At 43.4% G+C, this 71,899-nt stretch overlaps 1 protein-coding gene and 1 long non-coding RNA gene across 6 annotated transcripts in view; one reads left to right on the top strand and one right to left on the bottom strand.

The window, feature by feature from the left end:
- LOC149127854 (uncharacterized) overlaps window positions 1–4,483 on the top strand; it is a 12,409-nt gene extending 7,926 nt beyond the window's left edge. For 2 of the 3 annotated variants that reach the window (XR_016229978.1, XR_016229976.1), the window contains one exon: window positions 1–321. This exon is cut by the window's left edge and continues 66 nt beyond it. This is a non-coding gene — a long non-coding RNA (uncharacterized LOC149127854). Of the gene's footprint in view, window positions 322–2,684 lie in introns of those variants that run through there. The other variant, XR_016229979.1, reaches the window with a different exon arrangement.
- Window positions 4,484–42,146: 37,663 nt separating this feature from the next.
- Window positions 42,147–69,969, bottom strand: ERI1 (exoribonuclease 1). Of its 3 annotated transcripts, XM_002720827.6 has the most exons (7): window positions 69,622–69,962; window positions 66,249–66,427; window positions 60,666–60,876; window positions 55,204–55,287; window positions 53,764–53,873; window positions 51,288–51,402; window positions 42,147–43,732 (listed from the first exon to the last, which is right to left on the bottom strand). In XM_002720827.6, the coding sequence occupies exons 1-7, from the start codon at window positions 69,712–69,714 to the stop codon at window positions 43,490–43,492; spliced, it is 1,035 nt and encodes a 344-aa protein (XP_002720873.1). In that variant the 5' UTR covers window positions 69,715–69,962; the 3' UTR covers window positions 42,147–43,489. The 3 variants fall into 3 exon arrangements, with proteins under 3 accessions (XP_002720873.1, XP_051688476.1, XP_089183416.1); XM_051832516.3 differs by lacking the exon at window positions 66,249–66,427 and having other exon boundaries at window positions 69,622–69,868; XM_089327290.1 differs by lacking the exons at window positions 60,666–60,876; window positions 66,249–66,427 and having other exon boundaries at window positions 69,622–69,969.
- Window positions 69,970–71,899: the final 1,930 nt, after the last annotated feature.

Genomic DNA, 71,899 nt, shown 5'->3' with positions numbered 1-71,899 from the left:
AACGCATTAGCATGTCTACTGGAAGTGAGCCAGAGGAAGGAAGTGATAACACATTGTGAGTCAACAGGCTGCCTGCCACAAGTTCCGGTAAAAGGAGTGAGAGTGTGAAAGAAGACGAAGACAGAAAAGAGTTTTAGGGGGTTGTGGGGATTTCCATCCTTCTTCCTCTCTAACCCAGAGATAATCAGGAGTTAACCCTCATGTGAACTTCTTCATGATGGCAGGTTCAGATAGAGACCACATCCCTCTCTTGGGGTCATGAGAAATGTCCACATTCACACTTTCCATTCTGCTCTGGATTAAAAATATTCAAAATTGTTAAAATGATTTATTTGTTTTATTCAAAAGGTAGAGTTATGGAGAGAGAAAAGCAGAGACAGAGACTGAGAGATCTTCCATTCTCTGGTTTACTCCCCAAATGGCCACAATGCCAGAGCTGGGCTGATATGAAGCCAGGAGCCAGGAGCCAGGAGCCAGGAGCCAAGAGCTTCTTCCAAGTCTTCCATGCGGGTGCAGGGGCCCAAGCACTTGGGCCATCCTCCCCTGCCTTCCCAGGCCATAGCAGAGAGCTGGATCAGAAGTGGAACAGCTGGGACTTGAACCAGTCCCCACATGGGATGCTGGCACTGCAGGTGGAGGCTTAACCCACTACATCACAGCACCAGCCCCCAAATATTCAAGTTTTAATGGTAGGGTGGAGGGGCATTCAGGAAACTGGCTGCAGGATTCAGATGGACTAAGAGGAGGGCAGAATTCTTCATGAGGAGAGACTCCCTTTGTTCAGATACATTAATGAGAATATTTGGATAGGAAAGGCAAGAAAGAAAAAGAAGAAAGTAGGCTCCTGGTCTTTCCAGTGTAAGCTAATGAGAAGTCTAGACAAAGAAAAATTAAATTGCTTGCTTTGCCTTGGAAACAGGAAATGATAGTGGTAACAATGATGATGATTTTAGTACTCCCTTAAGTAGGGAAGACAAGGGTTCAGTGAGCCACATAAAGAAAGAAAGGGGTAAAAGACAGGGATGGCAGAGGTGAAGGGGGATCCTAGCAAACATGTCAGAGGGAAAGATACCAGAGAAAATGCCTATGCCAAGGATCGGCAAGAGACTCCAGCACAGTAATCTCAAGCATCCAGTTTTTGAAAAATGATTACTTCTGGAAAATTTCAAACATATACCAAAATAAATAGACTAGTATAATGAACCCCAATGTACCATTCACTGCTTCATCAATTATTAACTCTCAACCAATCTTGTTCCATCTAAAACACCCCTTCAGGGCAAGTTTGGCACAGTTGGTTTAAGCTACCATTTGGGAGGCTCCCACCCCTTATGGAATGCCAGTTCAAGTCCCCACTACTCTGCTTCTGGTCCATCTCCCAGCTGCTGCACTTGGGAGGCAAGAGACTATGCTTAGATACTTGGGTTCCTGCCACCCATGTGGGAAACCCGGGTGGAGTTCCTGGCTCCTGGCTTCAGCCTGGCCCTGCCCCAGCTGTCGCAGGCATTTGGGGGGGGGGGGGTGTGTGTGTGAACTGGTAGATGGAGAATCTCTCTCTCTCTCTCTCTTTCTCTTTTCTCTCTTTGTCACTCTGTTTTTTTTTTTCAACTAAGCAAGCTTAAATAAAATAAAATATCCCTTTCCTCACACCTTCCTCATGGATTCTTTTGAAGAAAATTGCTTCTTTTAAAGAAAATTCCAGACATTGTAACCCACTAATACATGTTTCAGTACTGCATTGGTTTTAAGTAATAGAATTCTAGACAATGTTCTTTCCCCCAAGTCTTCTCATTAAAAACCTGTTGCTTACAAGGGTTGAGTTAGTGGTATTTAGGGGAGGGGAGAAATGATTATCACTGAAAAATGAGAATTCTACACCCAGAGTTCTGAGCTGCTTGAGCTCAAAGAAACATCTAGAACCCAAGTGCCCACAGCAAATAAGATAGTAGCAAGGTTACTAAAAGGACATGAACCCCATTAAAACTTACAGGAAGACCAGAGTATGGGTGCTGGGTTTCCCAGAATGTACAAGTAGGCGGTAACTCAAGTCAAGTTCCCAAGACAGTAAATGGAAGTTGACACCAGAAGGCTCCTGGAGACTTGTGGCGCATAGCCATGCAAGTTGAAGACTACTTGGGATATAGTCATTTGAGGTTTTAGTGAGTTCCTCTTTTTAGGCAGCTCATTACAGACACATTTCAAGTAAAAAATGCTATAGTTTGGGGGCCAGCTCTGTGGCCTAGTGGGTAAAGCTGCTGTCTGCAGTGCTGGCATCCCATATGGGCACTGGTGCAAGTCCTGGCTGCTCCACTTCCAGTCCAGCTCTCTGCTGTGGCCTGGGAAAGCAGCGGAAGATGGCCTGAGTCCTTGGGTCTCTGCGCCCACATGGGAGACCCAAAAGAAGCTCCTGGCTCCTAGTTTCAGATGGGCTAAGCTCCAGCCATTGCGGCCATTTGGGAAGTGAACAAGTGGATGAAAGTCCTTTCTCTCTCTCTCTCTCTCTCTCTGCCACTCTGTAACTCTGTCTTTCAAATAAAGAAATCTTTAAAAAATAATAATAATAATAAATGAGATGCTCTAGTTTGAACAAATCCCCCAAAGCTCGTGTGCTGGAAACTTAATCAATACAACAATGTTTGAGCAGTGGTAGAGCCCTCCTAAATAGATTAATGCTGTTGTCACAGGAGCGAGTTGTTACGAAAGCAGCTTGGGGCCTCCTTGCCTTCTTGCCCGTCAGCTTTCAGCTAGGGGACCCTGCAGCACAAGGGCCCTGGCCAGTGCCCAGCGTCTCCACGGTGGACTTCCCAGCCTCCGGAGCTGTGAGCGGTGAGTTTCTTTTCTTTACAAATGATCCAAGTCACCCAGGCTGTGCTATTCTCTTACAGTAACACAAAACAGACTAAGGCAGAGAGCAACAATGGACATTCAGGATTATTAAAAGTAGCTTAAAGAAAACGGGAACCTTTTACAAGTCTTTGTTGTCCTCCTGAGAACAACCCGTTTGTTTAGGGCAAATTAAAGCCGCTGAATCTGCATGAGTGTTGCCCGGGAAGTCAGGTCCACGCCCTTCTCCAGACACCAGCGTCGCCCTCGTCCCAGTGCCTCGGCCAGCACTGCTGTCTTCACTGGACTCTCCTCCCCAGCTGTTCCACCCTTTCACCAGAGCCCGCTGTCAGCATTTCCAGTAAATATCCTCTTTTTTCAAATGTCATTTATTTCCCAAATTAAAATTCCAAAAGAGATCTTTCATCCCCTCCCCATGAGTTTTTCTGACACCCATGAAGAATTTCCCTTCCAAAGTCCTGTCTTCTTGCCTCTAAACTTAAGGCTCAACTTGACACCTGCCTTCCAGGTAAGACAACACCCCTCAGAGCTCATAATCTTGCCAGTTAAGTCTTTAAATCTTTAAATTTTTTTAGCCCGATAAAATCTTCACTCACTCAGCACTAGAAGCTGTCGGGTCCTCTGATAATTGAGGTTTGTGTACTTGCTAATGATCCCCTGTAGACTCTGGAGGACAAAGGCCCCATCAAAAGGAGGATAATCCTTTCTTACAGCCCTGGTTCTCAGACTTGAGCGTGTAGATATCAGGAGGGCTGGTTAGAACAAAGCCTGCGGGACCCCGCCCCTGGGGTTACTGATTCAGCAGGGTTGGGTGGGCCTGGGAATGTGCATTTACATGCAAAGATGAAAATGGCTTAGTTTCATGGCTTTTAGAACTCTGTGTTCTAATGGAGAAATCCCTCCTTTGATCTGGGCGGCATTTTAGCATTTGAGATTGCTGTCACACTTCCCAGTGGTATTTTTAAAAGCCGAACCTCATGACTGAGGTTCATGGCAAAGTGGGTGCCGAACTTGGGTTTGGAAACCCTGGGGTTGAATTCTAGTTCTACCGACATTTAGTTCTATGAATATAGATAAGTTACTTAAATTCCCAAAGCAAAATGGAGATATAATTTCCCTAGTAGATAATAGCCATGTTTGTGAAAAACGCTTTCGATTCGTACCTAACGTTAGGGACGACAGGCTGGGCCGTCCGGGTCGGAAGGACACCAGAGTATTTTGGGCAGGCACACAATGGGAAGGAAGTCGTGCATTCAGCTGGCAAGAGGGAGGGTTGGATGGAGCAGGCTTTCTGGAAAAAATTTGCTGGTCCGTAAAGACTTTGAACAGGCTGGGAATTGCGTGGGGAGTGGAGGCCCTGAGAGATGGGGAAGGAGGCAGGGGAATGCTTGCCAGGTTTCAGAACTGGAGGACCCACGAGACGGTCAACCTAATGATGCAGCCGGAAAAGAAGTTTACAAGCACAGAAAGCTGTGAATTGCAGGAAAAGGAGTTTGAACATGTAGCCAGCCCTCCAGTTCTTCAAGGTTTTCAGCCACAGGTTCAACTAACCTTGGATCATAAATACTAAAAAAAAATTGTGTCTGTACTGAGCATGCACAGACATTTTCTCCTTGTTATTAACCCCAACACAATACATCTACATAACCTAGTATTTACATTGTATTAGTTATGATAAGTAATCCAGAGATAATACATATATATATATTACTTTTTAAATAATTATTTTCATCTACTGGAAAGGCAGAGTGACAGAAAAAGAAATCTTTTATCTGCAGGTTCACCCCCCAGAAGCCCACAACCTCCAAAGCTGTGCCAAGTCAAACCTAAGAGCCTGGAACTCCATCTGGATCGTTCATGTGGATGGCAGGGGTCCAAGCACTTAGACCATTATCTGCTGCCTCACTGGATACATTAACAGGGAGCTGGATGCAAAGAGGAGTAGCCAGGACTCAAACTGGCATTCAGACATGGGATGCAGGCATCTCAAGCAGTAGCTTAACCCACTGCGCGCTACAATGTTACCCCAACAGATACTTTAAAGTATACAGGAGGGACCGGCACTGTGGCGCAGTAGGTCAAGCCTCCTCCTGCAGTGCTGGCATCCCATATGGGCACTGGTTTTAGACCCAGCTGCTCCTCTTCTGATCCAGCTCTCTGCTGTGGCCTGGGAAAGCAGTAGAAGATGGCCCAAGTGCTTGGGTCCCTGAACATATATGGGAGACCTGGAAGAAGCTCCTGGCTCCTGGCTTCGGATGGGCACAGCTCCGGCTGTTGCAGCCATTTTGGGGATGAATCAGTGGATGGAAGACCTCTCTCTCTGTTTCTCCCTCTCACTGTCTATAACTCTATCTGTCAAATAAAGAAATAAAATCTTTTAAAAAATAAATAAAGTAAACAGAGGTGGTGTGGGTGTTCAGCATAGCAGTTAGGATGGAGCTTGGGACACCCACATCCCACATCAGAATGCCTGAGTTCCCAACTGCACTTCTGATTCCAACTCCCACTAATGTGCACCCCGGGAGACAGCAGGTGATGGCCCAAATACCTGGGCTCCTGCCACCCCTGTGGAAGACTCAGATTGAGTTCTGAGTTCCTGGCTTTGGCTTGGCCCCACACTGTCTATTGTGAGCATTTGGAGAGTAAGTCGGTAGGTGGAGGATCTCTTTTTGTATTTCTGTCTCTCTGCCTTTGTCCTGGCCTGAAGTGCCGGCATCCCATATGAGTGCGGGTTCGAGTCCTGGCTGCTCCTCTTCCAATCCAGCTCTCTGCTATGGCCTGGGAAAGCAGTAGAAGATGGCCTGAGTCCTTGGGCCCCTGCACCCACGTGGGAGACCCGGAAGAAGCTCCTGGCTCCTGGCTTTGGATCGGTGCAGCTCCGGCTGTTGCGGCCATCTGGGGAATGAACCAACGTATGGAAGGCCTCTCTCTCTGTCTCTACCTCTGTCTGTAACTCTGTCTTTCAAGTAAATAAAATAAATCTTAAAAAAGAAAAGAAAGAGAAGCAGCTGGCATTACCAAAGGCACTTGAGTAATGTAAACAAACTACCGACAGAAGAATAGGCATTTAATCTCTAGCCTGCCTCTGCTTATTTTCTCACTGGCTCACTTGATTGTGAGCATTTGAGAGAAGGTCAAGTCCAAGTTCTAGTGGGTACACAGTTGCCAATGGTATCATTTACACGTTGGCATCTTGATCATATTTAAATCCTTCATCTCATTCCGGCTTGGATTTGCACTGATTTGGAGTTGAATCTTACGTGTTGTACATGCTCCCCTTATGGAGTTTTATGGGGGCCGGTCCTGTTATTTGTGGGAAATGTGTGTCACGTGGCTTGCTTGCATTTTTCTCCTTAAGTGCTTTTTTTCCTTCTCACACACATTAGAGGTCACTTTGGACGATCATTACATCAGGCTCCTTCAGTTCATGTCCATTGTCCCTGACCTTGGAGGGCGAGCTCGTGTGTGGCTGACTAGGGGTCAGCTGAGGCTGCAGCAAGCCCCTCACATCCAAAAGGCAGCGCTGCTCACCCTCACTTCCAGCAGCAGCCGGTGTGCCCGCGTTAAGCCCGTGTCCACCGTGCCCTGTGCATACCAGCAAGCACCATCATTTGATCTTTACCTGTGGAAGCTCCCACGAGTAAAATACCTCTGGACGTCTCATTCTGATTGCTCACAAAACTCCCCAGTAGCTGCTCCTCAATGCTGCAAATATTTTCCACCACGTCTCCCTCATTGTCTCCTGCTATATAAGCAAACCCAACATATGTATCCAAGGAAAAACAAGGACAGATGGGGTTTTCGGTTTGTGTGGAAACACATTTCACTTTGCTTACAAAAGTGAAAGGTCTGTTGGAGCTCGAATGATGCAACAAGATGTTTTGATTTGAGACGATTTTCCTCCGAGGCTGCCGGGCGTGCAGGCACACTCAGAGTCACCGAGAAAACCACTTTTACTGACTGTGACTCACGAGAAAGAATGTCCCGTGCTGGCATCTCATCACTGAGCAGGGAATCTTTGCCATATAGGGCGTTTCACTCAGACACGATTCGGGAAAGGAAAAATAGGCTTCCAGAAGAAACCTGCTGAGCTGGCCTGGCCCAGACCAAGGCAAGAAAACGGATGGCACCTTGACACTTGGGCATCACTTCCCTGGGGTGCTAGAGGAGGCAAGTTTGCTCTGTGGCTGGGGACATTAAAAACACACCGGGGGATCCTGGCACCTCCTTAGAGGGGCTGACACCAACCCAGAGGACTGTGTGCTCTAAGAACTAAGGCTTCAGAAATGTAAGAAAAGGCCCTACTATAGGAAATACCCATATACATGCAGGCACAATAAAAACAAAGCACTATGTCAACTGAACCAAGATATTTTACAAGGTTTTATGCGATCTGATCCTTTCATGAAGTGAATTGCTAAGAAGTGAAAGATTCCAAAACAGAAGTTTTATTGGATTATATATTTTCACTCCAGTCTTTATAAATGTGATTGCATAAGAGGGAGAACAGTTGAACTATGTCTAAGGCTACTTAAAAAATAAGAGAACATTTATTCTATTTTATGAAATGACATGCTGCCTGAGTCTAGAATTGAAAAGAAAGCCAATGAAAATCTTCCAACTAAATTGCTGTAATTTTGTCCTTTAACAACAGTACATTGGAACAAAATCATTAAAAATTTTTAACTTAATGCAACCAAAAAGTGAGGCTTTCTAATACCAACAATTTCTCATACCAGATGAATATAATTATTCAGTGACATTTTTAAAAGTCCGACATAATGAGGCTTCAAAACAAAAACTGAATGTGGGGCCTGGCACTGTGGTGCAGTAGGTTAAAGCCCTGGCCTGAAGGGCCGGCATCCCATATGGGCGCCGGTTGAAGTCCTGGTTGCTCCTCTTCCAATCCAGCTCTCTGTTGTGGCCTGGGAAAGCACTAGAAGATGGCCCAAGTCCTTGGGTCCCTGCACCCATGTGGGAGACCTGGAGGAATCTCCTGGCTCCTGGGCTGGGTTCGGACGGGTGCAGCTCCGGCCATTGTAGCCATCCGAGGAGTGAACCAGCGGATGGAAGACCTCTCTCTCTGTGTCTATACCTCTCTCTGTAACTCTTTCAAACAAATAAAATAAATATTTAAAAAAAAAAAAACTGAATGTGAATTTTTTTTAACAAAAAACTGGGAAGGAGGAAGGAGTGTGGGTGAGAGGAAGTATCACTATGCTCCTAAATCTGTACCTATGAAATTTGTTCACATTATATAATAAAAATTATTTTAAAAAATGAACTGGAAAACTGAGAGAAAACATCAAAACCTTTCTGTTGTTGTGTGTGTGTGTGTGTGCGTGTGTATGCATATATTTTCCCCCTTTTATTTGAAAGGCAGAGAGAGACCTCCCATCTGCTGTTTCATTCTCCAAATGCCTGCAACAGGGCTGGTTCAGGCTGAGGCTAGGAGCCCGGAATTCCACCTGAATCTCCAAGGTGAGCGTCAAGAAACCAAGTAGTTGAGACATCATCTGCTGTTTCCCAGGGTACACATTAGCAGGAAGCTGGATCAGAAGCAGAGCAGCCCAGACTCCAACCAGGAGCTTTGATATGGGATGTGAGTGTCCCAAATGGGGACTTGCCTATTGTACCAAACACTCACCCCTACTTGCTATTTTATAAAGGACTGGTTCAACACACCTCTACAATGCTCTATTTGCTAACCTGCCCACTAAGGATGAGGGATACCCTCTCCCTGATACCCCTGTCCCCCAAAACATATACATCTTTTTTCATGCTTCCCCTTCTGGGAAGTATTCAAGACCATAAGTTGAGATCTTTTAATAAAAGGGTGGACAATATTCAAAGAGAAGAAGATTCAGTTTTATAATATATAGCGTCTTGATTCTTTGGGATGATCTGACAGATTAATGCTACCACGACGTGGTTAAGATACTGCCTTTGGCAAAGATAAGTAATATTGATTCACTGTGCTTTCAAAGCCAAGGACAAAGCTAAAGAAATAAAGCCCGGTGATCAAGTTTATGGCTGAGAAGGCAACCGACATTGAAATGACTGACAGCAGAAGCCAGAGCAAGGATTATGCACCTGTTCCCTAACGAGGGCTGTGAATACAGATGGAAAACCCTGAAGGCCAGCCTGCAGAAGAGGGCCGTAAACGAAAGAAACCACAGCACGAAGGCGGGGGAGGAGTGAGACTGTCGGTCCTGTCCTGCGGAAGAGGCAGAGCGCTGACGCCCTGCAGGTCAGTTTCCGTGAGAAGACATCAGGCTGGTTCTGCAAAGCTGGATCCAGGTGGCCCTGTGCTGGCCCAGGCCCTGATTTCTCTCTATGTCACTGCATTTTTCAGTGGGTCCTCCTGTCCCCTACTGCACTGGCGGAAGAGGAGAGCACACATCAAGCGAATACTTGGGAGAAAAGCTGATCAAAAATAGTGTCAGAGTGAGATGCAGTTTTGTTTTGCAGACCAAGTCACAAGGGCTTCAAAGACAGAAAAGAAAAGAAAAGAAAAGAAAAGAAAAGAAAAGAAAAGAAAAGAAAAGAAAAGAAAAGAAAAGAAAAGAAAAGAAAAGAAAAGAAAAGAAAAGAAAAGAAAAGAAAAGAAAAGAGAGGGGAGGGGAGGGGAGGGGAGGGGAGGGGAGGGGAGGGGAGGGGAGGGGAGGGGAGGAGAGGGGAGGGGAGGGGAGGGGAGGGGAGGGGAGGGGAAAAAAAGGAAAAAAAAGAAAGAGGAAGGAGGAAGGAAGGAGGGAGGGAGGGAAGGAAGGAAGGAAGGAAGGAAGGAAGGAAGGAAAGAAAGAAAAAAGATTCATGGTTGCTGAGGGCTAGTGGGGCTAGGGATTGGTAGGTAAGAGCTAAGGTACCCCAGGCCTATTCTTGGGGTGATGAAAGGCCATGAAATTGACCATAGTGTGGTACAAAGCTGTGAATTCACACACAACACTGGGCTGTACACTTCAAAAACCAAAGCAAAACAAAGCCTGCCCACCACTAGAAATAAGGGTGAATGTGATGTGAGGATCAGCCTGACCATAGCAACCTCAGAGATGCCCAGAGGGAAGGTTCAATCAGATGCTACAGAAAGAACTGCGAGGAACCCCAAACTCATTACATTCCACGTTTCTCCTCTTCCTAGGAGCATCTGCCCTTCTGTCAATCTCTAAATACCTACCACTGTGCCCGGAGTTGCGGGGCCTTGCCCCATCGGAGCCCTCACACTGTGAGCATAAGGAACGTGTTACAGCTGGAACACCCAGTGGAGGGTATCAGCTGCAGAACGAATGCTCGGGGAACACTCTCCCGTCTTCCTGCAGATCAGGGAACTAACGGTGGAAGTCAATTTTCCCGTCCTATTTGGAAAAAGCATTTCTCAGAAGGACAAGCTGGAGACTGAAAACTGGAAAGGATTTTTTTTTATGCCTGCCCATGATTAGGGCATCCTTTATAGGACTTCTACTTCTTGGGTGTCCCCCAACTCTGTCACATAACACTCATAAGCACTTGCTGCTTGCAATTACATTGAATTCCAAAGAGGGAGCTTTTAAAGGCCAGGCATTTTATGATGGGTGTGCCCTCTACTTCCAAATGTAATAACTAGTCTACAAATTCCAGAAAAGGAAAAGTATTTAACAAGTGCCAAAGCTCCTCGGAGACACAACTCTATCAAGTGTTAACTGGCTATCATTCAGTTGGTTAAGTTGGTTAGGGAAAACTGATAAGTAGATGTCTATAACCAGGCAATCTTCTGCTTAGAACACTGGCCCCTGTTAGACTGTATAAACACAAGGACCTTCCCTTATGAGCCCAATAAGCTTAGCAACAGCTCCTTCCCCAAACATGCAAAGAAAGTTATGTTGCTTTGGGTTACAGGCACCAGAAAATCAACAGAGCAAAACACCCAGAAGAACTGGGAAGAGCAAAGAGTATGCCCAGTTACCCACCATCTCTAGGGAGCTGCCGAGTGACGGGGCAGACAGCGTGCCCTTGCAAGGTTCACTCCCCACTCCTACCCTGCACACACCCCCTGCAGCCCTCCTCACAGGGTCTCCAACATGCCCAGGGAAGGAGGAGATTAAAACAAAAATCATCCCAAGTAAGCTACATAGCTTACAGAACCAAACAAAAAATTCAACCTTGATTTATAGACTTGTGACTGAAGCCAAGTGTTCTCGTTTGGTTTGCACTTGTAGGATGAGAGCCACAGATTAAGTGAGTTCATTGATCCTTATGAGCAATGAGTCCTGTGTGTATTCATTATGAATGCTTTGTGGATGAAGAAGTGTTGAGAAAAGGGCCAACGTCTTCCTTTCTGACCTACACTGGTACTTCTGAACACTGCCAATATCTGGCCAGTACAGCTAGGGATCTTTACTTTAAATAGGCTGTTTGAGGAAAAATCCCATTGTCTTCTGTTTTTACTTCTAAAAATGCTTTTATACATGTCTGATCCTCACAGCTGAGACAGGCCGGTATGGAAGTCATTAATCTACCATGCATTCTCAGGGAAGATTAATGAGGAGGCATTCAACATAACTAACTTTTATTGGCTGTCAAGTTTATGTGCTAGGTTATGATAATTAAAATATATATAATCTTGGGCAGGGATTGTGGCACAGCAGGTTAAGCCACTGTGTGGGACACCTGCATTGCATGTCAGAGAGCCTGGGTTTCAGTCCTGCCTCTGCATCTGATCCAGCTTCCTACTAAGGTGCAACTGGCAAGCAATAGGTGATGGCTCAAGTACCTGGTCCCTGCCACATACATGGGAGACCCATACGGTGTTCCAGGCTCCCGGCTCCAACCTGGCCCAACCCTGGCTGTTGTGGGCATTTGGGAAGTGAACCAGTAGATGGGAGAACTCTGTCACTCTGCCTTTCAAATATAAATAAAATTTTAAAATGTTGTACACATTGAAAAAATAATCTAGTCTAATAAAAATCTTTCTAAAATACATTGCAGCAAAGAAATATAAATTAAAATAATAAGACTTTATTTTTCCTACCATATCAACAAGGTTTTTTTATTGTTATAATAATTTGCAGGTTTAAAGAAGACTCCAGGGAAAAGATCCTCGTAGACATTGTTGATGAGATTGTGAATTCTGATGACTGAGAGGTGATTTAATAACATGGGTCCAAAGCCTTATAAGTATTCAACCCATTAACCTACAGTCCTTCACTAATAAATAATTGAGTGACCTCCACATGCTAAACACTCTTCAGGTCTCAGAGTGCACTGATGGTATATATTACACTCAGGCCAGCTCCCTGCTCTCAGAAAGTTTTCATCCCATGAAGATGGGGAAAGACAGTAAATAAGTCAGTAAGGAAGATAAATTCAGATGGTCATTAGTCCTAGAGAGAAAAGCAATGTATGGATAGGATGGAGCCTGAAGGGAAGCAGGCAGCTGCTTGCGTTGGTACTTAGGAAGGACCCTGCAGGCAGCAGGTGTTTAGCTCAGCAATTAAGATGCCACAGTCCTACAGCACAGTCCACAGGCTTGATTCCCAACTCTGACTCCTGTCTCCAGCTCCCTGCTAACACAGACCTTCAGAGGCAGTGGTAATGGCTCAATTGGCTATGCTCCTGCTACCCCTGTGGGAGACCTGGATTGAGTTCCTGGCTTTTAGCTGCAGCCCCAGCCCAGCTAGCCATGTGGGCATTTGGATAGTGAACTACCCACTCCCCTGACCCCTGCATCTTTCAGCTAATAATAACAGTAGCAATAATGATGATTACCATAATAAAGAGTGATCCCTGCAGGGACCTGCATTGTGGCATAACAGATTAAACTGCCACCTGTAGCACCTGCATCCATATGGGCACCAGTTCAAGTCCCAGCTGCTGCACTTCTGATCAAGCTCTCTGCTAATGCTCCTGGGAAAGCAGCAGAGGATGGTCCAAGTGCTTGGGCCCCTGCACTCATGTGGGAGACGAGGAAGAAGCTCCTGGCTCCTGGCTCCTGGCTTCACCTGGTCCAGCCCCGGCCACTGCGGCCATTTGGAGAGTGAACCAGCAGATGGAAGATATCTCTATGTCTCTCCCCGCCCCCCAGTCTGTAACTGTGCTTTTCAAATAAATAAAATAGGGATCTAGCACTGTGGTGCAGCCGGTTAAAGCCTTGACCTGCAGCGCCAGCATACTCATAGGGTCACCAGTTTGAGTCCCAGCTCCACTTCCAATCCAGCTCTCTGCTAAGGCCTGGAAAAACAGTGGAAGATGGCCCAAGTCCTTGGGACCCAGAAGAAGCTCCTGGCTCCTGGCTTTGGATTGGCGCAGCTCCAGCTGTTGTGGCCAATTGGGGAGTGAACCAGCAGATTGAAGACCTCTCTCTCTGTCTCTACCACTCTGTAACTCTGTCTTTCAAATAAAAAAGAAAAAAAAAAAGGTCCCAGAATTAGGTTGTGTGGTTCCTTGTTAAAAATAATAAATAAATAAATAAATAAAATAAATCTTTTGTAAAAAAATTTTTTTTTCATTTATTTATTTGGGAGATAGAGTTACCGAAAAAGGGAGACAGAAAGGTCTTCCATCTGCTGGTTCACTCCGCAAATGGACGCAATGGCTACTACGCCACTGCACTAGATCCAAACAAATCATTAAAAAAAAAAAGGTCCTTTTGGCAGAACGGCCAGTGTCCTCACCAAGTCCAGCCTCGCACTCACCACTGATGAGAGATCCTACACGACAAAGCACAAAACCAAGCCTGCTTCTCCCAGCCTTCCTGAAGAGCAGAGTAGCCATGTAAGTTGTTGCTGGGGCTTCCAGAAACATGTCTTTAAACATGAGTAGTCTCAGGTCACCACATATGAGATTCCAGACTATCTGGGGGAAAATTCTGAACTTCATAAAAGCAAATTAAAGGCTCAGAAGAAAGGCAATTCTGAGTTAGATGCGGATCTGAACATATATGTCCTCTGCTTCCTCCACTTTTTCAGTTGTGGGGCTTTAAGTGGAATTGTTCCAGGGTTGGTAGAAACCTTTTGCTTAGAGAAAGAGGTGGTTGAAGAAGGAGTGATATCTGATGTACAGACAGCATAACCCTCGGTGGTCATTTGCACAGAAACATTGAGTCCTACATGACAGAGGCAAAACGAGGTAGAAAGACACCTGTAGTCTGTTGACTTGGCATCCCTTCCTGGCTCTGCTGCAATTCTGACAATCAATCAGATGCATCCTAGCTTCTCAACCTAAGGAAACGAGACCGGGGCAATGGGAAGGCCATGTCCTCCTTTATTTGTTGGTTGTTTGTTTTTTGGTTGGTTGGTTTGAAAGGACGAGAGAGAAAGAGACAGAGAAAGGGAGAGATCTACCACCTGCTGCAACCAGGACTGTGTCAGGTCAAAGCCAGGAGCCTGGAACTCAATCCCAGTCTCCCACATGGGTGGCAGGGACCCAAATACTTGAGTCCACTACCTCCCAGGGTACATGTTATTAGGAATCTGGAATGGAGAATGGAACTGGCACTCAAACCCAGGCATTTCAGCATGGAATAGAGGCATCCTAAGAGGTGTCTTGACTGCTGTGCCAAACACCTGCTCCTCTTTTAACTTTTAGATATGAAAATAGAATACTTAAATGTTAAACCCCTTTCTTTAAGAACAATGGCTGTCATTCATAACTGAAGATATCTCAAGTAACAAAATGACCTACATCTACCCAAAATAATTCATCTGATTTTTTTCTGCCTTTAATTTGCTACTCTTTCAGTGGGCCCAAATCCAACATAGTGTGAACACTAAATCAAATCACTGAAGAACTGGTGAGTTCAGAAGTCGTCAGGTACAATTACTATATAAGCTACACCAGTGGATGACATAGAGTTGGCACTGTGGTGTAGTGGGTAAAGCCGCTGCCTGCAGTGCCAGCATCCCATATGGGCGTTGGTTCAAGTCCCAGCTGCTCCACTTCCAATCCAGCTCTCTGCTATGGCCTGGAAAAGCAGTAGAAGATGGCCCAAGTCCTTGGGCCCCTGCACCCGCATGGGAGACCCAGAAGAAGCTCCTGGCTTCGGATTGGCACAATTCCAACCATGGCAGCTAATTGAGGAGTGAAGCAGCAAATGAAAGACCTCTCTCTCTTTCTCTCTGCCTCTCCTCTGTGTAACTCTGACTTTCAAATAAATAAATAAATCTTTAAAAAAAAGTGGATGACTAAATAGCAAATACGTATTTTTATTTAATTACATAAAGTTAAAAAGAAAACCAAATGTCACAATCTCATTAACACTTTCATTTGTCATCTCATTCAAATGGAGAAAACCACTCATGGCCAGCATCTCACAGCCCTAGAGACCAGCACTCTCTCCAGGAGTCAGTTTGCTTCTCCTGGTAACTCTGGAAATGTTCAGGAATGTGAAGGGGCCATTCATTGTGCACAGACCAATCTATCGGATTTTTTTTTTTTTTTTTTTGACAGGCAGAGTGGACAGTGAGAGAGAGAGAGAGACAGAGAGAAAGGTCTTCCTTTTGCCATTGGTTCACCCTCTAATGGCCGCCACGGCTGGCACACTGCGCTGATTGGAAGCCAGGAGCCAGGTGCTTCTCGTGGTCTTCCATGCAGGTGCAGGGCCCAAGCAGGGCCATCCTCCACTGCACCCCCGGGCCACAGCAGAGAGCTGGCCTGGAAGAGGGGCAACCGGGACAGAATCTGGTACCCTGACCGGGACTAGAACCCTGTGTGCCGGCGCTGCAAGGCGGAGGATTAGCCTAGTAAGCCACGGCGCCGGCCTCTATCAGATCTTAAAAAGAAATGGCCCTTAGCTCCGTTCTTCCCCACACCTCACATTCACAGCACCAGGAAATCCCATCAGCTCCACCGGGATCCTGGGCTTCTCATTCACCACCTCCACTGCCAAGCAGGGCTCAGGGATTTGTAACAGTCTGCCTCGTCCCCCAGCTTTGCCTTGGCCTCCTGACGTCTGTTTTTAATGCCACAACTAGCCGGAGTGATTCCCTCAAATCACAAGCCAGATCGCAACACCTTCTGATGCCCCAACCCTCTCTGAGAAAATCCTAAATCCCTACAATGGCCCCTGGGCCCTGCAAGATCCACCCCTTTGACCGTAACTCCTATTCCTCCACCTGCTGCACCCTCCATTTTGGCCACGTTGTCTTCCTTGCTGTTGTTGAACTTTCATCCTGGCTGGATCTCTGCCTGGAAGTAATCTGCTTCGGGCCATCCTTGGCACACTCTCGCCACATCCCCGGCTCTGTTCAGACGTCACCATCTCACTTGGCTCCACCCCTCTGCCCGGGCTCTTATTTATTCCACAGCTCTTCCTCCTTCTGATTGAATAACAGACTTAACTACCTCTGCTTCTATCTCGCCTCACTGGCAGGTGCACTCTGTAAAGGGAAGGATTTGTGTCTCTTATTTTTCACTGTGCCTAGCGCTGAAGGAATGAATGAATACAGACGCCTCACCTAGCTCTTGTTTTGTAAACCACAGACTAGTTAACAAGTGCGATTTCTAGGCTTGGGCTTGGAAAGGGATCAGGTCTCCCACCATGTGCCGGGTTTTCTGTGTGACTGCTGAAGTTTCGGCTAGTCCTTGATTCACATTCACCGGCCTGGTTCTGTAACTCTTGAGTTGTGAAGGGAGTTACAGAGTCCAGAGCTAAGCCAGGTGTATGAAAAGACATGAGTGGGTCACAAGCACTTAGGGAAAAGGTGTTCCACTTCCAGAGTCATCAGGGAAAGTACACATCAAAGCAAAAAGACTATTTTTCAACCACTCTGTTAGCAAAGGTAAAAGAAATTACAAAGCAATGCAGGAAAAGGAAGAAAGAAAAATGACTATTGGATACTAACTTGTAGACAATAGAGCTTTTTTGGAAAGTTTTTTGACCAGTGGTAATTTATCCGAAATGTGGAAAAGATATATGGACAGAAATTTTCTTACAGCTGAACAGTCCACGGGCCTCAGAACAACACTGGTCAAGGATGGACTGTGTATAGGACAGTGATCCCATAAAATTGGACAGCGTGACCTTGTGGCCACCTGGGGCTGTGCAACCACTCTGCGATGCTCACACAATGATGAAGTCACCTAAGGATACGTTGCTTGGAACTTCTGTTGTCAGGTGGAATGTGAACATGCTTTTTAAAAAAAGAAAAACAGGCCGGCGCCACGGCTCACTAGGCTAATCCTCCGCCTTGCGGCGCCGGCACACCGGGTTCTAGTCCCGGTCGGGGCACCGGATTCTGTCCCGGTTGCCCCTCTTCCAGGCCAGCTCTCTGCTGTGGCCCGGGAGTGCAGTGGAGGATGGCCCAAGTGCTTGGGCCCTGCACCCCATGGGAGACCAGGAGAAGCACCTGGCTCCTGCCATCGGATCAGCGCAGTGCGCCGGCCGCGGCGGCCATTGGAGGGTGAACCAACAGCAAAAGGAAGACCTTTCTCTCTGTCTCTCTCACTGTCCACTCTGCCTGTCAAAAATAAATAAATAAATAAATAAAGAAAGAAAAACAAACAAACTCAAGGCAACCTAAAGATTGACACCAATAACATGGGAAAGTGAACTATATATACATGGCTCACCAACTTGGTTCTGCTTTCAATGACTCGTTAATAGCTTCTCAATGTGCAGTAGTCCTGACAGGATGCTCCAGGACCCCCTACAGCAATTGGTGAGGGAATAGGGATATGAGGGAGGTCAGACACAAACGTGTGGGGCCAGGGCCGAGCTGTGCTCCTGGGTTTCCGGCTCTCTGAGTTCAGGGAGTGCCACATCCCCTACCCTAAAGCCCACAGCTGGATGGAGTCTGTCCTGCTCTCCTGCCTGTGGGCATCTTGTCTCCCAGACCCAGCAGGTGTTCTATCCCCAAACTCTTTTTCACTGTTTCTCCCCAGAGTGCCAAGAACATCAGGGTTCAGAACTGTGAATGCCATGGCTGTTGCCTGCTCACCCTTCACAGATATGTCTCCGCTCACTGCAGAGAGATCCGCTCTGTCGTCAAGGGTTTAAAAGTGCTTTCCTGGAGGCGCCAGAGGACGGAGTGCTCAGCTGCTTTACTGAGGTGGTTCCTACAGCCACTGCCTCCAGAGCAATCCTGACACCCAGTGGGGCTCCTGCAACTCAGAGCTGATACTGTCTGGAGTTAGCATCAGTGTCCACGATCAAGGGGCCCCCCAAAACCACCAATGCAAGCGGGATCAGCAGGCCACCTATGCATCTCTCTGGCAGACTCCAAGTTCAGGAGTTTCCATGACCCCCCTTCTAGTTCAATAATACTCTAGAATGACTCACAGAACTCAGCCAGGTACTGTGCTATTGATTACAGCTTTAGACAAAAGACACAACTCAAGAAAACTCAATGCAAGAGATGCGTGGGGCTAGAGTGAGGACCTCCCATTCCCTCTCCAGCCAGGCCACCCTCCCAGCACATCACGAATTCACCAACCCAAAAGCTCCTGGAAGCTCACTGTTCAGAGTTCACCTAACATTTGATTAAATTATGTGCCCTAGCAATTGAGCTCTGTCTCCAGTCCCCTGCCCCTCCCTGAAAGTTGAAGGGTATAGTCTCAATCCTCTAAAGACAGACCCACCCTCCCTCCCTCCCCCCCTTCCTCATTCCATCCCCTCCCTTCCTTCATCCCTTGAGGAAAGTCACAGATACAGAGAGAGAGGAAGAGACAGAGAAAGAAAGATCTCCCATCCTCTGGTTCACTCCCTAGATGGCCATAATAGCCAGGGCTGGGCCAGGCCAAAGTCAGGAGCCAGGAGCTTCTTCTGGGTCTTCCACCTGGGTACAGAAGAACAAACACTTGGGCCATCCTCCACTGCTTTCTCAGGTGCATTAGCAGGGAGCTGGATTGGAAGTGGAGCAGCTGGGACTCGAACTAGCACCCCATGGGATGCCGGCATTGCAGACTGTGTGGCTTCACTTACTATGCTACAACCCAGGCCCCATCATTCTTTGTAATGTGGCCAGCCTCTCCCTTGAAATTATCTAAGGGCCCACCTCAATCACCTTATTAGCATAAACCCAAGTACAGTTAGAAAGGGTTCATGAATAATGAAAGACTCCCCGTACCCTGCCCCACCCGTTTCTCAGGAAATTTCAAGGGTCTTCAAAGCTCTGTGTCAGGAGTTAGGACAAAGACGGCTCAGGCTTTCCAACATACTGTGGCTCTGAAATGTGCTTTCTGGTTGCGATGGTTTGGATGTGGTCTGACCCCCAAAGACTCGTGTGTTGGAGGCTGGTCCTCCGTGTGGCTATGGGAGAATTGCAGGAAAGAAACTGCTGGAGTCCGAAGTTTCTACAGCATGGTTATGTCCTTGCCCCAGAAAAGCAGAGTACTGTGTCCAATCAGTTCCTCAAAAATGCTTTCACTAGGTTAAGATTTAATGTTGTGTTCTCATTCAAGCAACATTTTATGGCTCTTCAGAAAATATGCAACTGAACACATTGTTCTTACCCCTATAAAATGTGCATAATAATCTGTCTGAAATTCAGAGCCAGAGGGTAGGCATTTGGCACAGTGAGATGCTGCTTGAGACACAGACATTCCGTATCACAGTGCCTGGGTTTCAGCACTGTGATCTCGATTCCAGTTTCCTGTTCACGGACATCCTGGGAGGCAGCAGCTGATGGTTCAAGTAATTGAGTCCCTGGGGCTACCCATATGGGAGACCTGGATCCCAGATCCTGGCTTCAGCCTGGCCCAGGCTCAGTCATTGCAGGCATTTGGGGAGTGAACCAGCAGATGGGAATCTCTCTCCCCCACTCCCTTATCTGTATCTGTCTCCCTGCCTCTCAAATAAATACATAAATAAATTTTTTTTAAAAAATTTAGTGCCAGAAAAAAATGCATGTCTCATGCTTATTTTTATCAGACTGTACAAACAATGTAGCACAATGTTTCCCTTTTTTTCCTTGGCCTCTTGGAACTACAGATGAAGTTAGAGTTTTATGAGGTTATGGGCATTCAAGAGAATAGCTCAAGAACTGAGAGGCCTGAAAACCCAAACAAGACACAAAGTTTCAGTTTTATAGTGGTTACAGCACAATTTATAGAGCATAAAGGAGGAAGTGTTTTGACCTTTTTCATGATCGACTGTCACAAATTCTTTTTTTCAAGGCAAATAGAGCTGTTTCAGTTGATTTGTCTCTAACTGATTGGCTGCATTTCATTGAATCATGCTGACAAAGACAAAAAGCTTACTTTTGTGTTTTTTGTGTGTTTAGGGTAGCATTCCAAGGTAAACCAGGATAGCTTAAGCTTGGGTTATGTGGTTATGAGTGGTCAGTCTTGGTTTATCCAAATTGTGGCCTCCATTTTTGTTTATTTTTGACTCTACCACTACAGTTAAATTTAATATTTAATTAATCCGATATCATCCTGAATCCTTGAATGCTCCTATTAAGCTGTGATTTCCCTTTTTGTCCTGAATCATCATGGTGCTCTATTTTTTTTTATTAATTATTTTATTTATTTGAGAGAGAGAGAGACAGAGAGAGCTCCCATTTGCTGGTTTACTCCCCAATTGCCCAAAACAACTGGGGCTGGGTTGGGTGGGAGCCAGCAGCTGTAAATGAACCCACAGGGGTATCACAGACCCGATTACTTGAGCCATCAACATTGCCTCCCAGGGTCTGTATGGGTGGAAAGCCGGACTCAGCAGATGGGACCAGGAACTTAACACAGGCACCTTAACCATTAAGCTAAATACCTGCTCCCAGTTTTTTCTTTTTTAATTTTCTAATAGTAAAACAGAGCATACATACAAAGGAGTGCACAAACAAAAACCATATGACATTATGATTATTTTAAGATTAATCCACATATACTACTACAAAGATCAATAAACAGAAATTGCCAACACCCCAAAAGCCCTGTCATCCTCCTCCCACACACCACGTGTTCCCCATCCCCACAACTGCTTCCTTATTGTTCTGTTGGTAAGAGAAAAATTCTGAGTTGTACGAAATTTAATTACAAGGCCTGGAGGATGGAGGAAGGGCATGTGGGAGATGTGACTCAGCGAGCTACAGATCTGAAAGCACAGAGACTATTTCACATTCCTGAATGTATGTAAACCTTGACTCAAACCCCACTGTGGACCCTGGCACCCCCCCATCCTGCTCACAGCGTCAACCCAGAAGTGACAAGCGCTTCTGACGCACGGCCTCCTATCCCATAGCTTTCCCCACTCCATGTTATCGCCTCCCTCATATCTATGGCGAACACAGGCTCAGGGTGTACAACCTATGCCTTCTTGCATACCGTGCTGTTATTGAAAGATACCTTTAGCTCTAGGTTCAGCAGATACTTTTCCAGCTACCCCTAGCCTTGCCACTGGAAACTGTGAGAACTTGTGTCAGCACCTGATCCCCTTTCTGGCTTGCTTCTGTAACAGCTCAAGAAACCCTTTCATTGCTGAGGTCCCTAGCTTTGGTTTAACACTTTCATGGCAAGCACTGCCTCATCTCTTATTATAGTTCTACTACCCAAGGGTGTATCCTTCAATGCAAGGTGTTAGTGGTCATTTTGTCTTTTAACTCCATATAAGTGGAGTCATGCAATACTCGTTTGTAGTCTTTTGTGATTAATTAATTTCATTCAATATTACATTTGAGTACATATTTAAATCATTTTTTTATATTTGCAGTTCATTTATTTTCACATCTGTAAGGTAGGCCATTATATGACTATATCACAATTTATGCATCCTGGTTTTGGACATTGTTGGTTTTTTTGTTTTGTTTTGTTTTGTTTTTTTGACAGGCAGAGTGGACAGTGAGAGAGAGAGAGACAGAGAGAAAGGTCTTCCTTTTACCGTTGCTTCACCCTCCAATGGCCGCCACGGCCGGTGCGCTGTGGCCGGCGCACTGTGCTGATCCGAAGGCAGGAGCCACGTGCTTCTCCTGGTCTCCCATGGGGTGCAGGGCCCAAGCACTTGGGCCATCCTCCACTGCACTCCCGGGCCATAGCAGAGAGCTGACCTGGAAGAGGGGCAACCGGGACAGAATCCGGCGCCCTGACTGGGACTAGAACCCGGTGTGCCGGCGCCACAAGGTGGAGGATTAGCCTATTGAGCCACGGTGCCGGTGGACATTGTGTTTTAAAAAATCTTCTTTGTTTTCATTAACAATGGGATTGAACCCTTTTTTTGATATTTACGAGTCATTTGAACTCCTCTCTTTGAACCAAGGAGAAAGATTCTCCTTTAGAGCTTCCAGAAGGAACTCAGCCCTGCCAACACCTTAAGTTTACCCCGTTTAGATCTCTGACCTCTGTGAGATAATACATGCATGTTTAAGGCACCAAATTAGGGGTAATTTGTTAGAGTAGCAAAAGGAAATCATCTAAAGTAGAAAAGCATTTTTTTAATTAAGGTAAAATCTTCCTGCACCAATACACACAGATCTTAAGTACACAGTTGAGTGAGTTTTGACAAATGCCCACACAGGACATAGAACATTTCCACTACTCCAGGGATTTCCCTATATCCCTTCCCAGTTATTCCTCAACGCCTCCCTGCCTGCCATCCAGGCAACCCCTGTTCTGATTTCCATTCCCATAGTTCAGCTGTATCGCTTTGAGAAATTCGTATCAATGAATCACACGGTATCTGCTCTTCTATGTTTGGCAACCATGCAGAGAGTTAGGAGATAAGGACTCCAGGATGAAGCCTAGCTCTTCTGCTCACCAGCACTGCATGACCACGCATCAGCCTTTCAGTGGCTGAATTCCCAGGTAGAATCAGACGGCCCATCTCACAGACCTCAGGGGCCGATCAGAAGAGATATGATAAAAATGCTTGGTCATTTCTCAAATGGTTTACACATGCAAGTACTTGTTTCCAACTCAGAAGAGAAGGTGGATGCAAATAATCTTTGGGCAGTAATAAGTGGCTCTTCATTTTAGAAATATTTTCCCACATTTTCTAAGTCCATACATCAAACATACATTCTTCTTAGCAGCAATCATTTTAAAATAAATTAGTACAAGACTATTTACCAACTCCTACTTCATTTTACAAGTTTTCTTCAGTATTTGTTGATGTATAATTAGCAAACAAAAACTGTATGTATTTCCAGGGTCCAAAATGCCCATGTTCGGAAACACCAGAACTTCACACTTACAGCGACCTCTACCTCTTAGCTGATCAACTATGACATAGAATTGCTTTAAGATAAGAGAACTAATCGCTTCCATTTTATAAAAATGGCTTATAAATAAATACCACAAATAACAGGACGTTAATTATACCAGTCAAATAGCGACTACTGAGAACTTGACTCTTTGCAACTCATACAGCGCTGTTGCAGACCATCCACAATGAACTTGGGACTGCGGGAGGACAGAACTGTCTGTGGCTGCAACCAGCTGGGGGTGAGGAGAGAGATGTTTTAATATTATGAACCAGGAGGGAAGGCTTCCTGCCAGTGGGCTACCTCTGTAACCCCTCCCACTGACACTGCGAAGAGCCAAAGTAAGCAAATAGAACCCAGAGGCCAAAGCATCGCCAAGAGGTGCACACGACGGGACGAGCTGGAACTCACGGAGGAGCTTCATGTTGCAGCTCGGCACAGAGGTAAGGGTAATCAGAGCTAACACAAACAGGAGCCAATGCAACAACGGCTAATGTTATAGAGAGGTTACCAACTAGGCACTACTTTAAGCCCTTTATAACATTAATTCTTTTTTAAAAAATTTTATTTATGTTCAGGTCCAGCATTGTGGCATAGCAAGGAAAGCTGTCCCAGCTGCTCCATTTACAATCCAGCTCCCTGCTAATGGCCAGACAAAAGCACTGGAAGATGGCCCAATTGCTTGGGCCCCTGCCACCCATGTGGGAGACCTGCAAGAAGCTCCTGGCCTCAGCCTGGCCCAGCCTTAGATACTGTGGCCATCTGGGGAGTGAACCAGCAGATGGAAGATCTCTCTCTGTCTCTCCCTGTAACTCTGACTTTCAAAATAAGTAAATAAATCTTTAAAATAATTTTTATTTTCATTTTTTTTGAAAGGCAGTAAGAGAGTTTCTATCTGCTGGTTTACTCCACAAATGCCTGCAGCAGCCAGGGCTGTGTCAGCGAGAGCCAGGAGCCCAGGTTTCAATCTGAATTCCCATATGGGTGGAGGCGACCATGCTACTTCACCATGCTCTGCTGCTTCCCAAAGTGTACATTTGCAGGAATCCAGGTCAGAAGCAGAGGAGCCAGGACTCAGTCCGGGTACTGATATGGGATGTGGGCATCCTAAATGGCCTCTTAACCACTGTGCCAAACACCAGCATCAATTCTTTCGTTTCTCAGTACAAGCCTATGAGTTGGAGCCAATGTGCCTCTATTTAACAGCAGAGGGCCACTTGTTTATTTATTTTTTTTTAAGATTTATTTATTTATTTGAAAGGCAGATTGGGGAGGAGGAGAGAAAGAGCAAGCTTCCATCCGCTGGTTCACTCCCCAAAGCCACATCGGCCAGGGCTAGGCCGGGCAGTAGCTTCATTGGGGTCTCCTGAAAGGTTGGAGGGGCTCAAGCACTTGGGCCATCTTCTGCTGCTTTCCCAGGTGCATTAGCAAGTGGAGCAGCTGGGACTTGAACCAGTGTCCATATCGTAACCTGCTGTGCCACAGTGCTGAGAAAGGCCACTTATTTAGCAAGCCCATGCTCTAATCATTACACTATACTCACTCTCTCTGGACTATGGAAAACAACTCTGCATTTAAAGTTTGAGTTGTAGGCAATTACAGTCAAAAAGATTCAAAGTTTTCATGAGAGAATGCACCAGCTTTGAGGAAGAAAAGTGATACAGAGGTATAGAACTACCTTGAACATCGACTATATTAGCTTTTCATCACTGTGACAAAATGCCTGAAACAGTCTAAGTTCATAAGGAAAAGGCTTATTTTACCTCACGGCTATGGAGTTTCACAGTTCAAGATTGGGTAGGCCCCACTGGCTTGGCCTCTGGTGATAGGATCCCAAGGTGATGTAGAACACTACATGGCAAGACAGGGAGTGTGTGCCTGCGTCTCCTCTTGGAAAGCCACTAGGATTTACTACTAAGGGGCCCCACCCCAACAACCTCATTGACCCCACAGCTTAAGACCATAATTGGGTTAAGTTTCTACCCTCTTGGAACTGTTAACTTATTACTTTGGAGCTTAAAGAGGTACATGAAAATCGGTCTACATTGCGTTCAAACCATAGTGTTGATGAAGATCAACATATACAGTCTCAGAACAATGACAGGAGTAGTTCTAGGTAGGACCAGAAGGGATACACTTCCCTTAGTCATGCTTCTTAAAAATACCCAGTACCCTTTGGGAAAGTCATGTATTAGCACCAGGCTTAAAGTAGTCATTTAGCAAATCACTTACAGTTCTTTCCAAGTTTTGCCCCTCTCAACTAATCCATTCCACTATCATTTTTCAAGTTCTGAAGGAAGAATCCACATCCAAGGATTATTAAAGTTCAGTATCAGAACCAGGGGGAGCAGCCCAGGCAAAAAAAATGAGCTATCTTAAAAAACAGGCTAACAGGAAATTTCCTTGTCAGTGTGCCACCATCTGTGACTTTTTCACCATTATCTCTTTGATCCCTACATCAAGAGTGCCATGGGGATTGTTTATATTGTTTTTACCCTCATTTTATGAGGAATGAATAAAAAGCCCAGAGGTGCGAAGGGATATACTTAGGTTCACAAAGCTAACAAGTACGAAAGCTGAGACCAGAACTCAGGCTTGTCCACTGCCTCAGTAACTCTAATCCATGTGAGTGGCAGTTTCCCAGATTTATTAATAAGCAACAAAATGGACTGACCTACTACCCTCTGGTGAGTTATCAGCAAGCAGTGAAATATTTCCAATGTGAACTGATTTAAGAAGATAAGACGACTAGAACAGACTTAGAAAATCTAATAATAGAATTAGTTTTTTTTTTTTGAGCACTTAATATGTATCAGGTACTATCCAATGCCACATATATGTGGCCTCGTGTAGCCTCAACACATCTTGCTAGCTCTAGTTTACAGACGAGGGAGCTGGAGGCTAAACAGGTTGCCTTAGCAAGGTGAGAGTGAGCAATCCTGCATGATGGTGACCTGCGTGTTCCAGACCAGAACCCATCCCAGCCAAATGAGTCAGCAGAGACAGAAACTCCCCAGGCAGCTCTTGACCACACAGCTGACCCCCTCTGTGCCCGGTTTTCCACCCTCCCTCTCTCCTCACCTGCCGGCTCTGGTCACCAGGTTATCTCCCCGTTGAAGTCTTTCCACCGGGTGGATTTCCCACCAGGCTTTTGGGAGACCTCACACTGTGATGCTTTTGGGATCCCCGTCCCCTTCAATCAGTAGGACCAACTAGCCAAATGCTAGCTATTGACTCCTCTCAAGGGCATGATTGCTGGGCCCACAATTTAAAAAAATAATTTAATGCAATATGTTTAATGTGATTTTTTACAAAATCAAAATTAATGTCAAAACCCCATTTTAAATGTTTATTTTTATTTATGAGAGAGAGAGTGAAGGAGAGAGAGAGAACGAAAGGAACTGATTTCCATCTGTTGGCTCACTCCCCAAATGCCTATAACAGTCAATTTGGGTCTCCCATCATCTGCTAGCGTTCCAGAGCACACACTGGCAGAAAGCTAGATCAGAGGCAGGGTCGAGACTGAACTCAGACACTCTGATAAGGAATCCAGGCATCCCAAGTGCAGCCCAACCAGCTGTGCCACAATCCCATCCCACACCTGCATGACTCATCCCCTCCCTGACCGCAATCCCAGCCCTGGCAGGTGCTGTACACAGCTAAATTCTTGACACTTTGCTCAGCATGGATTTTTTTTTTCCCCACGATTTTATTGTTTTTAGAGATGACACTAAAGCCTTATTTACCTGGGTGATTGAGTTTTTGACGTCCCTGAAATTTTGTGCCCAAAGCAAGCACTCACATATCTCCCTCTATCCTGGTCCTGGACCAGCTTTATAAGGGAAAAAATTGGGGCCGGCGCTGTGGCATAGCAGTGCGGGCATCCCATATGGGCACCGGTTAGAGTCCTGGCTGCTCCACTTCTGATCCAGCTCTCTGCTATGGCCTGGGATAGCAGTAGAAGCTGGCCCAAGTCCTTGGGTCCCTGCACCTGTGTGGGAGACCTGGAAGAAGCTCCTGGTTCCAGGCTTTGGATCGGCACAGCTCCAGCCATTGTGGCCAACTGGGGAGTAAACCAGTGGAAGGAAGACCTCTCCCTCTCTCTTTTTTTTTTTTTTTTTTTTTTTTTTTTTTTTTTTGACAGGCAGAGTGGACAGTGAGAGAGAGACAGAGAGAGAAAGGTCTTCCCTTGCCGCTGGTTCACCCTCCAATGGCCGCCGCTGCAGCCGGCGCACCGCGCTGATCCCATGGCAGGAGCCAGGAGCCAGGTGCTTTTCCTGGTCTCCCATGGGGTGCAGGGCCCAAGCACCTGGGCCATCCTCCACTGCACTCCCTGGCCATAGCAGAGAGCTGGCCTGGAAGAGGGGCAACCGGGACAGAATCCGGTGCCCCGACCGGGACTAGAACCCGGTGTGCCGGCGCCGCAAGGTGGAGGATTAGCCTATTGAGCCACGGCGCCGGCCTCCCTCTCTCTCTTTCTGACTCTCCTTCTCTGTGTAACTCTGACTTTCAAATAAATAAATAAATCTTTAAAAAAAAATTAAGGGACCAAATCATAGGTAATTGGCCCTGATTTCCACTGATCCATTTTCCCAAGTTCTCCCAAGCCGCCTCCACACGTCAGCTGTTCTGCATGTCCACCCCACCAAAACAGTGACCGCCTGGCACACTCAAATTCACAAACAATGCCACTCCCTACAATGCCCTGGCGGAGATGGAGGGAAGAGAACATCTTTTGCACCTTCCACTAGAGCTGCAGGAGTTTTGCTTGCTTGTTTTTTTCTTAAAGTACACTTTTTACACTATCGAGCAACTGGCCAACAGGGAAATTCCTGTCTTTGACACCCGCAAATCAGTGCTGACATGTAATTCCAATTATTGAATTCCCATCACTGCCTTGCCAATGGTGAGCTCCTCAAATCCTTAAAAAGCACACCCCAGTCTGCTCCCAGATCAATGAAATCAGGTTTCCAGGGGGCCAGCGCCTGGTATCCCTGCTCCTGACAGTTCTCTGGGTGATTCCAACATGCGAGCAACTTAGAGCACCTGCTTTAGAGAAAGGCTGAGCTCTTCTGATCCTGTTACCCAAGTGAGCCTCCCCAGAGCACAAGGTCAGATAGGGCTCCAGAGCCGAGGGACCTGGGTGTCCCTACTTGTGTGACTTTGGACAAGACACTTGACTCCTTTCTTCAAGTGTGTCACGGAGATAACAGAATGTCCCTCTTGGACTTGTTTAAAGGGCTCCAGCAAAAGCATCAGAAACACCTTGCAGGGGACCTGGCATGTGTGTACGTGCACACACTCATGCACCAGGCAGTAGGGTATTGTGAGTTCATTCACAATCATGCACCAGGCATTAGGAGTTGTGAGTCCATTCTTCAAACCAATAAACAGGTAAGGTGAACGGCTCCATAGGAAGCCAGGGGTGTGAGGAAACACGCAGACAGACCCCGCCCCTCTTCCCAGAGTGCTCTGCAGAACACTTACGGTTCCAGGGAAAGAATTTGAAGACCCATGCTCTGGATGTAATGACATGGCAGATGCAATCTGTGTTTTGGGTGGCCCATTTCCCATCTCTCCTTCCAGTGGCAGGATCTGCCAACCAGTTGGCCGGCCAGGCTCTGGGCTGCTCTGTGGCCACAGGGTCACCCGAGTGGCATCTCGTGTCTCAGGCTTCTTAGTGGAGCAAGCAGCCACTAAATGAGCCCAATGATGCCCCCTGAAAGATGCTGCTATAAAATCCTAGGCCCTCGGCTAGCTGAATGTCTCTGCTTGGCTTTTGGGTGTGTGGTGGTGGCTAGGAGCTTGAACGTTCTTCCTGTTCAAGAGTAGAATATTGAAGCGCCCTGTGCAGGAAGCCCTTAAGGGCATCCTGGCTTGGCAAGGATGCCTCCCTTTGGGAAAGAGCAGCCTGTCTGTTTTCCCATCTGGGAACAGCTATGCTTTATTTGTTTCTCGGACAGTGTTGTTTCAGCCATAAGCTAGACTCAGCCGGTCAAAACTTCCAGCTGAGTTCAGAGCCCTCTGCCAGCCCCAGGCTGATTCAGAGGGTGAGGTAGAAGGTGCAGATTGCAATCAGTGTGAGTGAAGTTGGCTCTGCTTCAGAATTCGCCTGTACCACAGAACTGGCTGTGTTTCCTTTTCCCGCGGGGAGGCCAATCTGGGCACTGCACATGTAGCTTCCCCGGCTTCCTTTCATTTCTTCCAGTCAATACAATGTGTTTAATTTCTTTTTTTCATAAAGGGGTGCTCCTTGTATCAGCTTAATAGAAGAACAAACTACTCAACAGGAGTGTTTTGTTTCTTCCTTCCCTGAGCTGGGCCCACTTTTAGACTTGTTTGAGAAGAAAGCTAATACTGCATACCCTAGTGTACTTCCAGTGTACGCCCTGGTTGTTCTTTGGGGATGCTGTTTCAGTCAGTCTCATAGTCGTTGGGTTCTTTAATTGCAAGTAACAGAAACTACCTTGTGCTGGCCTTAGCCATGGAGAGGAATTAGAAGGATAAAGGAACATCTCACAGCATCCGGGAGAGGAGTGTGGCGAGGCTCTGGGAAGGCACCGGGAACGAGAGAGCTCCCCGGGCCTCTCTGCCACGCCTCACTGATGCGGCTTTGCATGTGTGCTTTTGTCTCTCTGGTAATTGGCTTTTACTGCCTGTCTGCCAGGAGGAATGTCACTGTCACTTAAGACAACAGCACTCATCACTCCCACTCAGGAGATGTGCTCAGAGTGACTAATGTCTTTTAGATTCAGAAAAAAAAAAAAAAAAAAAAACCTGATTGGTCAGATTCCATCAGCAATGGCCAATGGCAATGGCAAATGCTCAGTGACTGTCCATTCAACCAAGGTTTCCAGCCCATTTGTAAGAAGCATTTTATTGGGCCGGCGCCACAGCTCACTAGGCTAATCCTCCGCCTTGCAGCGCCGGCACACCGGGTTCTAGTCCTGGTCAGGGCGCCGGATTCTGTCCCGGTTGCCCCTCTTCCAGGCCAGCTCTCTGCTGTGGCCAGGGAGTGCAGTGGAGGATGGCCCAGGTGCTTGGGCCCTGCACCCTATGGGAGACCAGGAAAAGCACCTGGCTCCTGGCTCCTGCCATCGGATCAGCGCGGTGCGCCGGCCGCGGCGGCCATTGGAGGGTGAACCAACGTCAAAGGAAGACCTTTCTCTCTGTCTCTCTCTCTCACTGTCCACTCTGCCTGTCAAAAAAAAAAAAAAAAAAAAAAGAAGCATTTTATTATTATAAAACACATATCCAGGCCGGTGCCGTGGCTCACTAGGCTAATCCTCCGCCATGCAGCGCTGGCACACCGGGTTCTAGTCCTGGTAGGGGCGCCGGATTCTGTCCCAGTTGCCCCTCTTCCTGTCCAGCTCTCTGCTGTGGCCCAGGAGTGCAGTGGAGGATGGCCCAACTGCTTGGGCCCTGCACCCGCATGGGAGACCAGGAGGAGCACCCGGCTCCCGGCTTCGGATCAGCGCAGTACGCCGGATGCAGCGCGCCGGCCGCGGCAGCCATTGGAGGGTGAACCAACAGCAAAAGGAAGACCTTTCTCTGTCTCTCTCTCTCTCTGTCCACTCTGCCTGTCAAAAATTTAAAAAACAACAAAACAAAACAAAACAAAAAAAAAAAAAAACAAAAAACACACATATCCAGGCCCTGCCCTAGAATCTCCAAGAGTGGGGTCTGGGACTCTGCATTAAAGTTTTTCCTAAAGATTCTGATAATGAATTAGATTTGAGAACCACTGAAACAAAGGCCTCTGGTATCCATGAATCTTTCCACTGAGAGACTATCTTTTAAGCTACTATTTATAGACTTTCACTACAGGGCTGGAGCAAGCAATTCATCTCAGTGCAAATACACATGAGTGGGCTGGGGAGTCCCTAGCCCACAGCTGTTGAACCAGTCTAGTAGAAATCTGAGAAGCCTGCTCTGAGTTGGATTTCATATCACTGCTCTGAAAGGTTTCATGGTCAGGACTCGACTTTAGACAAGATGTCAAGCACAGGTCTCATCCTGTGAAACCTGATACTGTGTCAGCCACACAGTGATGCAGGTGTGGGTCAGTGTGAGTCAGTGAGTCAGTCTGTCTATCTATCTGGTGACACTGATGAAAAGAATTGCCTTGGGAAAATTCTACATCTTAGGGAAAAAGTTGTGCTTTATATTTCTGGGTTTTTATTTTTCTAACACATTTTTTCTGCTGCTGGGTAAACGATCACCTCTTCTTTCGAATGTTGGTTTGTTCGGTAAGCCTTACCTTGTGTTTGCACATAGACGCCCACTTGACTCCTCAGAGCACTAATCCTTCCTTCTGCTCCTACAGTGTCTTCTGTGTACTATGACCACATCCTGGGTTATAATCACTTTACTTCTCCATCATCTCCACTTCATTACTGATAACTGACAATCTGTTACCTAAATCCATGTGTATGGGGGCCAGTGTGAACTCGCCTTCTACCAAAGCCACGCAGTGATGTGTCTGCGAATCTGGCCTCTGGCTTCCCTTCTGTCCCTCAGCCAAAGTCATTCTGTCTTTGTGAACAACCACAATACTATTCCAGGACCTGGGATTGCTCTCATGCCTAATCATAGAGAATTTAAAGAGCTCTAGACGTGCAGCCCTGCATCCTCTACACCCTGCCAAGCAGGCCAGCCTTTAGCACCACAGTTGAGTTTTGGAAATGTTTTGTGTTTCACACTAAGATAGTCTGGTTAAATCAGCTGTAATTCACTAGTCATGATTCAGATGTTAGCTCATTTAACTCCTACAACAGCCCAATTAAGTAAGTTTTACAAGGAAAATTGGGAGCTCACAAAGATTAAGCAACTTGCACAGGCCATACCACCAGTATGGGTCAGAACCCAGATCTGACTTCCCCTCTTATAAACACTGGTGCACTTTTAGATTCCTTTTAAAATTTACTTTACATTACTAGCGATCTCCCCATATGGACATCCTATTTTCCCCATTAGAATGAAATATTCAATAAGAACTGCTTACTCATTGAACAGAATACAGATACAGTGTCACTTGACTGAACTTCAAAAATGTGGGGGGGGGGGGGACCCTTCCAGAAGCACCCAGCCTTATGGGATATCAAATACATACTGGTTTTCTAGAAGTATGTATTTCAAATTTGCTAACAAAACATGCGTCCAGGCCTATCTGCATCTCATCTGCCTACCAAGGCTGCTGGAAAGACGTCTCCACAGTCATACTCATTTTCTATAAAAGATGTTCCTGACCTAGAGACTCTATCTCCGCTGTGCTGTTCCAGGCATGGCCCCTACACGGTAGGGTCTGAGAATGTGCTGTCTCTGCTGAGACAGGGTTACAGAGCTACTCACAGTTCTCAAGAGTAGTCACACAGGAGACAGGCCAGCCAGACTTGAAACTGGCTGGTGTGGGGAGGGTACTTTGAACACAGGTTTCTCCCAGATGCATCACCTACATATCTGAACAGATCTCACAAGAACCCATGCATCTTTGGTCTTCCAGAAGACACAAGCATTCTAAGGGCTTTCAGGAAAGGCATGAACTCCAAGTTGGAGAAGTTGAAATAAAGTTTTAGAGATAAATCAGAATTATGTACCTCTTCCACATTCAAGCATGGTTCAAAAGCTTGAAACCTAAAGAGATATACTTAGAAGAGCAGAAGGAAACATGACTTATTCTAAGAGACAAGGAGATGGCAAGGTAACAGCAGCCAAGCCCCTTTTCTCAAGGATGTCATAAACTAACCCAGAGACTTGTAGAGTCCACGACACCTGTGCCAGGCAAGTATATGGCCCTTCATTTGGAACAAAAAGAAACTGACTGAAGCAGGCCCAGCCATTGCTTCCAGAAAATGCAATACTTTCCTCCAGTTTCATTCATGAACTTTCATTCTGGATGAAAGGGCAATCAATCTAGGCTTCCTCCTAGAAAGCCACCCCATGCCTGCAGGTAACAAATGGGGCATCCCCATGAGCACCCACACAGAACAGGGAACTGGCAGGTTTGCAATGTACACTTGCTCCCAGCCTTGGGTGATGAAGTCCAGGTGGAGTTTGTGTGTGTGTGTGTGTGTGTGTGTGTGTGGTGGTGTACAGTCTTTCAATGGATTAATAACCTTTCTACAGAATAAAAATCTATGGTATCTAAGGTGTAAGATTCCTACTGGTCTTTTTTAAAATGGCTTTTATGTTCATCTACTAATAAGACAGAGTGATAGAGACAGAAAGGAAGAGTGTGCCCAAGAGTAAACTCTTCCACCTACTGGCTCACTCCCCAGATCCCACAACAGCGAGGGTTGGACCGGGCTGAACCCAGAATCCTGGAAATCCATATGGGTTCCCCACATGCATAGCAGGGACCTGAATACTGAAGACATCATCTGCTGCCTCCCAGGATGCATTAACAGGAAGCTGGAGTGGAAAAAGAGGAGCCTGGAGCCAGCTCTCTGCTGTGGCCAGGGAGTGCAGTGGAGGATGGCCCAAGTGCTTGGGCCCTGCACCCCATGGGAGACCAGGAGAAGTACCTGGCTCCTGCCATTGGATCAGCGCGGTGCGCGCCGGCCGCAGTGCGGCGGCCATTGGAGGGTGAACCAACGGCAAAAGGAAGACCTTTCTCTCTCTCTCTCTCTCACTGTCCACTCTGTCAATAAATAAATAAATAAATAAATAAATAAATAAAGAGGAGCCTGGACTCGATCCTGCACCCAGATATAAGACGGTGGTACAGCAGTAGCAGCCTAACCTGCTATGTCACAGAAATAATAAATGTTTTAAATTGTAAAGCTGGAACTTTCCTACATCTAGTTTTTAAAAACTGCCCTTCCTACTTTCTTCCCAAACCACTAAATGATGGAGCACAAGAAGTTGCCTTTGGTGAGCAATGTAACATTTGGCATCTATGTTATGATTTTTTATTCCATTTTACTGTCTTTCCTGAACATCCTGAAGCATAAGGAAGTTACTGTTTGCAGCCCCTGTATTTTCCTCACTATACACACAGAATGACTACGTCGTGTCCACTGCTCTCTGCCGCTCTCCACTTTACACGTTTCGGGCAAGCCAGAGAGAATGCAGTAATCGCTGAAACACTCAACCAAGCAAGTGATTGTGGCTCAGCTGTCTGCACTGCAAACTGTCTCATTACACTGCACCTGGGATGCATGCAATTTCAACACGGCTTGGGACAGAGTAAGCACGAGGCAGAGGTGGGAATAATGCGAACCCAGGTGTTCTTGACATTATCAGACACAGGGAACTGAAAAGCCGTGGTGTTGGCTGGTTGATGGACAGGCTTTATGACGTTAGTGAGACAAGGGCAGGTCTGTTTTGCTCTCCCCTCCCCAAGATTGATGCAATCCTCAAAGTGCTCACATAGGAAGCACTAAATACTATTTAATGGGAATTTTAAAAAATCACATTATAATATTTTGATGCAGATACAAACATACAGGAACAACAACTGTAATTTCCAACACTCTGGATCAGAGATCTTCACAGGGGGAAGTCTAATCCTTAGAGTATCTCAAAAAATGTCTACAGAGCACAAGGCTGGGAGCCTCCCACGCATCTCCTCAAGACAGCTTAAGGCGTTAAGACCTCCTGACTCCGTTCTAAACTGCTGGAATGGAGAATTTACAAACGGGGATGTCTGGGGACTTGTTAGGACGTTCAAAATTTGGGTAAGTGATAGAGCAGAAGAAACGATTTTTAATTGGCAAACTGGCCACGTCCAGCTACAAGATTTCTGCCAAGAAGCGTATCACTCTTGATGGGAGTAGAGAGCAAGGCCACAAGCATCTTTAAGAAGTACCGAATGCTCCTAATAGCTTTTCTCATTAGTAATTTTCAGCTACTTAAAAATTCATCCTGAGGACAATCACTGACTAAAAAGAACAGAACATTTGGACAAAGCAAGAGCTTAGCAATGCTGATTGTAGGACTACCAACATTTTCATGATGTACTGAATAAAACCTAATGACCAAATTTCTGTCTTAATCATGTAACATTTACTCCAGATACAGTCAGTTATCAATTTATTCAGTCTTAAGAATTAATATTTACTACCAACTATTAAAAGAAATAAATGCATTTCTAGCTGCCAGGTTAGTTTTCACCAGCATATAACATTCAGCAAGAAAAATTTGATCACAACAAAATTAATTCTGTGTTCTACTTGATTCCTAATTATACTAAAACAAAGTTACCTTAGCTCAACAGTGAGAGACTATCTTGACTCTGACCAACCTACTTACTTCCTAAATAATAGTTTTAGCAAGATATTGTGACTTACTAGAAACTAAATGAGAATATACTGCTTTTTGTGTTAAATTCACAATTTTAAATCTTCACTGTTTTCAGTAATCTTTTACAAGAGATGTTCTGTAATGTTTTTAATTTTTAGTATAGTCTTTTTTATTTATTTATTTTGACAGGCAGAGAGAAAGGTCTTCCTTTGCCGTTGGTTCACCCTCCAATTGCGGCCTGCACACCGCGCTGATCCGATGGCAGGAGCCAAGTACTTTTCCTGGTCTCCCATGGGGTGCAGGGCCCAAGCACTTGGGCCATCCTCCACTGCACTCCCGGGCCACAGCAGAGAGCTGGCCTGAAGAGAGGCAACCGGGACAGAATCCGGCGCCCCGACCAGGACTAGAACCCTGTGTGCCGGCGCCGCAAGGCGGAGGATTAGCCTAGTGAGCCATGGCGCCGGCCTAATTTTTAGTATAGTCTTAAAAATTAACTCATTTGAATTTTCAAGTTCGACTTTTTTATTCTGACAAAGCAAGTCTGATTCAGTTATTGAATTAATGAGATGGTGTATATTTATCAACAACTGAATGAATCTGCAGATACAAGGTTTTGATAAAATGTATGTTTAAAACATATTTAAAGTACTAATTTTAGCAATGGTCTTTTGAAAGTAACAGGTTGGATTTACCCAACTTTTTTTGAATATACTAGACAAATTTTTTCTAAGCTGAAGAATAAATAACAGGTAGCATTAGTAATCACTTCAGGGTTTTTTTTTTAAGATTGTATTTATTTTATTTAAGAGGTAGAGTTACAGACAGTGAGAAGGAGGGACAGAGAGAAAGGTCTTCCATCTGCTGGTTCACTCCCCAGATGGCTGCAAGGGCCAGAGCTGCGCCGATCTGGAGCCAGGAGCCAGGAGCTTCTTCTAGGTCTCCCACACAGGTGTAGGGACCCAAGCACCTGGGCCTTCTACTGCCTTCCCAGGCCATAGCAGAGCTGGATCAAAAGAGGAGCAGCCAGGACTAGAACCGGTGCCTAAATAGGATGCCAGCATTGCAGGCAGAGGCTTAACCTACTGCGCCAGTGCCGGCCCCTACTTGAGGGCTTTATAACATCTTTTGGGACTACATTCCCAAACCTGAGAATGAATAATTCTAAGTAACAAATGTTTCTAAAAGTTAGGCAACTTTCAATTCTGTTGTCAACAGAAAATGAACAAGAAACTAATCATGCTGTTAGCTGAAGAATGATTTAAAAAAAAATCACTTTTGATGATAGATCACAAGGTGATTATGGGCACAGAATTTAAAGAACTGAGTAGAACTGCTTTAGAAAAGTTGTTTCCAGGATTGGCGCTGTGGTGCAGTGGGTTAACACCCTGGAGTGAAGCACCGGTATCCCATATGGTTACCAGTTCTAGTCCCAGCTGCTCTGCGGTCCTTGGGCCCCTGCACCCACGTGGGAGACAGGAGCTCCTGTCTCCTGGCTTTGGATCGGCACAGCTCCAGCCATTTCAGTCAACTGGGGAGTGAACCATTGGACGGAAGACCTCTCTCTTTCTCTGCCTCTCCCCTCTCTGTGTAACTCTGACTTTCAAATAAATAAATAAATCTTTGGAAGAAAAAAAAAAAAGAAAAGCTATTTCCATTCTGTTTATATGAATAGAAAAACAATTGATGCTGGACCTGCTTTCATTCTGTCAGTGTCATATTTACCCAAGGATACATAAACTAATTGAGGAAATTAATCTCATTAAAGAATTTCAGTAAATTTTACAAACTTCACTTAATAAACATCACAATTTTTTATATTTTGGTCCAATATATAAAATAATTTTAATAACTCAAAAGAAATTTAACACAGCCTTAAGGTGACAATAAATTAAGAATTTCTGAACGTATATACTTTTGTAGCAAAGATGTATGAGGACATGATGATTTGATTGTCAGGCATAAAAATATTTAGTAATACCCTGACAATAAACTCCAAGAAGGAAAAAATCAGATCTAGTGCAATTGGCCCACCAAGCCCTCTTCTTAAACACAGGAGCTCGAAGTCTAGGCTCCTCTGGGATACAGGGAAGAGGCTGAAAGGAGGAGGGTAGCCAGGCAGTGACACCTTGTGATGTGAACAATGGGGACTTTCTAAGTTTAGGGAATGGCCAGTTTGTGTCCTAAGCTTCATCATCTTTATGTTTCTTCCTTATGTGACAGGACAAAGTGAAACATACCTCTTCTCCCCATTATTCATCGATAATATGAGCCTATATTTTCACAATTCAATTCTTTTGGTTTCATCTAAACCTTAGAATGGAGTTTTGCTGTATTACATTGGGATGAAATCTTGTGGGAAGACTGCAATGGAAATACAAGTTTGAGGTAAAAAAGGAAAAGATATAAAATTTTAATTATCTTTTTGCATTTTCTAGTAAGTGGATAACTTTCTATGGTATTTAGACTCCACTGGATATATAAAGAACCACGCCTGTTTTGCCTTAAAATGTCTACGTTAGTATTATGCTACATAGTTTATCTTCGGCCAATAATTAAACTTGGAAACAACTTCAAATGTGCCAAAGAATACAATTTCCTCTTAGCGCTATTTTTAAAATATGAGTGTGTGTTTATGCAAAAACAGTTTGAAAATCACTGCTCTTGAAAGAGGGAAGGTGAACAATGACCTTTTCAAGGCCAAAGATACTAGGAGCGGAGTTTTTATCAGCAATGTGTAGCATGGACTACTGTGAAACAGTGCTCAAGATCTGTGTGCTTTTCCTGGCACCTAGAGGGAAAGCCAAGCATATACAGGATTAAACATTTCAGTTAGAGCTTCTAAAAATTCACGAGTAATATGAGAAGAGACAACTCACACTTGGAATTCTGCTCAAACAGAAACTCTTAAGTATCAAGTCTTAGACTTTCTGCCCTTTACAATTTCAGGAAAAAGTACTGATCTCAGGGAATCTATTTTATCAGTACTAATTACTTCCTAACCAAGCATTCAGTACCTGTTACATTTCAGGGTTACAACATATAAGAACCTACACCTGAAGAATTTGCACTCCTAGAAACAGGAAAACAGTAATTCCGAATCTCCCCAAGTACAAATTAGGGGCCCAATGAGCTTAACGGACGTATAAAGAGCAGAGGGCTCTGTTGCCAGAAGTCAGCATAATTGGAAAGAACGCTGGAATCAAAATGGATCTTCAAAAAACATCCAAGACAGCAAGACTGATGGGCTAATTTCCTGGGAACAGAAGTAGTATGGTGTAGGTTTGATGCATGATTGACAGAGAGGGGGATGGTGATTAGCTCTGAGAAGACAGCTACTTTAAAAATCGGAAGGTAGCTGGAGCCCAGGGGTGGAGGGTCTTAAACTCCAATGCAGAGCTGAGTTTCATGCCACGAGAAGTAGGAAGGTTTCTGAGATCAATGTGCAAAGCAACATTTTGAAAGACTTCCTTGACAGTAGCCTACAGGAAGCGGAAGTGCTATGGCTTGAATGTCCTCCAAAGTCACATGTTGGAAACAATCTCCAGGTTCATACGCATCTGATGGCATTTGGAAGTGAGGCCTTTGGGAGGTAATAAGGTTAGATGAGATCATGATGTTGGGGCTCTCATAAGCACACCAGTGTCTGTAAGGAGAGGCAGACAGGTCTGAGCTGATGTTCTCTTGTATTCTCATGCAATATGCCATCTGACACTTTATCTGGCAGCAAGAAGGCTCTCATACGGGACCTCCTGGCCTCCAGAACTCTGAAAATAAATCCCTGTTCTTTACAAATTACTCAGTCTATGGTATCCTATTAGGGTAACATAAAACACACTGAGAGAGCAAGAGGAAACAGTCAGATTTTAGCAATAGTCTGGGTAGCAAGGATGAAAGCACAGACTGGAGAAGATAATGTGACTGGACAATAACCAAAGGGCACTATTTTAAATAAAAAGGGGAGCAAGCGGACAGCATATGATTTCAAGTCTATGCAACTATGATAATCAATCCCACTGACAAAAATAAATTCAAATGGGAAAAAAAAAAACCAGGTTTATGTTCAAAGAAACAAGGTCAGCAAGAATGGACATTTGAAGGGGAAGGGACCATCTCTGAAGTACTGGACAACATGAACTATACTGTGGCACACTGCACTAGCAAAGAGAAAATCATATGCTTTCTTCAATTTTGTTCTTATCCAACAAAGCAGTGAGGAAAGAACTTGTATCCTCAACTTGTTACTGATTGTACTATTATGACTTCATAATGATTGATCAGAATTCATCCTATGAAGAAATTTATCTTGAGAACACTCATTTGGAAGGACAAAAACAGACTCACCAGCTCCAAACCCAAGTCTTGATACAAAATCTAAAGGAATTCAGTTAGCATTCCATGTCAGAATCCAACAATCTAATGTGAATTGGACATATCTGGAAAAAAACAAATTGTGTCTGTCCTAAACATGTGGACTTTTCACTGTCATTATTCCCTAAATACAGTTTAACAGCTAGCTACTTGTGTAGCACTTACATTACATTAAACATTTATTTCAAAGAAGGCAGAGATTTGAAGTAGACCAGAGCGCAGGTAGTTTTATATAAGGGACTTGAGCATCCTTTAGGTATCCCTGGAGGAGGAAGGTGTTCTGGAACCAATCCCTCAGGGAATATCAAGTGATGGCATCTACTCTTCAACCTCTTCTCAGCTAACCTTAAGCCTTTTGGCCTCTGTCCACATTACAGATTCAAGACACTGGGAAAACTAGATAATGTACTACCGTGGTATAGTTCAGAAAATCTAGAATGCTAGAGAAAGAGTAATTGCTTTGTTAGACATGCTGTCCTGATTTAAGTGTCAAATAAAAATTTAATATATGTCCCCCAGAAGGAAAAACTTCAAAGGATCCATTTCCTTCCCCAATTAGCCCATTTCCAAAAGCCATAGACACTGCTACACTTGAAGTGAAAGTATTTTGCTTCATTCCAAGAATGAACAGCAAACTACTTCCCAGAACATAACATTTAGTGAACCAGACACTAAACACCTCTACACTACATAGGAAGGGGTTTACACTACCCAGGACAACCCATGTGTTTTTTAATAGCAATGAGCTGCCATGTACAAGGGGAAACAGAATAGACCAGGGCTAAAATGCCAAGCTCAAGTCAGACTGCCCGCAATTCTGGCCAAGTGATCCTCTCTGTACATCAATTTTTCCATCTGCAAAATGGACATAATGCTTCTTTCCTACATGAGGCTTATTAAACAAGGTATTAAAATGCTTTACTAATGCTCAAGAAATGTCAGGTAAACTTGGTTGAGCCAAAAGAGTGCTAAGAGCTTATAATACTGAAGGTCTTAAAAAGAAATGATCCTGCCAGTACTTGGGTACTTGCAAAAAGACAGACAAGCCAAGAAATTAGTAGCCTGACTTAACAAAAGAGAACAATGTAGTATTTCTTTGTCAGCATCAGATTTTCCACTTGTGGTTTCAGCTATTCATGAGTAATTCTGCAAGTGAGAGACAACTGCAGTTTTGCTAGGGCATGGATCTGAATCCCACAGTAAGGTAGCTGTGTGGAAAAATCACCCAAGGAACATGCCCAGACCTCCTGGCATCCATCCTTCATCTGGGACTGGCTACTTTCTACTTCTTTGCCCTGGCACAGACTTCACAGAAGGAAAACTTCCAATAATATTTCACGTTACACTGCATATGCCATCTGATTCACAGACACCTCACCAAACAGCCCTCTCATCCCTAGGAGTTTACTGCATACATCTGAAACACCCGGACTGCTTTGTTTTACTACAGTCCACACAGTATGTCTAAGGACATCCTATGCCCTTGTGGCTTCTCTTACCTATATGTCATCTGGACTGATTATACAATCAGTACTCAAAGGCAGAAATTCATGGGTTCATGTAGGAAACCTACAGCCCTATATAGAGAATTTTCATGCCAAGAAAAACACGTACTTCTCTCCTCTGTATCAGAGTTGGAAATTCATTTGACAATATAAAACATTAAAATAAAGTAGCATCATAATATAATTAAAAGAAGCAGGCAATGTTAATGAGATTGTCAAATTGATGGCATACAGGTAAAAATCAAAGATACAAATACATATTTTCAGCCTCTACATAAGAATTTATGAACTCTGGACTGGCATTGTGGCATAGTGAGTTAAGCTGCTATTTGCAGTGCCACCATCCCATAGGCTGCTGATTCAAGTCCTGGATGCTCCATGTTTTTTTTTTTTGTTTTTTTTTTTTTTTTAATATTTATTTGAAAAGCAGACTTACAGAGATGCAGAGAGAGAAAGTGTTCCATCTGCTGATTTATTCCCCAGATGGCCGCAACAGCTGGAGTTGTGCCAATCTGAAGCCAGGAGCTTCTTCCAGGTCTCCCACCTGGGTACAGGTGCCCGAGAACTTGGGTCATCTTCCACTGCTTTCCCAACCCATAGCAGAGAGCTGGATCAGAAGTGGAGCAGCCAGGACTCAAACTGGAGACCACAGCAGGCCCACAGCAGGCCTCGGCTTTATCCACTACGCCACAGCGCCAGCCTCTGCTCCACTTCTGATCCAACTCCCTGCTAGTGTGCCTGGGAAAGCACAAGAAGATGGCTCAAGTTCTTAGGCTCCTACACTCATATGGGAGACCTGGATGGAGTTCCAGGCTCTAAGTTTCAGCTTGGTCCAGTCCCAGCCATTGCGGACATTTAGGGAGTGACCAAGATCTATCTCTCCCTCTTTTTTCTTAACTCTGCTTTTCAAATACATAAATCTCTTTAAAAAAAAAAAAAATTATCAATTCCAAAACACACTTGGTTTTTAAAATTAGTTAAAAACTAACTTCAGTTTTTGGGGGCCACATACTATACAAAACCAAACAAGCACTTTATTAATTTCACTAGTGGCCAACGGAGTTTTTAATAAAAACATAAGATATGATAGAAAGCATTATTTGATTTTATTGACCTCACCTGTAATACTGAATACAAATTTAAAATTAAGTGGTGCCCCTTAATTTTATTAAAAGCACAGTATACTTTCATTTAGAAATTTGGGCAGATACGTCATAAGGAAAAGGGGAACCAAGCAATCAAATAATTAAAAAAAAAAAACCTACTGGTTTATTTACGTATTACCAAACGTGAGCTACGGAATTTACGACAGTCCTTTAAACAGCCTTTTGACTGTGTATTTATCTCATCGCCAACTAAGTCTCTAACAAAATCCTCTAATCTATCACAAGTCTTCCAATCATGAGTTGAAAAGAAACACAGGCAGATATGCACATCAAGTACTGGAAGAAATTCACCACATATACAGTTGGCTCTCTGTATCCATAGGCTTCACACCCAGATTTAACCATCTGCATATTAAAAATATTCAGGAGGAAAAAAATCCAAAAGCAAAACCTGAATTTGCTATACATTCAGCACCAAGCCAAATCCACCCAAATAAAGTAACAACACCCACTGTGGCCTCCAACTCTCTCTCAGATCCCTAGTCTCATTCCAGCGCTCATTCAAGCATTGTTTGCCTCACATCTAGTTCCTCTGGTCTGTGTGCCTATCATGGTTGTGCCTGTGCAGAATTTTTTTCTTGCCATTATTGCCTAAGCATACACAGCATTTCATTGTTTTAGATATTATAAGTGATCTAGAGATGACTTAAAGTATAAGGAAGATTGTATAGGTTATACTCATATGCAAATATTATGCCATTTCTATAAGGACCTGAACATCCTCAGATTTTAGTATCCATGAAAGGTCTTGGAACCAATCTCATGGATACTGTGGGACAACTGTAGTTGAATTTCTCATATAAAATTCAAAAAAGGACCATGATATTCTCAAAATCCAAAGATCAGATAAGGTCTATCTTCCAATCTTTTATGCATCTTAAGAAATTATTTAATGATGCTAATGTAGAAATATATTCTGTATTTTGACATCAATAATATGACATTCAAGGTATGAGCCAATAAAATTTTGCATTTTAAAACCAAAAGGAACACATCTTGGACATCTTAAATTGTAAAATTCAGTTCAAAGCAGAAACTGTTACTGTGTAACAATCACTGCTCATATTAAAAGTGCTGGTGACAGTTCAATATGCCCTCTCACGAAATTTGTTCACATATACAACTATAGCCATCTATAACTGTAACAAGATTTTAAATGTTTAAGGTGCTTAAAGTTTGCACTGTAGGACTGATTCAAGGAGTAATCATCTGCTACTTTGGTAGCAGCTCAGATTAGAATGCGCCACAGTCAGAAATGCGGCTACTTCCTAAAATGTGGCATTTGTGGAGCCGGAGCGCCCTCTATAGGTAAGGAAGAGGACACAGTCATTAGCTGTCCTGCATGCATTTTCTCATTGATTCGGAGTTCACATCCATCCTGAAGCATTCGAACAGCTATTCGGGCGATGTTCTTAGAGTCGTCAAGACCACTGTGAGGCCTCCCATCATAATCCATTCCTAGTTTTTCAAGCATTATTGTCAGTTTCGTTTGGCTTCTAGGGACCTGGAAAATAAATAGTTTAGTAAATAATTCTTTAGGGTTTTAAACTGCAATATAAGCCATAGTTAAGTTGGAAAAATAAGAAATTGAAAATGAACAGTAATAGATAAATAAGGTAGAAGGTAATACTCCTGGTCAAATGAGGTAAATAACTCAAATTTTCAGTTTTAAAAAAATCTCAGAGTTTTTAGCTGAAAATACAGACACAACCCTCAGACATCTAAAGTCTTTGCAATTTTATGATTTAACAAATCATTTATTTAAAGGAATACACTGTTCTGGCCTTCAAAGTTGAAGATCTACCCTTTTTGTTATTGTTATTTTTTTTCTGAAAGGCAGTGAGACAGAGGCCAGTCCTGGGCGCAGCAGGTAAAGCTGCTACTTGTGATGCTGACAGCCCACACTGAAGCCAGTTTAAGTCCTGGCTACTCTGTATCCAAGCCATCTCCCTGTTAATGTGCCTGGAAAGCAATCAAAGATGGCCCAAGTACCTAGTCCCCTGCCACCCAAGTAGAAGACTTGGATGGAGTTCTTGGCTCCTGGCTTCAGCCTCACCCAGCCCTGGGTGTTGTGGCCATTTGAGGAGTGAACCATTGGATGGAAAGCCTTTTTCTCTGTCACTGAAATAAATACAATAAATTAAAAAAAAAAAAAAAAAAAAGGTATACAGACAGCAAGACAATGAGAGATCTTCCATCTCTGGTTCTCTCCAAATTCCAGCACTGGTCTGGAGTGGACCAGGCTGAAGCCAGGAGTCAGGAAGTCAACCTGGATCTTTCATGTAGGTGGCAGGGATCCAACTACTTGAGCCTCTTAGGCGGTGCACTAAAAGGAAGTTAGAAGCAGAAGCTGAGCCAAGATTCAAACCCAGGCATTTCAACATGGGATGTGGGCATTCCAAGTAGTGTCCTAACCCCTGCACTAAACAACCACACTAAGATATAACTTTTTCAAACCTAAACTAATTATTTTGCATGGCACTTTTTTTTGTTTTGTTTTTTTGTTTTTTGTTTTTATTTCAAAGAGTTACAGAGAGAGGTAGCAATAGAGAGAGAGGTCTTCTATCCACTGGTTCACTCCCCAAATGGCTGCAATGGCCAGAGATGAGCTGATATAATCCAAAGTCAGGAGGAGCCAGGCGCTTCTTCCAGGTCTCCCACGTGAGTGCAGGAGCCCAAGGACCTGGGCCATCCTCCGCTGCTTTTCTAGGCACATTAGCAGGGAGCTGGATCGAAAGTGGAGCAGTCGGGACTCAAACCAGTGCCCACTTGGAATGGCGGTGCTGCAGGCTGGGGCTTTAACTCACTGCCACAGCACCAGCCCTTGCTCGGCATTTTTCTATAATGTATTATTCTATTTCACTCCTTGGATACAAGGAATAAAGCCTTTTTAGTTGATTAAAAATAATGAAGGTTGAGAATGAAAGGGGATGCCTATTTAAAAACTTGCTCAATTTTGATAAATACCAAAATCTCACACACTCCCCAAATTCCAAAATGCTCCTACACTTTGGAGACCACGGTTAGTCTCTGTCTATCGCTCTGGAGATCTGTTGAGTTGTGGGGAGCAACTGGGAGCAACTCGGACTAGACTAAGTTACTGGAATTAAGACTTATTCTATGCATCTGCTCTCCCACAATATGGCGCTGAGAAGGGAGTAACAGCTTCTACACAGCTGCCTCCAGTTCAACCAATAAACAGCAGGACCTGCTCCTGATTGGAGGAGAGCAGCATACTCCACGTGTGGGTAGCAGAGTTGGGATTGGTGGAAGAGGACTATAAAGGAGGAGAGAGACAACATGCACCAGGAACATCTAAGGGGAACATCTAAGAGGAACATCTAAGGGGAACACCTGTGCAGCCCCCGAGAGAGCTGGCCGGCGGTGTGCTGCTCCCCCGCGGAAGTGGGGAAAGTGGCTAGGGGGAACTGCCCTTCCGAGGTGGAAGGGTCGGTAGCCAACCCGGGAAGAACCAGCAGCAAACCCGGGGAGGGCCGAGCAGACAAAAGAACAGCGCAGGGTCCTGTGTCGTTCCTCCATGAAGACGGGGAGCGACATAATGGTGCCGTGACTCGGATAGGAAACCTAGGCAGGGTTTAGTGTCGCTCCTCCACGAAGAGGGGGAGCGACATTGAGTTTCACATTCCGTACAGCTGTGTCACCTATGTACCCTAAAGAGCCTCAGTTTCTTCACCATAAAATGGGACTAACACCCGCACTGTTTACTCATGCAGTTATTAGAACCACAAAAGTAAATGAAGTAAAAGCGCCACGATAAAGATCAATAACTACCTTAGGTGACAGCACTGCAATATACTCCGTGCCTTCCACTAAATATCACTTATAAAATGTGCTTCTGAAAATAACTTTTCCAATACAGTTGTACAAATTCCTAGAAACAACCTACCAATACTGTATGTCATTCTCATAGATCATAAGGCAAATGTAGGTTAGAATCTCAATGAGATGACATCCCACATCCACCAGCTTTACTAACACAGAAAATATTTGGCAATATCAGATACTGGAAATCTCACTGCCTTATTATTTCTACTTTGCAAAATGTGGGTATTTTTATGCAAATGAGAATTATTTTAAGTTTGTATTAACTATTAATAAATTTTACCCATTCTTTCTAAATTGTAGGTTGAAGAAAGAATGCCCTAATATAAGACTGCATTACCATCTAGGAGTTGTAGCAACAAAAGAACTTAACAGTAAGCAAATTCATAAACTTGAGTAGAAATTTACTTGAAACACAAAGAACAGAGGCAGAACACAATTAGTAGTTTTTTCAAATTAAAAACAAGAAAAAACCTAGGAGTTGAAAGTGAGATGGATAAGCAACTTACATAAGACACTAGCAATCAACTGCAAATGGGTGAACCTTATTTTAATCCTGATTTAACACATGAAAGATTAAAAAAAATATTTATGGTATTTATGATTACATTAAGGAATTGTTTACTGTTTTAGACTTGATAATGATGTGGTGTTTCTGTTTTTAGATAAAAACAAATTATTCTAAAAATAAGCCGACATTGAGCCTAGCAATTAAGATGCCAACATTTCACATCAGAGTACCTGGGTTCAACACTCGGAGTTCTAGCTCCTGACTCTGACTTCCTGCTAATGCTGACCTTGGTAGGCAGCAGTGATGGTTAAAGTTAACTGGGTTCCTGTCATCCACATGGACTGATCTCTTAATTCCTGGCTTCAGGCCCAGCCCCAACAATTGTGGTCATTTGGTGAGTGAACCAGATGGAAGGGAGTATGTGTGCTCTCGTGTATGCTTTCTCTACCTCTCAAATAAAAACATTATTTTGTTTGTTTCTAAAATAAAAATCCTTATCTTTGGGAAATAGATACTAAGACATATTTACAAATCACATGACAAAATGTCTGTATTCTGAAGGAAAAAGAAAAGTAGGTGGGGAACACAGACAACAAGTATATAACTTAAGTCACAGTGTATAACTGTTCAGTCACGTGGGCTCATTATACTATCTATTTCTGTATATATCTGAATTTTCCATAACAAATGCTTTTCTTAAAAAGATCACAAAATCAGTGAAAGTAAAATGAGTCACAAAAATGAGGGAGGGAATTATCAAACATAAACAAAGAACTGGTATCCAAAATAACAAAAGAACAGACTACCTTTTTTTTTTTTTTTTTAAATGGAAAGAAGATTTAAAAAGAGACTTTGGGGCTGGCCCTGTGGCGTAGTAGTGGATAAAGCCACGGCCTGCAGAGCTGGCAATTCATATGGGCGCCAGTTCGACTCCCAGCTGCTCCACTTCTGATTCAGCTCTCTGCTATGGCCTAAGAAAGTAGTAGAAGATGGCCCAAGTCCTTGGGCTCCCGCACCCACGTGGGAGACCCGTAAGAAGCTCTGGCTCCTGGCTTCGGATCAGCGCAGCGCCAGCTGTTGCAGTCAATTGGGGAGTGAACCAGCAGATGGAAGACCTTTCCCTCTCTGCCTCTGCCTCTCCTCTTTCTGTGTAACTCCGACTTTCAAATAAATAAATAAATCTTAAAAAAAAAAAAAAAAGACTTCACAGAAAAAAGAAACCCAGGTGGTTCATAAACATACAAAACTGCTGCATTCAAACTCATAAATCATAAGGCAAATGTAGGTTAGAATCTCAATGAGATGACATCCCACATCCACCAGCTTTACTAACACAGAAAATACTTGGCAATATCAGATACTGGCAAAGATATGGCACAACTGAGAAACGCATACACTGCTGATTAGAGTGCAACATGATATAACCTCTTGGGAAAACTATCTTTGCATTTACACATCCTACGACCTGGCTTATGGCATAGCTTACACCCTAGAGAAACCACTGCAAGAAGGCACCAGAGGACTTGTACAAGAATGTTTATAGCAACACTGTTTATAAAAGCTCAAAACTAAAAGCAACCCAAATGGCCAGAGTAGAACAGATCAACAAAGTAACAGATTCACACAGCAGAATTCTTCAGGGCAATTAGGTCAATGAACTGCAGTAACATAACATAACAGGAATGGATCTCAGGCACAATGCTGAGGAAAACAATATAGACAACATAGCCAATGTAATGCTAATTGTATCATGTTCAGACACAGACACAACTAAACCACAAGAGGATATATAAATAAATAAATATTAAATCTATAAGTAGAAACAGGAATATGACTACCATGAAATTATGAATATGGTTAGCATTAAAAAAAAGGAAAGGCATTTAAGTGGTTGGTAATTTACAGGGGAATTCACTTTGAATCAATCTGTTACACCCTACTTTTCTGCATGTATATTTCTCAGTTTAAAAAAATGCTTAAAATTTTTTTTAAGGAAAAGTCTTTTTTTATGAAACTACCTTAGGGATATACTTCACTAAAATAAAATTATAAAGGGGTTAAGAAGATGACACAGGATCTAGCACATGACACAGAAGTAAACAAATAGCTCCGATTAGAACACAATTAAAGACTCCAGGAACACATTATCTAGGGGGAAAAAAGGAAAAACCAACAGACTACCTGAGTGTGTTGAGTACTGAGAAGTAATTTTCAGTTTAAATGTAGAGTAATGAGATAAGTAAGCACTTAAAGAAGTCAACTTGGGGTGGGCACAGTGGTACAGCAGGTTAAGTCACCTCTCACTATGCCCGCATCCCATATCAGAGTGTCTGGTTCCAGCCCTAGCTATTCCACACTTCCAATACACCTTGCTACTAGTGCATCTGGGAGGAAGCAGTTGGTGGTACCAAGTACTTGGGTTTCTGCCATCTGGATGGAATTCCTAGCTCCTGGCTTCTGCCTAGCCCTGCCTCATCCTAGCTAGTGTATTTGGGAAGTGAACTAGAAGATGAGAGCTCTCTCTTTGCCTTTCAAATAAATAAATTAACAAAAAAAAAAAGAAGAAAACTAAAGAAAATTTTTTTTAAGAGTCATTGTTGGGGCTGGCACTGTGGTATAGCAGGTGGAACTTCCCCCTGCAGTGCAGCCATCCCATGTGGGTGCTGGTTTGAGTCCCAGCTGCTCCACTTCTGATCCAGCTCTCTGCTGTGGACTGGGAAAGCAGTGGAGGATGACCCAGGTTCTTGGGTTCCTGCACCCGCATGGGAGACCTGGAAGAGGCTCCTGGCTCCCGGCTCCAGATCGGTGCAGCTCCAGCCATTGTTGCCAACTGGGGAGTGAACCAGTGGATGAAAGACCTGCTTCTCCTCTCTCTCTGTTTAACTCTTTCAAATAAATCCATCAATCTTAAAAAAAAAAAAAAAAAAAAAAAAAAAAGTCAGGCCATCTGTGCTGTATCTTGAGACTCTGATTTTCTTTCCTTTTTTTTTTTTTTTTTTTTTTGACGGATTTATTTTATTTATTTGAAAGGCAAGAGTTACAGAGAAAGAGAGAAGACAAAAAGAAAGGTCTTCCATATGCTGGTTCACTCCCCAAATGGCACAACAGTCAGAGCCAGGCCAGGCCAAAGCCAGGAGCCAAGAGCTTTCTCTTAGTTTCCCATGTGGGTACAGAGGCCTAAGAACCTGGGCCACCTTCTGCTGCTTTCCCAGGTGTATTAGCAGGAAGGCAGACTGCAAGTGGAACAGCCAGAAATTGAACCAGCAACCATATGGGATGCTGGCACTGCAATCGGCAGCTTTGTCTGCTATGCCACAGCGCTGGCCCCAAAGCAATTCTTAAATCTAGGGGAAAGCTGTGAATACAATGCTCAACAATGAGGACTAACAAGGAAAGAGAAAGACATGCAAGAAAGATGGAACAATAGAGCTAAAACTTCATCTCTCACTACAGAAATTCAATAGATATTTCAAATGGAAAATTAAAGAAATAGTATAAAAACACAATTTAGAAACATAAAGGTAAATACTAGAACACACAGTTTAAAAAATATTTCAAAGTGTTTGTCATAAGAGAATAGGAGTAAGTTCCATTAAGGGCTGTGAGAGAAGACTCATTTGTTGTACATGATGTACTCTTAAAATTTAGATTGCACAAAGGTACTAACTTTGATTAAAAAATTAAATTAAAAATCAGTGGAAACATTTGTTCCACAGCAATCCACACATTTAATAAACTTCCAGTTGTTTTAACTACATGGATATAGTTCATCTGTTTCTAGAAGTATATACAGCAGACTGGCGTTGTGGCATAGCAGAAAAAGCCACTACCTGCAACTCCGGCATTCCATATGGGCACCGGTTCAAGTCCTGGCTGCTCCACTTCCGATCCAGCTCCCAGCTAATGGTGTGGGAAAAGAAGCAGAAGATGCCCAAGTACTTACACCCCTGCCATTCACATGGTAGACCCTGAAGCTCCTGGCTTCAGGTTGGCTCAGCCCTGGCCGTTGTGGTCACTTGGGGAGTGAACAAACAGATGGAAGACCTCCCTCTCTCTCTGCCTCTCCCTCTCTGTAACTTTCAATAAATAAATAAATAAATCTAAAAATAAAATAAAATAAAATAGAAGAGTATATACAGGTAATCTATCCTTAAAAAAAGTTAACAAGTTGGGGCCAGTGCTGTGGCGTAATGGGCTAAGCCTCCACCTGCGGTGCCAGAATGCCATATGAGTGCCTATTCAAGTCCCAATTGCTCCACTTCTGATCCAGCTCTCTGCTATGGCCTGGGAAAGCAGTAGAAGGTGGCCCAAGTGCTTAGGCCCCTGTACCCATATGGGTGACCCGGAAGAAGCTCCTGGCTCTGGATCAGCTCAGCTCAGCTCAGCTCTGGCCGTTGCAGCCATCTGGGGAGTGAACCAGCAGGTGGAAGACCTTTCTCTCTGTCTCTCCCTCTCTCTCTCTCTGTAACTCTGCCCCTCAAATAAATAAAATAAAATCTTTAAAAAAAAAAAAAGTTCACAGGTCAAATAAGAAAAAAAGGCTTATCTAACTGAACATAAACTAATCTAGAATCTGAAAAGTAACAACTAGTCCAATAGCCTTTTCCTATGAAAAACACCTAGAAAATCAAAACTTAAATGTACCTGTAAAATAAAACAAATTTATCATTAAGAGCAGTATAATCTGTAAACATAGAAATTTTACCTTGTAGAAGTTGCCGTATGATTTCCGAATATTGATCCACTTTTTCGCAAAAGGAGGGTATTTCAGCCTGCTGAGTTGGCACTGAATGTTCAAGAACTTACTCATATCCCATGAACTTACACATCAAAAACAGGGGGAAAAATGGATAAAGTAAATGCTATACCATTATTACAAATGAAGGTTTTAAGTCATTCCATTTTGTTTTTTTTCTTGACACACAGGCATACGTCAGCTCTTCTCATATCCATACATAACACTGAGTTCAGAAAATTAATCTCACTTCTGACAACACTAATTCAAAAATAAACTTTAAAAAGAAAAAACCATGAAAGTTAGACATATCAAATTTGTTTTCATAAATGAATTCTTAGTTTCAGTTTGCTTTTATGGTTCTGATTATCTGAGTAGACTTCTATCTTAATAAATATTTTTCTATAATTCTAAAATAACTCCAAATTACATTCAGTAGCAGGCTTATCATATTGGTAAATTCTTTGAGGGTGGTTTGAAGTACAGTAAGAAACAAAACTAAGTAAGACCTAAATTTGAGACAAAAGCAGCTGGTACCAAGTAGTTAAAATAAACTTATTCTTCTACAGCACTCATTTCTTTTTCTTTTCTTTCTTTTTTTTTTTTTTTTTTTAATTTTTTGACAGGCAGAGTGGACAGTGAGAGAGAGAGACAGAGAGAAAGATCTTCCTTTTGGCATTGGTTTACCCTCCAATGGCTGCCGCGGCCAGCGCGCTACGGCTGGCGCACCGCGCTGATCTGATGGCAGGAGCCAGGTGCTTATCCTGGTCTCCCCTGGGGTGCAGGGCCAAGCACTTGGGCCATCCTCCACTGCACTCCCGGGCTACAGCAAAGAGCTGGCCTGGAAGAGGGGTAACAGGGACAGAATCCGGTGCCCCGACCGGGACTAGAACCCGGTGTGCTGGCGCCGCAGGAGCAGGATTAGCCTATTGAGCCGCGGCGCCAGCCCTACAGCACTCATTTCTACAAGACCCATTAACTTACCATAGTTAGGAAGGATAACACTGTGTACTGTAGAAACTGTACTGATTCATATGTGGCTCTTCTTAGGCAAGGGGAACCAGAATAATAGCAGGAGAAATTATAACTTTCAGCAGGAAATAGAAAACCCTCCACTTAGCTGCCGCTAACAAAAGTATTTGTTACTTCCAAGTGTATTTGAAGAAAATTAGAAACAAGTGTCTGTCCCCAGGATCCTATTGCTTCTGCACATTTCTAATATCTTCTGAGGCAACCTTCACCTCCCCTGAGCTGCTTGCATGGATTGTCTGAATTTGTTCTGAAGGAATCAATCAGTTCTTGTTAGTGCCTTGTTATAAAACCGCATGGGTTTTGAATGTTCTGTCCCAAAATGCCAGGTTTTCACAGAACCACATATACTACACTATGACAGAAACATTTACGTACTTGAGCAAGAATGTTGCTTGTTCACATTTAAAATCAATGACAGATTTCTAAAAAGGCCCATCAATATCTTTTCAAATTTCCATTTTCAAACCCAATCATGATGAGATTAAATTCAATGCTCTTCTCTGACTGTAAGGATTTCTAAGTCCTCTATGTTGGTGACATCTTAGCTTTAGGTTACAATCTGCCCAGAGCCTGAAACCCAAGTTTAGGACTTTCTTCTTCAATCTGAATGACTTTATAGTACAGGAGTTGCCCTGGCATGATGCCTTTAATTCTTGTTTTAATCTCTGTGATCTTCCCATTTAGCCTTACATTTAAGAAATGTTTCTGGAGCATATACTTTGAGCTTAACACTACATTAAGTATGGAAGATTATCAGGTAATAAAAGTCCTTATTCTAAAAGAATTTTTAATTTCCTTGCAAAAATGTCTTCTAAACATAATGCTTAGATGAGAATATATTGTCAAATGTAACATAAATAATACATACCATGGAGGTTACAAGACTTTAAGGGAAAAAAAAAGATCAATGTGAGCACAGTGTGGTAAAACACAGGTGGTCCTTGAATAATGATGTCAAGGAAGTGTGCCTCTTGGTAAAGAAAGCATGAAGTAAGCAAGTACAAAGAGAAAGGATAAACCATGTGCATCATGGGTCAGCTGACTAGAGTAGAATGGAACAATGGTAGGTGGATTAGGCTTAGCAGGTAGGGTGGGATGAGATGAGAGAATCCTAAATGCCAAGCTGAAGACTGTTCTGAGCAAGTGTTATGATATTTTAAGTGCATATCAGTTTAGTTTTATATATTAATATTTATCTTTTGCTAGTCCTGGATTAGACTATCATTGTTTTCTCTCTTCTCTTTCAACCTAAGATTTAAAATCTAAGGAGGAATAAGAATGCAAAAGGAAAATATTATTTCCTATGGGGTAACTCTAGGCCCTTAATAAACAGCTTTTGTGGATATTATAAAATGAATAAGGACATTTTTAATATTACAAAGATTTAAAACAAATAATTTTCATAAATACTTACCCATCTGTTAATATGCAGTATTTATACTTCGTTCCTAATTCCTTCAATTTCATCCAGTCAATTACTTTCCTTAGGACCTGAGGAAAAGTATCAGCTTTGTCTACCTGATCCTGAGGATATAAAAGTAACATACATAAAAATCAGAGTAGCTACATGGTGTCCCACAAAATACCAAAACATAAGCTGGAGTATGAGCAAGGCTTATCTATAATGTCTTAAATTCCTCATTTCCATTGGCTTAGAGTTACCCACACTTCATTTTTATGACAATTAAATATTAAAGTGAAGTATTAAGAACTGCTTGCAATTGAAGTATACAAGTATAGTCCTCCCAAAATCAAGGCTTAAGGTTATTCTCAGTAGTTCTCTTCTCACAGGCATCAGTCTAGGAGCTTACTGATTCTCAGGGTTGGGGGAAAGGGGAATCTCCTCTCACTGAAAGCCAGAGCTCCCTAAGGATTTCCCCATCTCAAGTCTCACACCTTTCCACACACACACTGCTGCCAGACTATCTTCCTAAAATGTAAATGTGATCCATCACATCACTCTCACACTTCAAGACTTCACACATTCTCCAAGGCTTTCAGGACAGAGATACACAAGATCCTTCACGATCTGGCTTCCCTCTGCCTACTCCAACCATTTTCTTACTAGCGCACACACACACACACACACACACACACAATTATCTTTAACTGCTTATAGTTCTGCTGTTTCACAACTGCAATACCCATTCTTTTCTGCCTACTAATCTATTGTGACTTGGCCAAAGTTTCCAACTTGAGGAAGCTTTCTGCAGGACAGCCCTCCATTCTCTCCATCATAAATGCAAGACCTTTTTACAGTTGCTCATAATATAACACAACACTCACGTGTCAGTCTTCTGAACCATACTGTAACCCATCAACTTACTGTCGGTCATCATGACTTGTAAGTTGTAAATGAGCTGAGGATAGACTCATTTGACTGTTTCTTATTCTGTAGAACCTTGCCATATATTAGAATAGGCAGTCAAATATGTGTGGAATGAATGAATGCATGAAGTAACCAAATAAAAGGACCTACTATAACAAAATACAACAAACTACCAGAGATCTAAAGAAAAAATTAAGCTAAATATAGAGTCAGGTTGTAAACAGATACATTCTAAAATATCTCCAAAGTTCACAACACTTACTTCCCTGTTTATTCTACAAATGAAACCTTTAATAGATTCATTATTACAATTCCTTAAAAGGAAAGGTTGAGAAAGATGTTACCAGGTGTAACAATTGCTTTTACATACTTTCTTAACATATGTGAAAGATCTTTACCAGACCAGGAAAATAACAGATTAAATGTCCACAACAATAGGAAGCTTTAAAAGTTATCTATTTAAAACATTTAATATCAAAACATCTTTCAAATTCTAGAAAAAAATAAAGAATATAAAATCATAACCTGAGTAATTCCAGTAAGATTGATGCAGAAATCAGAAAGCTGTGTGTTAGCCTCTGGTCTCACATACTGCTGAAACGTATCTTCCTACAAGGGAATGGGAATGAGAGAAGGTTAAAGTGTTTTGTATGACTTAAGATACATGACACACAATATATGACAAATTCAGTCATGCCAGGTTGTAAATTTATAGGTGCTCCTGAGGCAAAAGGGTCCTACATGAAGGACCTCTGGGTGAGACCCCAGTGGAAAGTGGTCATCAAAGGGTGTACTTTTCTCTGAAGGGAGGAGAGAACTTCTACTTTGTTTATGGCCTTTCTAAATACTGAAGGAGTTTGTGGATTCAGAAGGCTTCCATAGCCTAGGCAGCTCATGTCTAGAGCCTTGGGAGATCACTGAGATCATACTTAAGAGTGCTAATTGTTAAATTAGCAACAACAGTCAATATACTAACTTCCCATGCAGGACCTCTGATCTCAAAGAGTTGTATGAGAGTTAATAGCAAAACTTGTTCTCAAAGATTTACTTTGTTTTAGTGTATTAAGTGGAGGATATTCTTATGTCTCATAAGTTTTAGCTATGTCTAAGTGCTTACAAAAGAAGTATCATTCTTGGGTTCTTCTTTAAAGTTAATTAAGTTTCTCAAAAAAAAAAAAAAAAAGTGAAATTAACTTCGAGATGCAATGACTTTGAACTGCCCTTGTCTCGACTGTTGAGGAACAGTTTTTTTTCCATACAATTTGTTGAACTCTTTACTTGGTATAGAGTTAATCTTCTGTGAATAGTTATTTGAAAATAGATCTTAGTAAAAAATAAGACTGGAAATAGGAGAGAGGAGGATGAGTGGTGAGAGTATCAGTGGGAGGGCAAGTACAGCAGGAAGAATCACTATGTTCCTAAAGTTGTATTTATGAAATGCATGAAGTTCGTATTCTTAAATAAAAGATTTCTTTGGGGAAAAAAAAATTGATGGGTACAGCACAGAGCCTTCCAGAGTTTGTAAGGATAATTCTCCTACACGCAAAACACTCTGACTTTTAAATTTTAAAAAATTACATTCAGTTTAAAATTTTTTAGGCTTCATACCAAAATTTAAGTAAACATTTTTCTGGAGAGAAAAATGTTGATCTTTTGTGTATTATAAAACCACATAGCCTATTAATAAAACCTCTACTTCAAGATACAAAGAGTAGAAATAATAAATAAATTCTTTTCAAGAAATGCCAGTCTTCAGTTGCAATAAATTAGCTCCAGTTGCTGCACTTTACTCTTGGATAGTCTTTATTCATTTACTCTTGGACAGTCAAAATTTAACAGTCAAAACTTTATGATATATGATAGCTTAAAGGCTGAGAATATTCCATTTCTGTAGCAATTTTTAACTTCTCCAAGCTTTCCCACTGCTCTTGTTGTACACTGTGACTTAAATAAGGCCAGTGTCATCATCACTAGGCTCTCCTATCTAAGTGTCTTCTTTAGGAAGTCAGCCTAATATCGACTTCCTAAACCTCAACAGTCACTTTTTAAAAAGTAAGAACAATTTTGCCAGCACCGCGGCTCAATAGGCTAATCCTCCACCTAGCGGCGCCGGCACACCGGGTTCTAGTCCCGGTCGGGGCACCGGATTCTGTCCTGGTTGCCCCTCTTCCAGGCCAGCTCTCTGCTGTGGCCCAGGAAGGCAGTGGAGGATGGCCCAAGTGCTTGGGTCCTGCACCCCATGGGAGACCAGGAGAAGCACCTGGCTCCTGCCATCAGATCAGCGCGGTGCGCCGGCCGCAGTGCGCCAGCCATGGCGGCCACTGGAGGGTGAACCAACGGCAAAAGGAAGACCTTTCTCTCTGTCTCTCTCTCACTATCCACTCTGCCTGTCAAAAAAAAAAAAAAAAAAAAAAGTAAGAACAATTTTAAAGTCTAAAGATTTAAAGGTAGCAATTGTTAATCCTAGATAGATACAGAGAAAAAGACAAAGAATATTTCTTGTGGCAAACACTAAAAAGAACGTAAATGTTTATATACCACAAGAATACATGCTTTTCACATACTATCAAGCAAATGAACTATAACTGATTGCTAAGAATCATAAAAAAGAAAACAATAGCAAAGAACACCTGAACTTCAAAGGTTAGATGATCTTTACCTACCAAATCACTTAAGAATCCTACTTAGCTATTATAAAGTGTATATTCTTTTAAGTATTTTCTAATTTTAAACATAAAATACTCCATAAATATATTGCACTTACTCTCAGATAATCAGATAATACTAAATATCATTAATAAAATTTTAGTCACTTTTAACAGAATAAAAATGTTCTAAGAACTACGCATTCACTGAACAAATATTTACTTATTACTGGCCGGCGCCGCGGCTCACTAGGCTAATCCTCCGCCTTGCGGCGCCGGCACACCAGGTTCTAGTCCCGGTTGGGGCGCCGGATTCTGTCCCGGTTGCCCCTCTTCCAGGCCAGCTCTCTGCTGTGGCCAGGGAGTGCAGTGGAGGATGGCCCAGGTGCTTGGGCCCTGCACCCCATGGGAGACCAGGAAAAGCACCTGGCTCCTGGCTCCTGCCACCGGATCAGCGCGGTGCGCCGGCCGTAGCGCACCAGCCGCGGCGGCCATTGGAGGGTGAACCAACGGCAAAGGAAGACCTTTCTCTCTGTCTCTCTCTCTCACTGTCCACTCTGTCAAAAAAAAAAAAAAATTTACTTATTACTTAAAATCACACAGTTAAAAGGTGATGAGGGTATTAAAAGTAAAGGAAGGCCGGCGCCGCGGCTCACTAGGCTAATCCTCCGCCTAGCGGCGCCGGCACACCGGGTTCTAGTCCCGGTTGGGGTGCCGGATTCTGTCCCGGTTGCCCCTCTTCCAGGCCAGCTCTCTGCTGTGGCCAGGGAGTGCAGTGGAGGATGGCCCAGGTGCTTGGGCCCTGCACCCCATGGGAGACCAGGAAAAGCACCTGGCTCCTGGCTCCTGCCATCGGATCAGCGCGGTGCGCCGGCCACATCGCGCTGGCCGCGGCGGCCATTGGAGGGTGAACCAACGGCAAAGGAAGACCTTTCTCTCTGTCTCTCTCTCTCACTGTCCACTCTGCCTGTCAAAAATAAAAATAAAAAATAAAAAATAAAAAAAAAAAAGTAAAGGAAAAGCAAAGCAGGTAAGAGGGTATGCACAAGCTACAAATAGGATCATCAACTAGGCTTTACTCAGAGGTTAAATTTAAGGAAGGACAGGAAGGGAAGGAAAGAGAAAGGAAGGAAGAAAAGAAAGGAGGGAAAGATAGGGAGGGAGGAAAGAAAGTAGGACAGGGGGAGAAGGAGAATAGGAATTAGCCAGAAAAATTTCTAGGGAAAGAGAACTAAAGTTCCGAGAAGTGATGGACTAGAGCATGCCTGGTATTTTTGAGAAACAGCAAGCAGGCTAGCATGCTTCAATGGACAGAACGAGGAAAGGAGTAATAGGAGAGAAAGCAATTAGAGGTAAGAAGCCAGATCATATACAGAATATGGCTTTTACTCTGAGTTAAACGGGGAAGCTAGTACAGAGTTTTCAGAAGACTGAAGTGATCTGCTGAATTTTTAAAGGATTATTTTGGCTAAAAGAAACAAAGGTACAATCAGAAATTGGTTAGATGGGGAACGCAGTCAATAGACAAGAAATGACTGGGGCTCAGTCGGGATTCACAGCAGTTCCATTAAGCAGGTGGGTTCTGGATGTATTTTGAAGGCAGAGCCAAACTAGAATCACTGGTGGTCTGGAATTGCAATGCGAGAGAAACAGAAGTCAAGGATGAGCCCAAGGTTTCTGAAGCGAACAATCAGATCAGAAATATAGAGCTGCCATCCCTGAAGATGGAGAAGGCTGATGCCAGAATGGGTTGTGGGTATATTCGATTAGGGACATGTTAGGGTGTCTGTTTAGGTGTCCAAGTAGAAATGTCTAGTAAGCAATCTGGATTTGGGACACAGGTGCAGGTTGGAGATGCCCAGGTATATTTGGAAGTCAACAGCACAAAGACAGTTTCTAAAAGCTAGCAAACTAGCTAATATCATCCAGGGAGGGGATGTATACAGAGAAGAGGAGCTAGGAGTCTGCTGAGGGGCATCTGCTATTAAGTTGGGAAGAAGAGGAGACAACAAAGGAAACTACAAAGGGGAAATTCAGACAGGCTGGAGAAATGTCACAAAGAACAAGGTGTATTAGCAGTGACTTGAAGAAAGTATTTTAAGACAAAAAGTAGTTAATTCTACCAGGGTTTAGGCAAAAGCCAAAGATTATGTTAATAACTGATTTTTAGTGGAATGACAGGATTGAATACATAGCTTAAACTTAACGGAATGTAAACCCACAGTGGTATGGGTTTAAGATAATGGGAAGAAAGGAAACAGAGAAGTATTTATATAACTTACTTGCTGAAGAACTTTGCCATAATTAAGAACAAAGAAACGGGGTAGAAGGCTGTGCCGTGGGATGAAGTGAACTTACATAGTATGAAAAACGTTTCTATTTATAGGAAAAATAACAGAAATAACAATAATGTCTAAATGAGGGAGAATTTGTAGAACAATGTCATTCAGTAAGACAGAAGATGTGAAATCTATTGAGTTATGCAATATTGCTTCCATAGCTGTCATTTCTCTTTCTAATTTATGACCCTTCATCTGCTTTGGATGAGAAAATATAATAAGATGAACAGCAATATAACTAAAAGGCTATGCTAACAGCCTAAGGTTATGCTATAACCTACCCATTTTAATGCTCCAGGCCTTTTTATAACTACTCCCAGTGTGTTGGTGGCAACTGGGGATACTACAGAAGTGACTTCTGTAAGATAAAATGTTAGTAACACATCACCCAAAATTTTTAATGAAACATAAGTATTTTGGGGAACTCCCACTATGATTTCCAGAATAATGGACAAACAACATAGTATATGGTTTAGAACTCAATGTTACAGGAGTTGTTTCCCCTGTAAACTTTCCACCAGAAAGATGGCCAGTTCTATACTGAAAGGTGACTTTTGTAAATTATCATTCTTAAATACAGATCAGTGTTCTCATTAAAACCACAGGCAGTGGTTCTCCACTCTGACTACATACTAACTGAGAGGTTAAAAGAAATGCTAATGTCAGGGGCCCTATCATGGAACAGCTGAATAAGAATCTCTGGGTCTAGGGCCAGGCATTAATTTGTTCTGTTTTTCTTCTACTCTACAGAAGACTCTGATGTTTACCCAGATGTATGAAGTAGGCAGAAGAAAACATAATTTTTACTTTTGGGAAAGGTATCTATGCAAATTGCTTTATTATAGCTTTTCTTTTAATCAAATCAATATAAAGTTCACAAGAGCAAAAAGTCCACTTCAGAAATCTAAATCTAGTTAAAACATCAAATGAGATCTCCACGTTACTTGTGAACACCAGAATAATTGATGCTATAAGTAAAATTAAAATACAGCATTTCACTTACTATTTCTAAGGTATGAGTATTCAGTAAAACAACAGGAAATTCAATTATTTCATGTATGAACTCAGGTGGGTTACCCTCTTCACAAGTGGCTTCAAAGTCAATAATACAGATGTAGTCATAGTAACTGTCAGCACAATTGCTCTCTTTCAGCATTAGCTTCTGCTTCTTGTAATAGTTTTTCAGTCTCTTCTTCAGTACATCCTTTACTCCTCTAAGTAAAAGAATAAAATTTACTTATGTAAATTTTACAGTCAATAATCAAATTTCTTACCTGCTGGTACTGGGCTGAATACTGACAGTCACAGCATAATTTAGCAAATGCTATTCAAGATAAATGTCAGGAAAGTAACACTCACGGCTAAGTTAGCAAAGAACTCATTAAAACAAAGACACATGGGGGCAGTTCTTGGCACTGCAGTTAAAAAGCGCACATCCCATATTGGAGTTCAATTCCTAGCTTCAGCCCTGATTCCTGGGTTCAATTCCTAGCTTCAGCCCCTGATTCCTGGGTTCAATTCCTAGCTTCAGCCCCTGATTCCAGCTTCCTGCTAATGTGTACTCTGGGAGGCAGCAAGTGATGGTTCGAGTAATTGGGTCTGTGTCATTCACACTGGAGACCTGAATTGGTTCTGGGTCCCAGCTTTAACTCTGGCCCAGCCCTGGACATTGCAGGCATCTGAGGAGCAAACCAGTAGATGGAGCTCTACATTTGTGTATATGTGTGTGTATGATGTCAAATTAAAAAGAAAAGTTTAATACATCAACATTTTCCTTCAAAATACCTTAGTTTAGAAGCATACAGAATTTTCTCCAATATATAATAGCATTTGAAACCATAAGCCTTGTCAATACGTATCACCAACATAGCCATATTACCTTATACATTAAGATGATATTAAAACTAAAACCAATATTGATGATATATATTCTACTGGCCAAACACAAATCTCAAAATGTGAAAATGAAGGTAAATTGAACGCCCTGTGGTACCTATTGTTTCTTTTGGCTTTTGTAGGTTGGACAACCAAAAAAAACACCCTGCACAAATATGAAAGTATTATGAGCCTGGTATATAAGGTTAGATGTCTATAAGCTACTTAACCAGGAAAACTAATTTATAATATCCTGGTATAAACTTCATACAGAGGAACACTACCATACTCAGTAGGTTCTTAAACTGAAAATAGGTTTCTTAATTTATTATGGGGAGAATATGATGTACGATATTGCAGATAGCTTTTTAAAACATAAGTTCCACAGAACAAGTGTTTGGTCTACTGATTAAAACATTGGGATAGGCCGGCACCACGGCTCACTAGGCTAATCCTCTGCCTGCGGCGTCGGCACCCCGGGTTCTAGTCCCGGTTGCCCCTCTTCCAGGCCAGCTCTCTGCTGTGGCCCGGGAAGGCAGTGCAGGATGGCCCAAGTGCTTGGGCCCTGCACCTGCATGGGAGACCAGGAGGAAGCACCTGGCTCCTGGCTTTGGATCGGCGCAGCACGCAGGCCAAAGCGGCCACTTGGGAGGTGAACCAACGGAAAAAGGAAGACCTTTCTCTCTGTCTCTGTCTCTCTCTCACTGTCTAACTCTGCCTGTTCAAAAAAAAAAAAAAAAAAAAAAAAAAAGGGATAAAACATTCATGTTCCAGATAGGAACACCTCATTGGAGGTCTAGCTCTGGCCCCCACTCCAGCTTTCTGTTAATGCAGGTCCTTGCAGGCAGCAGTAATGGTTTAAGTGACTGGGCTCGTACCAAGCACGTGGGAGACTTGGATCAAGTTCCCAGCTCCTGGCTTCATCCTCAGCCTATTCCTGGCTGTCACAAGTATTTGGGGATGGGAATCAGAAATGAGATCTGTCTTGCTCTCTCAAATAAATACTTTTTAATAAAAATAAAACAAATTCCACAAATGGTGTAGGAGAGGGAAAGGTCCTCCTACATGGGCAACAATGATTGGAAATAGCAATCACATTCTCAAACAGAAAAGTATTTCTTCAAAAAATTAAGTCAAAACCAGTGCTTATTTCTTCAGTATTACTTGGCTGAAGTCTGCAAATACAAAATGGCAGTAAAAATAAAAGTATCAGAATAGTAATAAATGTGTAGTATCAACTAAAGCATTTGGGCCACATTGCCAGTTAGAGACAAACATTTCTTAGCCTTTTGTTTTCCTTTCTAAACTACCACTGAAGCACTGAAAAAGAAACCTACTCATGAAAACACTAATAATCAAGCAGTTAGTTGTTTTAAGATAAAATGTCCAGGCTGGCACTGTGGTACAGCGGGTTAAAGCCCTGGCCTGAAGTGCCAGCATCCCATATAGGCATGGGTTCTAGTCCTGGCTGCTCCTCTTCCGATCCAGCTCTCTGCTATGGCCTGGGATAGCAGCAGAAGATGGCCCGAGTGCCTGGGCCCTTGCACCCATGTGGGAGACCCGGAAGAAGCTCCTGGCTTCTGGCTTCAGATCGGCACAGCTCTGGCCGTAGCATCTGGGGAGTGAACCAACGGATGGAAGACCCCTCTCTCTGTATCTCTTTCAAATAAATAAAATAAATCTAAAAAAAAAAAAAAAAGACAAAATGTCTTTGTATGTTTACTTGCTTGAAACTTTCCAAATTACCAAAACCTAAGAAGAAATTCATTAAAACACTCTTTCATATTAAAGCATTGTAAGTGACCTCTGTATCATGTGACATGTTTACATCACTTCATGTTACTTTTCTCTTTTGGAGAAACAATATTTACTAAAGGGTTGCCTGGAAACCCAATGGCAGCATGATCAGGTAACTAGTTGCTTAGAATGGAGATCCATCACCTTTAAGATTTCCATTGTTTCTCCCACACTGAGTAGTCACCATTTTTTGGCAATTTCAACTCAGAAAAATATTCAGAATTTGGTTCTCCTTAATTTGCTATGGCTCCCATTAGCTTCTTGAACTATGGCAAATGCCTCCTCCATCACAACTCTCCAGTTCATTCTTAATCTTAAGAATAGAGCACTAAAGCCAATTTACTGTTACTTATTTTTATTATTCGTGGATCCCTTCTGCTTACAAGAGAGCATAGAGTTCCTTTACAACCTAGCTATAACTATCATTTCAGTATTCTCCTCAAATGTTCCTACTGCCCAAAGGTACACTGGTACATCATATACTACTGGAAAAAAAAGTGTTTTAAGCTATAGCTTGAATATGGGGTGTATGTTATGTTTCGTAACTATGGTTATACAACAGCTGAGAAAAAGGCAAGATCATGAAGCAGAAAACATACAGAAATTTTGGAAGTTTGAGTTCTTGGGGCCAGCACTGTGGCAAAGTGGGTTAAGCCGAAACCTACAACGCCAGGCAGCAGTTCGAGTCCTGGCAGTTCTGCTTGAGATCAGCTTCCTTTTAATGCACTTGAGAAAGCAGTGGAAGATGGCCCAAATGCTAGGCCCCTGCCACCCACATGGGAGACCCAGATAGACTTCTAGGCATCTGGCTTTGCCCAGCCCAGCCCTGGCCATTGCAGCTAACTGGGAGTGAACCAGCAGATGGCAGACTGATTCCCACCCCAGCCCCACCTCACCCTGTCTGCCTTTCAAAAAAATCAAATCAATCTTTTTAAAAAACAAAAAAGTTTCTAGGTTCTTTTGACTTTTCAGTTTGGCACAATTCTAATGTAACTTTCCTATATTCCTGAGACACAGTCTCTTCTTATGCTGCACATGGCCAGACTTCCAATATAGCACCAGCCACTCTATATTGATTATCTGTAAGACTGTGAGATTTCCAAAGTGGGGAACACATCTGTATTTACCTTTATAACTTCAATGCCTAAAGTAGTGCTTAGAATTCAACACAGGCTTGCTCAATAAATACACAATCATACATCTAGATCACTAGCTCCCATGCAAGCCAGCAAGCAACTGATCTTCACACCTGGGAAGGACACAAATTTTGCTCAGAGAATTTTCTGTATGCTACAGATTGTACCTTTATAATAAAAAATGGCAGGGGAAAATGAGGTCAAAATTTTTGTTAAAAGTTACGATGTAGGGGCTGGCACTGTGGTGTGGCATGTAGAGCTACCGCCTGCAGTGCCAGCATCCCATGTGGGCGCCAGTTCAGGTCCTGACTGCTCCACTTCAGATCCAGCTCTCTGCTATGGCCTGGGAAAGCAGCAGAAGGTGGCCCAGGGTGCTTGGGCCCCTGTACCCGCGTGTGAGATCCGGAACAAACTCCTGGCTCCTGGCTTTGGATCAGCGCAGCTCCGGCCATTGAGGCCAATTGGGGAGTGAACCAGCGGATGGAAGACCTCTCTCTCTGTGTAACTCTGACTTTCAAATAAATAAATATTAACAAAAAAAAAAGTTATGATGTAGACAATCGAGAAGGGAAAAAGTATGCATATGTTCTTCTGAGAAGTAGTGAAGCTCTATTTTAAAGCTTTAGAAGAGGAAAAATACTTTTATAAGACAATGAAGATTAGAGAATGCTCTGAAACAATAATGGTTTTCCTACACAGTCTGGCTGGCAGTTCCACTATTTATCAGAAATCTATGTATGTATTTTTCTGGGTTCCAAGTCATTTCTGCTACATGCCTAAGTTAAAAAAATTTCTTTCACAAAAAATATTAAAAATTTAAGTATATGTACATTTCTTTAATGATACACACAGTTGACTAAGCTCTATTGTTTTTTCATTCAACACAGTTAAACATCTGCTTATTATCATACTGTCACTCTGCATTATTTTTAAAAGCAAATCCCCCCACCCTGGCCAAATTTCCTGGTCAAAAAAATTCTTTTTTTAACTTATCTGGTTTCAAACAAACCCTCTATAAAAAAAATACAAATGGTCAAAAGAAAACTTAAAAACAGGCCGGCGCCGCGGCTCACTAGGCTAATCCTCCGCCTAGCGGCGCCGGCACACCAGGTTCTAGTCCCGGTCGGGGCGCCGGATTCTGTCCCGGTTGCCCCTCTTCCAGGCCAGCCCTCTGCTGTGGCCAGGGAGTGCAGTGGAGGATGGCCCAGGTGCTTGGGCCCTGCACCCCATGGGAGACCAGGAAAAGCACCTGGCTCCTGGCTCCTGCCATCGGATCAGCGCGGTGCGCCGGCCGCAGCGCGCCGGCCGCGGCGGCCATTGGAGGGTGAACCAACGGCAAAGGAAGACCTTTCTCTCTGTCTCTCTCTCTCACTGTCCACTCTGCCTGTCAAAAAAATAAAAAAATAAAATAAAAAAAAAAAAAAAAAAAGAAAACTTAAAAACATTCAATCTCATTAATAAGATATAATTATTCAAACACACTTGTTACAATGAGCTAGATAACCCTATACTCTCTATAATATACCATTATATATAATGGTAGACCATTAAAATATTCTTAACTATAGCAATCCTACTTTACCATCTAAAATCCTGACAAATAATCAGAGCTGCACACAAAGATTAACATACAACAATGTAAATAATGGTTATTTGAATTGTAATAATAATGGCTCTTTATGGTAGGATTACAGATGAACTTAACTTCTCAGTGTTTTCTAAATTTTCTAAGATGAGCATGTACTACTTTTATAATTTAAAAAGTTGCTTTTAATTACCTTGTTTCAAGCTTGAATTCTGAAAGTTTAGCTCTGAGTTCTTCTTTACTCATTCTATTAATACAACCATTCGTGATAGCAATCTCTTTGTAAACTGGGTCACTGAAATCACTTGCACTGGAGGTAATGAACTTAGATCCTTTTGTTTCTTGGCCATCAAATCTACACCGTTGCTTTTTCTACAAGAAAAAGGGGGGGGGGCACAATATAGTTTATATAGTACAGACATTTTAACTCCTGAGGCCTATTCATGCTACATGATAAACAGTGCCCACCGCAGATACTATGACCCCACTCTATTCTGAGTCTCAGGTTCCTCAAATGCACTTAACTAAAAGGAGGACTAGTGATAGAGTCAAAGTCAACTCTGCATACAGCTCCAGCTGACCATATTCTAGTAGCATATCCCATGATAGTTCCTTATTAGCCTCTGATCTTCAGTTTCTTGTCTATGAAACAAATGATAACTGCCTCATATGGTATTTGGCAATGGTAATGCTATTTGGGTGGAATCACTGTAAGAATGAAATATGTATTTCAGGCTCTTAATACCATTCCCAGAATGGCTATAAATAAATGGCTGTTTATCATTAGAATTTGATCATAGTAATTTATCTTTTATTTCTAAACTTACATTGAATGTTCAGTCAGGTTAAAATTTAGGACAATATTAAGGAACAGTCTTTCCATCAAAACATTTCTCTCTTCATTTAGGCAACTTTTTGGATCAATTCTCTGATTCACCTGGTTAATTGTTATATAAAATTATAGCTACAAAAATTGCCCGTGGTAACACTTCTAACTATTCTTGATATGATGTATACATGACTCGTAAAAAGAAAAATCTGCTTCTGCTCCTGGGTCCAACTCTACCCTCATCCTTCAGAGAAGCTCTGGGCACAGCCATGATGCCCTATAATCAGTATCTCCTCCCAAATTTCAGGTCTATACTAACACTCCCAAAGAAGGATGCTCATCAAAATCCACATATATTATTAATCTGCAAAAACACAAAATCAATTTCCTAAATTAATTTATGACAGTGGCATCTACCCCATTTCCATGTCCATCTGTTAAAATGCCCTATACGTGATGGCCACATATTGAGAAAAAGTGGAAACAGATTCCATAATACAGAGAGGAATATTCACCTCCACAGACTGTGACATTTTGCAGTTTTCATGAATCCAGCTGCACAGATTTATAATTATCTTAAATAAGAGAATCTTTTACCTTATAGGACTTGACCATGAAAATGTTTGACACCTGAGGTCTGCCGCTTATCTTGTGGTAAAGTACATTAAAGTGCTGCTGAACTTAAAGATGAGCTGCATATTTTCTGCTACAAATATAGAGGTATTCCAAAATTGCTGTCCTTTTCTTACTGAGAAAGGGAATGCAGCTTGACCTTTTGAAGATATTATTTATTTATTTTTAAGGAACACAATCTGTTGTTTCAAAGATAGAAGAAACATGTTCTAACAATAAGCTACCGAGTAACCACTTATCTGTGTGGAGAACATCTTGAAAAAAATGTTTTAAATGCTTCCATTATTTCATTGCCAAAAAAACCCCACTATACATTAGTTATTAAAAAGAAACACAAAACCTCTGTATTTGCAGTGAAAGAAACTTAAGATTTATCTCGATTAATATTCTTCCAAAAGAAGATCTCTGATGAAATTTGAACTAATTGTTAAAAGATATAAAAATGCAATAGCTTTTATCAGTTTACAGAAACAACTGACATTAGATATGATGGAAATTTACTATCTGAACTCCAACAAAAAAAAAAAATCATAATCAGGATGGAAAATCCAATTGTATCATCATTTACTAAGAGCATCTAACAAAAAGTTTTTATTTTTTTTAATATTCAGTTTTTGTTAATTTTTATTTACTTGAAAGGCAAATGAGAGAGAGAGAAAACATACCTTCCATTTACTGGGTCAGTCCCCTAATGTCCACAATAGTCAGAGCTGAGCCAGGCCAAAGCCATGAGCCAGGAACTCAATCCCAGTCTCACGTGTCAGTGCAGGGACAAGTACTTGAGCCATCGTGTCCTGCTTCCCAGGGTGGGCATTAGCAGGAAGCTGGACTAGGAACCAGAGCCAAGATTCCAACCCTAGGGATAGAGTGTCTGAAGCAAACGCCCTCCCCTTAATGAGTTTTTAACAAATATGACAGTCACTGAAACCCATCTGGAACACAGTACAGTCCCAGTCTCAGGCCTTGAGTCACTATCTCTCAAAGCTTCAAGACTTTCAAATGTAATGAGGCATCATCAAACACATTTCTCTTTATAAATCTTTGAAAACTGATTTACATATTACTCACAAAATCTCAGACTAAAGAGGGAGGTGATGTGGAAGAGTGTTTCTTTTTGTTTGTTTTTAATAAAGGACATGGAAGGCCTCTTTGAAGACAACAAAGGCATGGAGGAAGAGCGAAGCACAGAGGGCAAAGGCAACACGCAAAGACCCCTCGACCACCTTAAGGGACTAGGAGGAGGAGGCCAAGGGGCACTGAAAGCCGAAGGGAAGAATTGTGTGAGATGCCATTCCTAGCAACAAAGGCAGGAGCTAGATCCTGCGGGGGCGGCCAATGGACTTCGAGGGAGGAGGGGTGGGCCAAAGCCATGTCATCATTAAAAACATCACCCTAGGATGGAAGGAGCGAAGGCAGGAAGCCTCTTGGTGCTAGAGTAGCAAACACCAGTAGTAGTGGCACAGTCGGAGAGGCGGCGGCGGCAGCAGCAGCAGTGTTGACAACCCGCAGCGCCGCTCAGTAACAATCACAATACGCAAGTTTGCGGACCGTTTCGCAATTCTCTTACAGCAAGCAGGGTAGTCCACCAGGGCCAGGCCAAAAAACATTTATTTACCAACCCCATGGTGCTCGGATGGCATGTCTACGTGAGACCGTGGCAAAGGGGCAAGATCTGAATGGAAGCGCCAACAGCCCCCTTGAGCCGACGCTGGGAGGAAGCGGGTAGCCCGGGGTGCGCGTGCCTGCGCGTGTGCGGGAAGACGACCGCGCCGGGGCGCGCGGCGCCACGTTTCAAACCCCGACCCCACCAGTTCCCGGGAAGGGCCCGACAGGAGGACAACGGGAACGGCGGATCTATGGAATGCTCAGGGTAGAATTCCCACTCGGAACTTAGGAAAAACCCCCGTTCTCGGAACTTCTCGCCCTATGGACGCTGGCACGGAGGGTAATGCGGGCCCCAGGGGGCTCCATGACAACCACCCTGCCGCAGGCTCCCGGAGCCGGGGCTGGGGCCCCAGGGGACGCAGGTGTCGCTTCTGAGGAACCCCCGTTCAGAAAGGGAAACCGGAGTCCGGGGCTGCTGGCGCGGCCGACTCCTCCTCACCTCCAGGTTCCGACGCTGCGGCTCCTGCCCGTACTCCGGCCGCGCGGGAGTCACGGCCTCGCCGCCAGGCTCTTCGCTCTGTGGGTCCTCCATGCCGACCCTCACGCCAGAAGAAAGCTGGCCGGAGCCGGACAGTCTCTCACGCTCAGGCCGCCAAGCCCGAAACACCCCGCCTTTCTCTGTTGAAAAATTACGGGGCTCTAGTTCCCGCGGCGGCAGCCACACAAACTCCCGCGGCCACCTCCCACTTCCGGGAGCGTCTGGCGTCCCCACGCCGCGCAGGCGCAGTGAGCCGGCTGGGCGGCGCGAGCGCACAAGCGCCGGGAGGGAGGGAGAAGGCGGGAGAGGCGCGGGCGGGAGACGGGCGGGCGTGGACTGCGGGCGCTGAGGTGGCGCAGGCTGAGGTAGTCGGAGATTATGTAGCCGGCGTTCCTTGATAAGGAAAAAAGAGGCAATATCGTAGAGGAAGGTGCCTTTCCACCATAACAAGGAGCATTCACGAAACAATTCCTGTTTTTCATAACGCACTGAAGACTTGCACTCTGGGCAAGAGGAACTAGAGTGGGACTTGGTGTGATGTAACAAGCGATCAGAAAGCTGAACAAAGTAACGCAGTTTGAAACAGTTTTTCAGACCTTGGACAACGGGCAGCGCTGGCTTGTTTTGCCGGCGTGGGGTAGGAACAAGAGGAGCCTTGGCTTTGTGAGGCAGCCTCCAGTCTGTAATGCAGGGAAGAGAAACTCGGCGAGGATCACTGATGAGCCAGTTTGGACTTCAGGGAATTGGGGAGACCCAGTTGGTGGGAGCATGGGAGCAGGATTCTGGAGAGGAGGGAAGTTATTGGAAAAAGAGCCTCCGAAATCTGCTTGGGAGTACATTTGAATCTTTAATTGACTACAAATCAGCACGAATGTCATGTGAAACTGGCGAGGCAAGAGTAATTAGAGGGGAGCAGTAAGGCAAACAATGACCAGCGCGCACAGAGGGCTGGGAATCATTTGCGTTCATGGTAACCAGAGTGGAGAGACTGTTGAACCTGCAGTAGAGACCTCAGCAGCAGTTTCGCCTCAGTAGTGGGTAAACTGGCCCTCGGCTGCGGGATCCAGAGTACAAACTGCTGTAACTCTTCAGAAGCTGGGAACAAGCCCTAAAAGGATCAGTGTTCAGTAGATAACCCAACTTCCTGCCACCCCTCAGCCTGATACTCTATAAAGGACTACAACAAAATCCAGGACTCAACAGTATACTAAAATGTGAGGCATCCTATCAAAAATCAGCAGGTGTGCCAACAGGTAGAGAACTAGCTCATACAGTCAATGGAAACATAACCAGAAATGGTGAGAGTAATAGGATGAACAGAGAAAGACTATAAATACTCCTAATAAATGTGTTCAGTATGCTCAAGGATTTAGGGGGAAATATGAGAAAAATCTGGAGAAATTAAAATGAAAGAAGCAAATGGAATTTCTGGAGATGAAAAATATATCAGACAAAATGGATATATTCTCCACATGGGATTGATAGAACATTAAGCACCATGGTGGAATGGGGGAGGGAGATTAATGAATTTGAAGACGGCAGTAGAAAATCCAAATAACCCAGAGAAAGAAGACTTAAAAATGAATAAATAGTTTCAGAGATCCATGGGACAACACAAAGATGCCTATTGTTTGCCATGTACTTGCAACCTAAGAAAGGGAGTGAGGTGAGACAAAAAATTATTTGAAGAAGTAATGAACAAAAGTGTTCTAAATTTGATGAAACCTGTAAACTAGAAACCCAAGAAAGTCAAAGAAATCCAAATAGGATAAATATCAAAACTACTAGGGCATGTCATAGCCATATTGGTGGAAAAAAGTGATAAAAAGGAAAATCTTCAAAGCAGTTGGGGCTAGGGTGTGGGAGTAGGCACATTCTGTAGAAACAATAATAAGAGTTTTCATAGACTTCTCATTAGAAAATATGCAAGCCCTGCACATAATGAAATGACAACTTTAAGAGAAAAAGCCCAAACCAAAAAAATCAAAAATACTATCAATCTGGTACTCAGGCAGATAAGCCCAGAAAGCCCACTTTTTGAAATAGTACCATCCCAGCTGTCAGGGCTCAGAAAACAGGACCCCAAAGTATGGTGCTTGACATGTTGCATACTTTGAACTGAAGGAAAGAGGCTCAAAAGCAAGATCTTTGTGACCCATTTTGCTCCTCTCTCTGTGGAAGCAAGCCATGGAAATCAGAATCTCTATCCCCAAAGTGAGTCATAGAAACTAGAACCTCT

The sequence above is a fragment of the Oryctolagus cuniculus genome, chromosome 2, assembly GCF_051225735.1.
Source record: "Oryctolagus cuniculus isolate XC-2025 breed Fujian yellow rabbit chromosome 2, ASM5122573v1, whole genome shotgun sequence".
In the NCBI taxonomy this organism is placed as follows: Eukaryota; Metazoa; Chordata; class Mammalia; order Lagomorpha; family Leporidae; genus Oryctolagus; species Oryctolagus cuniculus.
This window is presented reverse-complemented; position numbering and strand designations above follow the sequence as displayed.

Coding starts and splice junctions, on each gene's coding strand:
- ERI1 (XM_002720827.6), bottom strand. CDS start 69,714: ATGGAGGACCCACAGAGCGAAGAGCCTGGCGGCGAGGCCGTGACTCCC. Junction 66,428..69,621: donor CGCAGCGTCGGAACCTGGAG/GTGAGGAGGAGT, acceptor TTTTTCTTGTAG/AAAAAGCAACGGTGTAGATT. Junction 43,733..51,287: donor CATACGGCAACTTCTACAAG/GTAAAATTTCTA, acceptor TTTATTTTCCAG/GTCCCTAGAAGCCAAACGAA.